This window comes from Astatotilapia calliptera, chromosome 13, assembly GCF_964374335.1.
Source record: "Astatotilapia calliptera chromosome 13, fAstCal68.1, whole genome shotgun sequence".
Taxonomy (NCBI): Eukaryota; Metazoa; Chordata; class Actinopteri; order Cichliformes; family Cichlidae; genus Astatotilapia; species Astatotilapia calliptera.
This window is the reverse complement of record NC_137434.1, coordinates 12,194,184-12,255,131: the sequence shown is the minus strand read 5'-3', so window position 1 is coordinate 12,255,131 and position 60,948 is coordinate 12,194,184. Positions and strand designations below refer to the sequence as shown.

Genomic DNA, 60,948 nt, shown 5'->3' with positions numbered 1-60,948 from the left:
TAGTATTGTAGGGTCTTAACCTTGCAATATAAAGTGCAATTAGGCCACTGAGGTTGTGAATTGGTTCCATATAAATAAAACTGAACTGAATTTATGTAAATGTAAACGTCGAAATACATCTCAAAATACAATAGCTAATTTCTGTTGCTGAAATGGGAGTTGGAGTGCCTGTTTTGCCATTGAACAGCTTCTGTGGAGTTTTGCAGCATTGCTTGTAAGAGCAAACTGTGAAATTGCTCTCATGCTATTTTAATCCCTTCAATAGGTTTATTAATTCTTGGTACTATTTTCTGATAAGATGTCAGAAAAACTTTAATTAGTTCACTGATGTGTTTATTATGGGTTCACTCATAATAATAACAATAAAAAGAAAGTGTCGATAGATTTGTTAATAACTATAAATTAGAATGAACCTTTAGTTGAGTTTTTGCTAAGAGTTTATCGAATTGTACTTAATGTTTGTGATGTATTCCGTATTTTGAAAGTGCCCCTTTCCTTTTGCATCTTATGTTGCATTGTTTTAGTTCCTCTTTTTCCTTGCTCACTTTCTGGTTCCACAATCCCCAACTCTCTATGCCATTTTTTTGCGTGAAAAAATGATCTCTCTCTATCCCACATGTACACACATCATCATTTACACACACACACACACACACACACACACACACACACACACACACACACACACACACACACACACACACACACACACACACACACACACACACACACACAAAACTGGACTGCACTACATAAATAATTTAATTCAACTGAAAACTGCTCAGTCATAGCTGATGACCCATCTCTCGTGCGTTGATCCTTGTGATCAGTTATTCAGAACATTTTTGCACTATAAGTAGAAGTTATGAAAGTGAATGAAGGCAAACTGCTTTCATCACATGCTCCTTCAGACCTCCACAAACTTAGATTGATTTGATTTTAATGTTTGGTCTGTGTGCGAGTTTCTATCTCTATCTAGCATCTATGTAGCTAAACAAGACTGCTATTGTATTCTGTGAAGGGGTTTTCCAGTTCCTAAAACAGTGTTTTTGTCTTTTCTCACCTTCTTTTGTTCCTGGTCCAATCACCACTTCTCTATTTCTACCTCAGCTAACACCATTCCTGTGTATCAGCTGATCGATGACAAGCATAGGCTGCTTTCATGTCTGATCAGTACAAAAGGTGTTCCTGAGCACCCAGAGTCACAGGCACAAAGACTGTACCTGAGTTCACTGACATTTTGCTGATGGCTGAGTCAGATGATGAATACCCTGTTACTGTGATTCTTCCTGAGTTAGCAAACTTTATGCTTTTCCTGACTCAGACTTGAGATCAACCAGTAACAAGTCTGCTACTAAGGCAACGCCTCCCATGCTCACAAGTACCTCACTAAAAATCGACTGTTTTCTTCCTTTTTCTAAATCACAGACTGCTTCTGAGTCATGTGATGATTCTTTCGCTCCTTGGTTAACCAGTTCATTCCAGTATGGGAGTAGGCCCACCACACACCCACACTTGACCTATGATCAATGTCCCAGTGGACTTCCAGTTCCCTCAAGGGTCAGCCCTCCAACTGACTACACATCAGAAAGTTGGTCTTTAAAATCAGTCACCAACATGCTCTTGGCTAGCATCTAAGAGACCAGAATCTCTAAAGACGCCATAGCCCAAAGAGCTACTGTGTGTACTGTATTCTAAGTGGTGTCTGACTGCGCTTGGTTTTAGACTTCACTGGGCCCTGAACTCCACTTCTGAGGTTGTGCTTCCACACCTGACCGCCTAGCTAGCCTTTTTGTCCCTTTTTCACAAGCCTCTGAAAGGTCCCGCTTTCAGCTCCGCCATCCATAGCAGTCCTCCAAGTCGTGCATGGCTTTAAGCTATTAAGGATTATGAGTTCTCCTACTTGCTTTGGTTTAGGCTTGGCTCTGCTCCTGCCTTACTCCCTGCTTGTCTTTGTGTTGTTCCATACAGTTTTTGTTTCCCTTTTGGGATTCAACGGTGTCAGGAAACCACCAGGGATCTGGACTCAAAATGTGTGACACAGAAAGAAAGTTTAACTGAATGAGGAAAGCGATGAGGGGTGGTTGGCAGACGGGGGGCATGCAGGGCATAACCTGGAGATTCTTCAGGTGAATCCACAAAGAAAGCTGCAGTCCAAAGTTGCAGTTGCAATCCATGGACCAGGAAGAGTCTACAGAGAGTAAAAGGTTTGAAATTGACAATTGTTGAAATCTGAGTCAAACATTTAACAGTGGTAAGTGCAACAATCTGGTGTCAACTGGAAGATTTCTTCAGTCTTAAGAAGAACACTGGAAACAAGCACTCGCCCATAAATTAATCAAGGCTGACAGGCATGAAACACACACACAAATGATATTGGTGGGTTTTCTTTATGAAAGTTAACTTGACTCTATCTTAAGGTAAAAACGTGTGTACATAAAAAAGGCTTGCTTTAGTTTTATGAGGCTTCTGACTTATAATATTTAATCACTGGACTCAGCAAATATCTGGAGTCTGTGCTGCAGTCTGCCAAGTTGACTGAGACAAGATTCAAAGAGGCTTTCAGTCATTAGTGAAATTTATGCTGCTGTCATGTCACATCGGCACCGAGATTCAAGTCTGTAATTGGAAATATCTTGTGGTGATAAACAGAACAGAAATGCCTAAAATTCCATTACTTTAGCCTGAGTGAAAGTCAGTGTAATGAATACCATATGTAATGGATTAAGTGTTACAATCGCCAGTGGTACTGAGCTGGGAGTGATTAGAAGAGCATGATAATAAATCAATCAGTCAGAGGCATGTCAGTAAATATCAGTGTTTAATGGAACCCCTTCTCGTTTCATATAGGTTTTACTTTTAATAAATATAAAAGTACAATCATTGGTATAAATGTGCAACTTGCAAACAGAATTCATTTGCATACATTAACTTGATGTTACACTACATTGCAAGCAACATGAGACACAGCAAGGTGCAGCGTCGTGTTCACATGAGTCGAGTTAAGGATCAACATAAATAACAGACAGATAAAGCAGCTTCTAAAGTGAGAGCTGAATGTCATTTGTTGCTCCATATTATCAGCTCCCCTCCTAAAAAAAACACACAAAAACAAACTAACAGGGACATGTGTCTTGTAAATCTGGAAATTATGCTCCGGATCAAAGCCAACAATTGGACTCTTGTTAAAGATCAGAAGCAGCCAAGCTGAGCAAATAATACATCATTCTGTTACTGAGCTGCTCGGCTGTTTACCTGCCCGCTGGTAATAGCCATTTCCAGCGTGTTCCAGCCAAATTGATGATAATACAGTTTTTCCCCCTGAAACGAGCATCTTTAACAGTCTTGAAATACAAAAGAGATCGTGCACTCTTCCGTAGCAGAAACTGGAGAGAGCAAAGTGTTATGCATCATACTGTGATTACAGAGAAATTTGCTTGAATAAATGATAATGCCATTAGCACCATCGACGGCTTTAAAGGTCAACGCTAACAACATTTCCAGTTTCTTCTAATGTCAAACTAACTGTTTTTCATTATTGGACTGGTAAAGACCACTGAAGCGTTGCTTTCTACTTAAGCTATTTCACACTCAAATAGCCGCTGATTAGCAAATATTTGAATGTGAATACAGTACAGTATGTGTTGACAGAAAATAAATGATCTCAGTGGTGATTTTAACTGCTGATAAGCTGATGGAGAGTCACCGCTGTGTAATCCAGATCTGCTTGGATTGGAAATTAGGTGGAGCGATTAACCTGACTGTTTCTGAAGTGAATAAAATCTGGCTGTAAAACAGAAGGCAGCTGGACTTCTTTAAGTTTTTTCAGAATGTATCACGTCTCGTCCAAGAGGCTTCTTTGGATCTACAACCAAAGGGTGGAGAGTCCACCCCTAGTGGGTGGTGTCCCTTAGGAGGGTCATTGACCACTATTAAGTCTGGAGTAAAAAGAGGAGTAATGGGACCATTCTGCTCACAGTGTTGCCTGTGTTGTGGGTGTCTCACGCCAATTTTGACGTCACATCACATGTTGCATGATATAATCTTGGATGGTCCTGCACCTCGTGATTTTTGTAACCTGGCACGTTCCACTGCAGCCGCTGCAGCTGGATTAATCATGCAGGTTTTTACTGCCATGTTATTAATATTCTAGCACAGAAGCACAGAGACGTACAGATATACAGAGGGAGATTTTGCAGCTGTTTGGAAACTTGAGAGTTTCTGGAAAAAACACACAAAGTCTTGGCTTCTGGTTTTGATGAGGCTGCGGTGGGGAGCAAATCAACTATTCCAGCGGGTATACTGATGCCTTAAAAGGGCTATCTTTGTCCACGGTGAATGCCCATCGTTAAACAGAGGTACAATGCAGTCTTGAGGTCTCTACCCAGGCTCCTCAACCCTCACTCACATCTTGTGTCAGCTGACTTCAATAGGTCACATGATGGGGTGTAGCAAGTTCTCATGATGGTCTCACCCAAAACCTGTGGTACCTGTGGTAATGACCCACATCTTTTTCACTCCTTGGCTCATGTGATGATGCACATAATCAACAGTGCGTCAGAAACTCTCTTAGTGTAAAACCTCAACTAGGGTTTAAATCCTTTTAACTCTCTACCTTCAGTTCTAAAACCTTTTGGTGTTAGAACTGAAGAAGCCACTTGGATGACAGACGAAACATCTTCAGAAACCTTAAAGGAGTCCAGTTTTTTTCATGCTCCTTAGACTACCATGACCTGGATGACTGAGAACCTACAAAGTCAATATTATGTACAAATAGTGCTTACGTCATTTTAGTCCGAGCCCGTGAATCATGTGAACATGAACGACTATATTACAATACAAAGAAAAGTAACTGACACATTTAGGACTCTTTTATGCTGTTCACAAATACAAACATACAGTAGATCTTAGGACCACCTGTCTCCTCTTACAGAAGATACAGAGGACAACGGGGCAGTTAAAACCATTGCAATCAATGGAGATCAATTTTGCAAAATGCAAAAGGATAGTATAGTACAACACACAAGGTCTACACACTATAATTGTTTCAATAAGGAACCTCTGTCATATGCAAGGACTAAAGTAAGGCAATTGATTTCAAGCCATGCATGCATTTTTAGATGAGCAAACATTACTCTAAGTAATATATTCAGTGTTATAACAGCCTGATGTGTCACGCCTAAGGAAATTACATTTTAATTGATATTATATTGAGTCACGTAACTTTTCGGGGGATTATGCTTAACATATGATAGTCCTTGGATTCCTGTTCTCAGTTCTTTACACTCTTCTTTGGATACACAAATGCATACAAACACGTATGATCCTTGTTGAAAGTAAGGTTAAAGATACAGCGCAGCTGACAGCTATAGAAGCATTCCTGAAACCTCTACCACTGTAGCCTTAAGCCTCAGGGGGGAGATGAAGGTTAACACATCATTTAGGAAACATTAGTCTAGAGAAGTGGCAGCAGTGCTTCTCCCCTTGGACATACTGTAAAACAGGGTAACACCATTGAATTCAAACTACAGTATATCATTTGTTACAACATGCCCATGCTCCTGCTCAAATGTCCCAGGGTTTAATACTTACTTTTCTATTACTATCAGAAATATGTGCACAAATCATGAGGATTCTGCTGCTGCATGTGCCGCATCACCTACACACTGCTCGCTTCCTTGTTCATGAGCTGCCTTGTTGGAAACTGTTAAAATAATAAACTGACATTTTGGGAATTACATGCAATTGCTGTCTTGCAGAGAGGTAAATGAGCACACTGGTAACACTTGGTGTGAGCTTGGAATCAATCATCTCATCTAAAACTCTGTCAAAACGCAAAAGTAAATATGTGCATTTCACAAAATGCCAAACATCTGGAAAAGCATCTGTGTTTTGTTTGTTTTTCTAACATGCTCATTTTCCATAGGGGTAGTTAAACTCTGGATGCTGTACCTGTCAATCTGCTGACCGACTGTGTGAGAGACATGTGACAGTGAGACTTTTTCAATCATCCACGAGTAGACATTTCGAAAGCTATATGTAGAAAAATAGACTTTAAAGAGTACTCTAGTTTTATATACAGCTATCTTGTATGGCTTCACCATAATGGCATGCGGGAGAAACTAAGACGAGCCTGAAGATTTAACTACCTGAGTCATTTTCTATTTCTCTTGGTGACACTGGGGAGTAAAACCAAATTATTCAGATCTATGCACAGGAATGATAAAAATCAATGGAAGGAAAGATCCAGATCTAAATCACGCCTTACTGTAAAAGCGCTTCATAATGATATATATATATATATATGTCTCATATTCACAGTGTAAAAGTGATGGGCGTGAGGAGAGAGAGCTGCAAGTAAAAAGGAAGCGGGAGAGTTCTGGTGCAGTGTGCGTTAAGTGAATGCAGAGATGACAAGGGTGGGGGTGGGGTGTGTGTGGGGGGGGACAATCAGATGCTGAAGATGGGAGAGTTGAGCCATTGGTTGAGAGAGACCATCGATTTGCATTGGCCACCTCTTTTCTCTCTGCTTCCCTCCTCTTCATCAACGTGTCCCGGACAGTTTAACTATCAACTTCTCCTCCTCTGTCACGCTGTTTACAAACATCAAACGCCATCACGTGGCTTTAAATCTCACACACACACCGCCGCTTCGGAATAGATAGTTGCCGGCAACAGGGACATTGATCGTGAGCCTGACAGGGCAACCATATCCTCCGCAAACACCCTCCATCCATAAAACCTTGGCTGCACATTTATGCTGAACTCAAGACAAAAAAATCAAGCTTTGCAGGACTTTAGGCCTTCTTCTTCTTCTTCTTCTTCTTCTTCTTCCTTTTTTTTTCACTCAAAATGCACAAAAAAGAAAAAAAAGCATCCATCAGTGAAAACAAATCCTTACAATGATGAATCAGTTTTCAGTCTAGCGACTACGACTGACCCGGCCGTGCTCAGTCAGCATCATTTAACATAATGTGCCCATGGAATAAAGCCACATGCAATTTATTTGCTTGTCAAACTCCTTCCACTTTCTTATACATACATACCTTATAAATCCTTAAAGCTGTTTCTTATTTATTCAGCTCTCCAAATACATGTCTGCATGCTGCAGTGGACGAACAATTAGAAAAGCTTTATCGTTTACTTCCCTTCGCAGACAGCTGTAAGCTTTAAAAAAAAAAAAGAGGAGAGAGAAGAAGTTGGGAAGGTGCCCTCTTTTACCCTTTGAGTCAAAGTCTTTGGCCGCTGAAGCATGTTCTTAGCTGATAAGAGGACCAGTTCCTTTTTTTTTTCCAGAAATGGATTTTTATTCTTCAACTCTTTTCTTTTTCACCATGTTGAGCAATGCAAGAGGAACAAAAATGAAACCAATCACCTGAGGATAGATGAGAAAAACAAGGGGGGGGGGGGCTCTGCGCAATCGTAGGAATGGTGCAAAAAAATGCATGAGAAACATATAATGCATAGATCAGTATGTGCTATATCATTCGGCGATTACGCTCCTTTTACATCAACATTCAGTACGCACATTTAAATAAACTGGCAAAACCTCAAACAGTAAATACTGTGCTGAACGTTTCCCTTGACTGCTTTACAGCACGTCATTAAAGTTGTATAAGTCTGATAGGATAGAGCGAGTGTAGCAGACTGTGTCCTCTGCAGAATAACACTGATGTATAAGAGACTTTGTCTGAGACTCAGTTTGTTCTGGGTTGGGACTGAGGTCAATGGGCGATTGTTGGTTCCCACGCTTCCAGGTCAGTTTATGTTTTCTATTGATGACTCTGTGCTTCTCTCTTCATACCATCACCACCACCATCATCACCAAATCATCATTAAAATCATCACCATTATTATCATACCTGTATTATCACAGGCCAAACAAAAGTATTTTTAAAAAAATCATATGTATCATGCATGTCGATATTACACTGGCAATCCCTTTCGAGAAAAAAAAAAACCTCAGACAAAACTTTTTGTGTTTTTATATGGCGATCAACCTCTGGGTTCTTATTACAGTACGAGTGTAAAGTGCCCCCCACACCCTCTACCTGGAGTTACTTGTCTCTGCCAGTCTGTTGTTCATGATACCCAGAGCACCAACCCCCCCAGAGAAACCATTATGGCGTGAGCTGCCGCATACTGTCCTGGGATATCCGTTGGCAGACTCAGACAGCTGCTTCTGCATGATGGCCAGCGACACTTTGCTAGAGGCTGCCAGGTCTTTCATGGAGATCATCTCCCCCGATAATCTGCGGCCCTCTGCGTCACTGTCACAAGGTCCGTCTGAGTCGGGCGGCTGACCAAACCGACGCTGGCGACCTTTGGAACCCGGGCGGATGGCATTGCGTCTGCCCAGGAAAGCATTAGCGTTATTGCAGCGCTGGCAAAACAGGCAGCTCATTTTCTCCAGCATCCAATTGAGCACCTGCTTGATGACAATAGAAATAACATTGAATAGCGAGTAGATGCAGCACACACCCATTAGCATGAAAAAGAAGTTGGCCACCCTGTAAAGGCTTTGGTATTCGTAAGCCGCGCTCTGGCTGCTGACAAAGTCCCCAAAGCCAATGGTGCTGAAGGTGACAAAGCAGAAGTAGAGAGAGTCTAAGTAAGCCCAGCCCTCAACGGGCGTGTACATGGCTGATGCACAGCAGGAGATGGTGATGGCTGACAGGCCAAGTATCAGCATCACGTGATACACCGAGGGCTTCCATCCTGGCAGGGAGTAGGCTGAGAAGTCATGGCGGATGCCTGGTGGGAGTAGGCCGCTGTTCCTGATTCGTCTCTCCCTCACAGCCTTCATCACCACAGCCAGCAGTGTGATGATGCGCTCCAGGAAGAGGTTAAAGAAAAGGATGGTTCCGGCACAGCCCAGAAGCCCGTAAAAGATCAGGAAAACTTTGCCTGCAATTGTCACAGGTGTCGTCATCCCAAAACCTGCAGAAACAGAAAAGATATCACGCGTTCAGCCATGCAGCAGAGGCCACGACCGGATTTTCACCTACGAGATGTTTGCAGTTTCCTCACAGGAAGTGAGTTTCAGGCCAGGGAAGTGATCCGTGAAAGAAAAATAACCTCAAAATCTAAAAGAGGATTAAATGAGGCTTGAATCATTCTTCTAAAACATTTTGCCTAGTAATTAAAATGACGTAAAGCCGAGGATTAGCTGTGCAAATACAAATTATGTACAGAAAGTACTGCATGATAATTTGACTCGATGCTGATATGAGAATGCAAGCTTTTACTGGAAGATTAGTGTCTGAAAAGTCATATACAGAGACAAAGGAACTGTGTGATAATTATGTTTTGCACTGTGAGAGAGAATAAGGGGAAAGCGATAAAATCCAAAATATATAAATATTTGCCAACAAGAAAAAAATTGATCATAATTTAAAAAATGAAGAAATATGTCCAATAATGGTGTAGCAGCTTATTCAATATTAAATCCTTGCAGATATTTAAGCCATTACTTGTATTATTAGTTATTAATAGTTAAATCTTTTAAAAAGAACCATTTGTATAGTGAAAATTGATTGTGAAAAACCTTGATTCTGTATATTCAGCATATTTTTATTGCTGTGAGTAAGAAAAATCAAATAACTTAGAAGGATATCGAGAAGAGGATGCCAAAAATAAGCTGGGTTAAGCCTTCTGAATATGCCCCCCCCCCCCCTCTTCAGCTGCGTCTGGCTTCCTGCTATCGCCTGATTTCTTAGTCACTTTGAGCGAGTGTTCAAGCTGAGGAAGTGGTTATTAGAGCAGAGGAGGGAGGATGTTTATGGATTCTGCTGCGTGTTGAAGGAGCACTCCTCAAACTCGAGTGCCACAGGTTTGGCTCTGATGTAAACATGTGTCTGATATCTGGGCATGGCATTGTTTCGCATCAGGTCAAATACTTGGAAGAGAAAAGGGTGGAACCAATTAAGGCAAAACAATAATTTAAGTCGTTATCTTCAATTAAAATGAGAGGTAAAATAAATAGCAGAGGTTGCCGCCCATACAAAATGTGCTTATTATCCATCCAGTATCCTATTTTACAAAACAAAAGCATCTGACCAACGTGTCTATTACTGGAGCCACTATGGAAACCCCACATTGCAGAGAAGTCGTGAAATCTGCAGTGCATCATATATTTTCCTTCTTGATTAATTTCCAAAACCCGGTATAAATAAAAATTGTGTAAAACATTATATGAATTTATATGTGCAAAGCATACTCTAAAAAACAGCCAGTACAGAAATACTATGCAGCTTCTGCAGGAGACCTGCTACATGCATATTCTCCCACTGACTGATTTTTCATGTGCAAATTTTCTGCACATATATCCATACGTATGTATATATATACACACACACACATATGTATATATATATTTTTTAAGTGGTTATTTGTATGCATGCTTGGGACGCTCTGTCCAAGGCCAAATTGAACACACACACCTAAGCGCACACAGAGTGTCGAGCCCCTTATCTACAGAACAGCAGATGGTATATTTGTCAACAAATAAAATCGTGCTGAAAGATCAAGCAGTTCACTTTCAGGCCAAGGTTAATTGATTTTTCCATCATGGCTATCCTCGTTCTCAATCTTCTCAGTGCATTAGGGCTGTGCTTTACCCCTTTTTCCCACCAGCCACCCTTGTCAAGTAATAAATGACATCAATATCCAGACAATACTTCCTTTATGATAGACAAAATGGCTTTTTTGCCCTTATCTCTAGCACTGAAAACCACTCTCACGCAGGTTTGCTGTTGACACGATGGGTCATTTAGATCAACACTGATTGATACAAATTGCTTTATGGACAACAGGGAATATAAGCCCCACGCGTCCACACATGCACACCTTATGGCTTCCTACACACACGCGTACGTACGGTGGTTTTCATTCCAGACATGACATAATCTGCTTTTGTGACCATTACAAAGTTCAAGTAACATACACCGAAGCAACTGAAAGGTGAGGGGCAGCGATTACCCAAATTAAGCCCTTCAGTGAAATCCTATTTCAGTGTTTCATAGTTAATTAATTAGCAGTCCAAGTCTCTCTAACTGAGCTGAATCATAGGGAAAACAGATTACATCTTCTCAGGGCACACAGAGACAGTCTTCCGCACCGTCTCTCATTACCAAGTAAATTACCTAAGAGAGGAAAAGGCACCAGGCATCGATTCAGTGTAGCATTTCAGAGCCATTACTCCAGACTACTGTGTCAGGACACAGTAGGGAAAACAGGACAATATTAGAAACCAAAGTGCAGGAGAGCCAAAACCAAAAGATGCTAAACTCTGTGTTACTTTTATTCTCAAAGACTTCTTCATTTATTCTTTAAAAACGCTTAAAAATATTGCTGACTTTTGTGAAAACATCAATTTTACCCACCCGGTCTCAGCCAAGATGACTCATTTAATTCGGCCGAACTTGATAAGGCAGAAAATCATACGTGTGCAAATCCAATTCAGACAGAGCCCTCTGAGAACATTTATTCATTAACATTAAATAAAGTATGCTCAACTCAACACAGAAGATGATGTTATGCTCTAATGACTAATGATGCTTACCCACATAATTAGACACCAGAGATTCAACCAGGAAGAAAATGATGGAAACGGCGCCATTAGTATCCATTACTTACCAATGTGACAGTTTTAAGAGGAGAAGAAGAAAAAAAGATGATCTAATGATTATCTGACGGTGGGCGAAATGAAATAGAGGGAAATTGCTATTACACGGTAGTGAATCCAACCTTTTATCACCGAGAGTCGAGTGTAAATCATATTCACTTTGCTGCTGATACAGTTTAAACTGAGCAGCTTTTATTACAGTCCAGCGACAAAGGGTTCATTAAGTCCCACAGTAAAGTTAGGACCTAAACAAACAGCTCTCATTACTGTGTTTTTTTTTTTTTTACAGATATATCAATGGAGATTACGAATGCTCTGCACTTAACTTGATTCGCTTAGTAGTGTGCTCGCCTCTAAGCAGAAATCAATCATCAGCTTTTGCACTAAAGAGCCACTCTAAAATCTAAAACACTTAACAGACGTTTCATTATCTGCAGAGATCGCTGCACAAAAGAGTTAATAGCAGCTATTGCAGTAAATAACACTGCACCGTTCAATCACTCTTCATGTCAGTCGAGTGACGTTTCCTCTGGCAAATTGAGATGAAATGTACTATTCAATAGCAGTTTGTGTAAAGAAACAATGAGGCAGCAGAAATAATTTCCTCATAAGCATACAGATGTATTCACTGAAGTGTTATAGTGAGGGATTAGAGGCAATTTTACAGGTGGAGATGAGGCTGCAAATATTGGTTTTGGTTATTGCCAATATACCAGTCAGTCAGTCAGTTTGCCTCACAATACTTTTCAACTTTCAGATCCAATCCAATCCAGATCTGTGGCACTCAAACTAAAGTTTCAAGCTGCAGTAATCTTTTTCTTTTTTACGACAATGGCTTTGATGATTATAATTTCAAAGGCTCTGTTTATCTGGGGAAACCTACAGATAATTATGTTCAAACTCTGCAGTTCCTCTCAGCTATATGAAGTGTTTCAGCACCATTCTGTGCACTATTACGAAAGTTTTGATTTTATATAACTGCTCTCTTTAGACTAATTTTGCATCTGCATCAAAAGCAGGTGCCTGTGGCTCCTGGAGGTGGAGGGTGGCACGTTATTTTTTTTATCCTTGGCTCCTCTGATTTGAAAGTCACGAATGTCCTTGGACTATATACTGAACCATTCAGTGATGTATGAGTGTGTCGATGACAGGTAAAATGTTTAGTGGCAGAAAAGTATGCTTTTAGAATGCGTGAATCTGGTTTGCAGTGTAAAAGTGCTTTAAGTGCGCAGTAAGAGCAGAAAGGTTCAGGAAAAAAGTACCAGTCCATTTGTTCAACAGTTACTGAAGACCAAAACCAGAGTGAAAAGAAGAGTGCAATGCTGTCAAGCGTCTTTAAAAATCTCCTAGGCGGGTTACGTTGCCACAACTATAAAGGCAACAGAATAAAATTTACGAGACAAGCTCATGAAACCTCTGAGTGAGCACTCGTGCCCTGCAAGTGGAGGCATTCAGGAACTCCGTGTTCCTCAATGTTTTCCACGTCTGTTTGATTTATTGGTTTCCCCGTCTGTGGCTGCAGCATCTTTCACTTTACTTCCTGTTTAACTTTCAAGCCAGGTTCCACATGTTGCCCCCTTCCTTTTCCCACCCCTCGTTAGCACCTTGATTGAGTTCACCTGTACTTCATTATCCCTCTTCCCTCCCTCATGTTTCCTAGGAGCCTATATGACAATGCAGCAGAGAAGGAGGCTATGAGTGGCCTGTATGACTGGAAACTGTTTCAGTTAATTACAAACCCATCATTAAGATTACAACTGGGTATTCTGATCTGACTTAGACACTAAACTACAAATGAATATGTTCCTGCGATGAAAACATTCATGTGGTGTGTGAGACATTTTCAACTCGCTTCTTTCAGCGGCAGCCCAGGTGGTGTTGGATAGTCTGAGCACAACTAAGGAATAAATATTAGAGCAAAATTCCAACTAGGAGGCTGACATACAGATTTTTTGCAAGATCGACAACTAGCAAAGGTCAGATTTGCCTTGTTTTGGGTTATATTGCTATTTCAAGGCTTCTACGCCAATTAAAGTTTTTTAAACTTGGTTGCAGCTATTGGAGGGGAATATGTTTTCCTAAGGATCCATATTTCTTGTTGGTTCTCGTCACATAAAGACAAATACTTTAGATTGTTTCTATAACTTTAGACTCTAACGTTAGCTCATAGAGGTTCAGGAAATCTTTTGGGAATGATGAAACAAGTGAACTGATTGGTCAGCAGGAGGTGAGTTTGTGAGTGCTGATCTCTTATCTCCAACATAATCTGCTCTGGAGCACATGACCATGGCAATATGCTCAGATTAGAGTTAACTCTCTTGTTTGATTCACTTAGCCCTAAATCCTACTTCATAGTCCAGGTCGGTTTGCCAACTGTCCTGTTTTTCCTGGGACATCCCGTATAATGAGCAAAATTGGTTCGTCCCGCGTATATTGACCTTTACCTGCAACGTTGCATACAGTGTGTATTTACACTATGCCCAGCTGGTTGTGCATTGTGCTTCTGGCACACCAGAGTGTCCCTTATTTGATAGTTAAAAAGTTGGCAACTCTAAGTACAGGCTTCAGCTTTGGTCTGTTGGGACCAATTTATTACTTTTATTGCAAATGGCAATGTCTTCCTGTAAGTCTCTGCTCCTGTCAGGATAAAAATCTTTCATTATGCAATAAGGACGATCAGTCAGACCAACACTATCGATTTAAAGTAATGCTTGGTCAGTTCGTGTTTTCCCTATAAATTGCCACCTCTGTGCGTGGGATTAATACACATAAATTCTGATAGAAAACCGTGCAAACACTCCAGGCCCAAATAGAAACTGGAAATATGATCTAACTGTCAATTCAAAGAAAATTATGGTGGAGTAATCTAATCCATACCAGGTGTGTGCAGTAGAGCGCACCTTGGTGCTTGTGTCATATTTAATCAAAGGCCACTTTAAACTTTTATAAAATAAAGTTTCCAGAAAAAGGGATATTGATTTAGTTTATGGGGGGGGAAAAGCCTCATAAGGCCAGTCATCATGAAGCTGAGTGCATGTCTTATGTTACAACCAGTCTGCATGGACCAAGGTAACGTCAGGTAAGGTCAGAATTAATTGGCTGCACCAAAATGGATGGAAAAGACACAATGCAAGGCAAATATAAAATAAAGCCAATTCAAGTGGGTATAAAATCCTAATGGAAATCCACAAGAGAACGAAGGGCAACTAAAAGTGCTGTATTTTCACTATACATATATATATATATATATATATATATATATATATATATATATATATATATATATATATATACAGATATACAGATTCAATATATGACTGTTTTGCAAAGCAAAAATCTCATCCTTGCATCCTACTGGCCCGTGTCCCCAATTAATATACTTAAAAAACAAACTCTTACTCAAACTGCTTTCCACTAGTGGGAACAGTCCTAAATTTGCCCGATAAGAGCCGCAGCGGAAAAATGCCACGCAATGCCCTCTGATGGCTGTGTTTCTGTGACAAACAGGAAATCATTAGTCACGGGCGCGGCGTAGTGGGGGTCTGCAGAGAGGACAGAGGGCCGAGGAAGCAGCAGCATGGCCAGACCTGAGACATCAACGCCACACCATCTGCTGAGGAGTTGCCAAGATTACTGGCAGACTGGAATAACAGGAATGTTCACACTGTGCTGCCAGCTTTACAAAAAGCAGATGATAGAGTGGACGCAATGCCAAGTTTTGCTTGAGATGTGGCTGCGTTGTTGTATCTGTTGACTGCATACATACAAATTAAACAAAGACTGTAGCATTATATATTAAAAAAAAAAAAACCTAAGCCAGGGTGCCTGAAGCAAAACAGCCTGGATTTGAATTTCACACTCGTTTAATTTATAGGCAGTGCATTACTGGTATCTGTTCTTCAAGTCAAAGGATTGTTAAAGAGCGTCTTGTGCCACACCACCCTATTAGAAGAAATATCGGACTGACGTTATCTGCAAGAAACCTTTGGGTACCATTCATTAAAGCGGGTCGATGCAGATATAAATCACAGAGTAACATTTTGTGCAAATAATTTACACACCGTGTGAGAGATAGCAACGTAACAGAAACCTGAGCACAACCTGAATATTTTTCTCTGATTCTTTTATAATTAAATTGGCTCCCCCATAACTGAATTTGGTCTGGCTTTTTATATCGTGTCCCAGCAGTTAATTCACTGGCAAAAAGAGCCGAAAGGACTGATGACTCCACTGTAGTCTGTATTGATTTGTTGTCAAAAGAAAAAGGAGGTGGGGGGGTTGTTGCATTCTCTTTGGATGCGCAGCACATTTACTCTTTTGTGTTTAGTTTTCACTCTGTTTTTCACCTCTGCGGCATGAAAAAAATTAAGTCAGGACTTGAATAAGGAAAATACAAAATCAGGATTCATGTGGCTGCAGTGTTTATTTACAAACAGTAACAGAGATTTTGTTCCTTCTTACGGCTGAGAAGTCCTTCTCTCATCAGTTTAATAGCTTCTGGCTATGGATCTAAAGGCCATGTTCTCGTGCTTCCTATTATCTTGTACTGTGTGCACTGTAAATATTTGAATAAAGGCTGCACAAAACTCTCACGTTTAAGTCTGCAAAGTAAACACACCTGTCCAAGTGGAGCACTACAACCCTGTGATTAGCATGATAAGCCCGCGTGTTCAGTTAATAGGTTATAAACATGTTATCCTCATACCGTGACCTCAAAAAGAAAATAAAGTGTTACATATCAGGACCTAGTAAAACAAGAACTATCTTGTCCTTAACAGGTGTAAAAGTTATCTAAATACTAAAATAAAGACTTGTAGAGTCACTTTTAGCAGTAGTAACAGGAAGTAATCATTTTCTGCATGACTTTATCAGCCTCCCACATCATAGATGAGGAGTTCTGGCTCTCTTCTCTTCATCACTGGTTCAGTTCATTGAGGTTTCAAGGCATTAATTTATGCACAGCCTGATTGGGGTCAGGACTGACCGGGTCATTGCTTCTTTTCTTTTTCTGACATTCTGTTGTGGATTTTGGATAATTGTGATGTTACATAAGCCAGTCCCAGCTTTAACTATCAGATACAGTGGGGCAAAAAAGTATTTAGTCAGCCACCGATTGTGCAAGTTCCCCCACTTAAAATGATGACAGAGGTCAGTAATTTGCACCAGAGGTACACTTCAACTGTGAGACACAGAATGTGAAAAAAAAATCCATGAATTCACATGGTAGGATTTGTAAAGAATTTATTCGTAAATTAGGGTGGAAAATAAGTATTTGGTCACCTCAAACAAGGAAAATCTCTGGCTCTCACAGACCTGTAACATCTTCTGTAAGAAGCTTTTCTGTCCCCCACTCGTTACCTGTATGAATGGCACCTGTTTGAACTCATCATCTGTATAAAAGACACCTGTCCACAGCCTCAAACAGTCAGACTCCAAACTCCGCCATGGCCAAGACCAAAGAGCTTTCGAAGGACACCAGGAAAAGTATTGTAGACCTGCACCAGACTGGGAAGAGTGAATCTACAATAGGCAAGCAGCTTGGTGTGAAAAAATCAACTGTGGGAGCAATCATCAGAAAATGGAAGACATACAAGACCACTGATAATCTCCCTCGATCTGGGGCTCCACGCAAGATCTCATCCCGTGGGGTCAAAATGATCATGAGAACGGTGAGCAAAGATCCCAGAACCACACGGGGGGACCTGGTGAATGACCTGCAGAGAGCTGGGACCAAAGTAACAAAGGTCACCATCAGTAACACACTACAACGGCAGGGAATCAAATCCCGCAGTGCCAGACGTGTTCCGCTGCTGAAGCCAGTGCATGTCCAGGCCCGTCTGAAGTTTGCCAGAGAGCACATGGATGATACAGCAGAGGATTGGGAGAATGTCATGTGGTCAGATGAAACCAAAGTAGAACTTTTTGGTATAAACTCAACTCGTCGTGTTTGGAGGAAGAAGAATACTGAGTTGCATCCCAAGAACACCATACCTACTGTGAAGCATGGGGGTGGAAACATCATGCTATGGGGCTGTTTTTCTGCCAAGGGGACAGGACGACTGATCCGTGTTAAGGACAGAATGAATGGGGCCATGTATCGTGAGATTTTGAGCCAAAACCTCCTTCCATCAGTGAGAACTTTGAAGATGAAACGAGGCTGGGTCTTCCAACATGACAATGATCCAAAACACACCGCCCGGGCAACAAAGGAGTGGCTCCGTAAGAAGCATTTGAAAGTCCTGGAGTGGCCTAGCCAGTCTCCAGACCTCAACCCCATAGAAAATCTGTGGCGGGAGTTGAAAGTCCGTGTTGCTCGGCGACAGCCCCAAAACATCACTGCTCTCAAGAAGATCTGCATGGAGGAATGGGCCAAAATACCAGCTACTGTGTGTGCAAACCTGGTAAAGACCTATAGTAAACGTTTGACCTCTGTTATTGCCAACAAAGGTTATGTTACAAAGTATTGAGTTGTATTTTTGTTATTGACCAAATACTTATTTTCCACCCTGATTTACGAATAAATTCTTTACAAATCCTACCATGTGGATTCATGGATTTTTTTTTCACATTCTGTCTCTCACAGTTGAAGTGTACCTCTGGTGCAAATTACTGACCTCTGTCATCATTTTAGGTGGGGGAACTTGCACAATCGGTGGCTGACTAAATACTTTTTTGCCCCACTGTAGATGCCATTTCATTTGAATACTTTGGTATACAGACAAGTTTATGATTGACTGCAAACAAACCTTACTCATCACATCCACCATCGGTCTTGACAGTTGATATGAGGTGTTTTTGTTAGTGCTGTACTATGTTTACTTTAGTCTCATCTGTCCAAATGACAGAAGTCTTGTGATTCAGATGCACCTTTGTAAGCCTAAGTTGTGCTGCTGCGTCCTTTTACGAGAGAAGAGAATTTCTTATCGCCACCCCAAAGAAAACCATAATTGTTCAGTCTTTCTGTAATTGTACTGAAATGAAATTTAATATGTTAACTAAGGCCTGAGGAGATTTAACCAGATTTTCTGAGCATTGCACGATCTAACCTTGGGGTCAATTTGCTGGGATGTCCACTCCTGGGAAGATTGGCAGCAGTCTGGAGTGTTTTGCACTCGTAAACTATCTTTTTGTTTTGTTGAACGATGGACTTGAACTTTTCTGAAATTGTCATATAAACCTTTCCAGACTGGTGGGCAGCAACAGCTTCGTCTCTAGGATAACTGCTAATGTCTTTCCTTCTTTGGCATTGTGTTAACATACATGGTGCTCACACTTGCTCATGATCAGTTAATTAAATGCATTAGTTAATCAGCACCTGGCTGCTACTTACCCTCTAAACTCCAGTAAGCAGGGATCAGTAAAGGTGTACTTAATTTTTCACACACCGCTTTTGCATTTTGCCTTAATTAAAAATAAATAAATAACAGCATGATATAACATGTTATATGTTGTCATCTGAGGTTATATTTATCTAATTTTAAGACCTGCAAAATCTCATGTCTGCATGTCACATTGTGTATGTCTTTCTCAGCTCTGCTGCATTAAAAAAGAAAAAGAAATAAATGCAGCAACTGCTTGGGGTCAGCATAAATTTGCTTTAATGACTTTTCCTTTCCTGCTAACGTGAAAGCTCAGGCTATAAATTAAGGCTGAGCAGCTACAATAATGATGTTTGATCATACACAGGGAAACAAGAAGCTGGGAGAATGGATGAAAGAAAGCTCTGTTGCTCACAGTTAAGTAATGTTTTACTTTATACTAAACAAATGTGCCCACTGTGAGTCTGAGAGTGGCTGACTGTGCCACAGGCTGCCAGCTTGGAGGTAACAGAAGAATTTGTGAATGCGGACAGAATATCCTCAGCTGTATCTCATCCTGTTTTTACTACAAGGGTAATAATTCTTTCAATATAAAAATAAAAATGCATGATAAATCAATATTTAGGTGGCAACAATGAAAGATTTTATATTAGAGAGAAGGTCTGTTGAGTGATTTCAGTCCATATGATGGCTGGCAAAAGCTCTGTGCAGGGCTGTGATATTAAGCTACAGTCAGACGAGCTGGTGGTTGGTGTAGACGCTCATTCAGCTAGACCGAATGATTATTCTCACATTAAAGAACATTTAAGGACAGTGTTTGGCCTAACTCAGGATATTTGGTCCGTTTCTTCATCTTTTAATCTAATAATGATGATTAATCGCATGAATAAAGGTCAAGCCCAAAATATATGCTTTTGTTGCGTTAGCTCTGTTTAGCTCCTTAAAGTGAAAGTGATCAGATTCTAGAGAATTTTGGTTAATCCCAAATCTGACATTTAATCAAACACATTCACATTAAATGATATTTCAATGTATTTTTTTTTAATTTATCCACTAAAGGATGTAATATTGGAGCATGGCTAAGTGCTGTTCTCCCTTTTCTCTCTGCTCTTACACAAGCAGCCCCTCCTTTACATGAACAGACAGATGGATGGCTGCCAAATCACAATGCTCACCAACTTACTGTTAGCTCATTAACATTGATAACTATTTATAAACATGACCCAAGATGCAGATAAATGTTCAACTAGTGCAAAAACTGATTTTTTAAAAAAGCTTCATTCCTGCTCTGAAAGTGGTTGTCTCACTTTTACTGCATCAGAGGTTGCTAACCTACCAAAAAAAGGATGCAGACTTTTTCTGCTTATGGGGAAACTTTGAACTCTCATAGCTGCAAGTCAGCAATGACTACTATGCGTCAGTCCCAGTGGGTTGCCTGATAAATTGGCAATGATCAAAATGTTATCAGCAGGTAAAAAAAATTAAATGAATGACTGTAAAAATTAACCCTGACACAGAGAAGGTCACAAGACTTCAGAGTGCAAAGCACACAGAGAGTTTTATCTTCCCAGTGCCATGTTGCTGCAAAGAGCAGAATCAGTGAAATGCTAATCAGCTTGAGGAAGATGAAGCCCAGCAAATTTGCTGTGTCTTCTAAAATGATCTTGGTATCACTTGGCCGTGATGGTTTACGTCTGTGAGTTACTGTACGTAGGCGAGTACATGCCAAGTCAGACCAGATTTATGACCTGCTGCGACAGAGCACAGAGGTGTGTACAGCCTTTCTGTACAGCAGCAATTAACTATGATGGAGATTTATTGAAGCTTAGGCTTCCCAGTAGGTTTGCCCTGTACCACAGAAACACACATGCACATGTATTTCTGCTTCACAGTGGGAAACACTTTTGAACAACAGGATCTGAGAGAGTGGAAGAGATGGAGGGATAAAATAAATGAATGAAAGCAGCTATTTCTTATCTGGACACATTTTAATTCTAGTCTTTTAATTTTGGTTTAAACTTTACTGCTAATGTAACTTTCACCAACATATTTTAAAAAATAACTTTAAAGCAAAAGTTCAACCCCTCTCATCTTAGCAGTTGCAGGCCAATCTCAAAATTACAATTTATTGTTAAGTCTTTAGACTTAGACTTAGAGACTTAGAGCTTTTTATTGTCATTGTGCAGTTTCTTGCACAGCGAAATTGGGTAGCTGAACCACAAAGGTGCTAAAGTAAGAAGAAGAGAAACCAATATACAACGAAGGCGGAAAATAAATAAATAAATAAATAAATAAATAAATAAATAAATAGAATAAAATAAAAAACAGTGTATATGTATACATATGTGAGTGGAACTATATACATGGCGTATGTGTAGGAAACATTGAAACAGACTGGGACCAAAATAATTGCACATGAGCCAAAAATATTGCACGTAACATGGAAAGACTGAGATATTGCACATAGATGATCAACAGAAGTGTCAGGGTGGATGTGTTGGGGAAGTCTTTACACACTTTTAGTTTGCATTAATAGTTCTGACAGCCCACGGGAAGAAGCTGTTCTTTAGTCTGTTGGTTTTGCACCTGATGGATCTGAGCCTTTTTCCAGAGGGCAGGATGTTGAAGAGGTGGTGGTTAGGATGGAGGTGGTCCTTTATAATTGCCCTGGCTCTGGAGGGTTTAGGCAGGGTTGTAGCTAAGCAGCTTTCTTGATAAATTTTAGTCTGTGTTTTGTACTTATTCCCCTGAAACAGCTCTTCTCAGAGTCTTCTGTGATAACTTGTTACATAGTGTTCAGTTCAGGCTCTCTTCCATTTCTCTTGTCTAGAGTGTGACACAAGGTTCTGTTTTACGGCCCTTATTGTTTCTGTTACATCTGCTCTGACTTCAGCACTTTAAGCACTTTTAAGGACATTTCTTATCACTGCTATGTAGATGACTCAGTTATATATTTATTTTAAGCCCCAAGATGCTTCTAAGTTTCAGATCTGCAGCCTTAAAACTATGGATGCATCACACCATCTGCCATCTTGGTTCATCTAAGCCAGGTCCAGTTATGTACTTCTGTGTAACAGGAGGCCATATCCACAGGCCTACTTCATTTACAGAATGAAAATCAAAGCAGCCACTGGGGATTCTTCCTGCTGACAAACTGGTCAGCTACAGATCAAACCTAGAAGTGAACAAAGTTTGCCTTCAGAGGAAAAGCTATACCTCAGTGCAGAAGCCAACATGTTTCCCAACTTTTACTTTGAAGGCAAATAGTTTCCGTTTTTAGTTTGTGTTGCACTTTTCACAATTTCACTATGGAGAGTAGCTGTACGATGTTTAAAGACACTTTCATCACTTCCATTCAAAATACTACTGCAATGATATGCTAGAAACTGAAGCAATCATAAAGAGGTTTTAGCCAACCAGTTAGGAAATATTTTTTTTCGCAACAGGTGGTTGCAAGGGAGTCGCTAACTGGTCTGTAGGTCTGTGTTAGTGGGACTTTAGAACTAACTAGTCGTGATTAGTCATTTTTCCCTCCTGACCAGTACCAGCTAGATGGCCTGTGGGAATGGTATCTTATGCCCTTGAGCCTACATGTCACCATCATTGTCACATGTCCAAAATGATGGAAAAAATTAATGTCACAAGGTTTGTGATCATGTGCATGCAAAACCTAAATAATGGTTAAGGTACTACTTTAAATGTGAAGTAGCTGATGGCAAAGCTAGCATATTAGCATGTCTACAAGCTTTTATAGTGAGAACAGTAATACAACATGTCCGTGTCAGCAGGATGACTCTTTGTTTTACTTTGCAACTCGGTATGAGTTGGCAAGTTATTATCTTGTAAGCCAGAGAACAAACATTATAATATCAAAGATCCTGGGCTTGGGGAGTTGTATGTGAAAAAATAATCACTTTGGCAATCACTTGCTGATAGTAATGATAGGGTAGTACAACTAACTTTTATTTAGCTTCTTATTATGATATTGTGCATGCTGCTTCACTGTCACCCTGCAAAGATTAAACAGAACAGAGCTATTGATAATGTTATTAGCAGCACCTATAAGGAGTCAAAGTGACTCCTGTCAGTCAAGTCCCATACATGATTGGGACTGAAAACTGTAAGTTTGAAAATGAAAATAATTTGGAGCTGTGGAGTTAGAGGTTACAGTCGTCTGGACCCCGTCTCTGCTTGAAGCCAGAAACGACATTTAGCTTCAATTTAGTGACCAAACTAATCTTCCAAACTCATGTAATAATTTCCTGCTTTTCACCATAAGTCCACCCTCCCGCCTCCCAGTGCTTTACAAAAAATATTGCATAAGGAAGCTTTAGGGCAAAAATGAGACATATTGCATTCCCATATTTTAGACGAAATCCCATGCAAGTCTTATGCAGAAGTGGTACACAACAGGTTTACTTAATCCCTAGTGAGACATTTTTCTGCCCCGAGTGTTTGGACTAATCTAAAAAGACCCCCAGTGCCTTTCATGTGACTGGGGACTCCCCTTTTTCCACTTTTAACAGTGACATTTCCTCAGCATCACTGAGCAGCCACTGAGATCTGAAGAAAGGAAAGGGGAAAACCAGAAACAAAAAAAGTCATAACATACAGCTTCAAATGAACTGATCTTTGAAATTTTTATCGAGTGTGCAGTTCAGCAGTCTATTGTGTAACACAGTGGCAGTCATACTCCCAAAAACTTACAATATAATTTAAAAGTGACTTAATTAATACAAACCCAATTCCACAAAAAATGGTATGCTATGTAAAATGTATAGAAATGCAAAGAAATAGATGATGATTTGCATTTCTCAAACCCATATTCTAGTCATAACAGAACACAGAAAACCTTTCAGATGTTCAAACTGAGAAAGTATACCATTTTAAGAAATTGTAAGGTTATGTTTAATTTAATGACAGCAAGACATATCAAAAAAGTTGGGACAGGACCATGTTTCCTACTGTGTAGCAGCCCCTCTTCTTTCAACATCAGACTGTAAACATTTGGAAAATGATGAGATCAGTTGTTGGACTTCTTAGAGAGGAATATTGTCTCAGGAATTGTCCCGTTCTTGTCTTATATAGGCTTCTAGCTGCTCAACAGTCCCTCTTTGTCATATTTAATTCATTTCAACGCGCTTCGAATGCTTTCAGTTAATGAAAATTCTGGACTGCAAAAAGGTCAGTTCAACTCTTCTCCTACAAATGCTGTAGCAGTTGTAGCTGCTTCAGTATGCAGCTTTGCATTTACTTCCTGAGATATGCAAGGCATGTGGATTTGAGCTGTGCCAGGTGAACTGTGTTTTCCAAAAAGAATTCGTCTGACGGTTTTCCACTTTGCCTCCCTACAAAGAGCTTTGACTTTTCCTGTTGCCATATGGCTTCTTCTTGCTATCTCTGCCTGTATTTACTTCTGAGAAACTCTGCCTCTCGTAGACGCCCTTTTTGCATCTGATCATGTTGCTGACATGTTAACAGTTAATCCAGTGAGTTTTTTTTAATGTTTTCTATGATCTTGTGAATAAATCATTGCATTTTGTTTTTATTTACTTTTTTTTTTTTAATTAGATCTCAGTTTGATTCTCATCCGGTTTTTTTATGTTGTGGTGTCTTTTTTTAGCCTTTTTTGGGGGGTCAATTTTATTGTGTTTTTATATTTTGCTGTTGTACTTAAATTGGACTAAAATCGATATATGGTTCGTTTTTGTTGTTTTCAAACTCTCTTGTAAAGTACATCTCCTTTTAAAAAAATTGACATTGACTAATATACAGCAACCTAAGTTTTTCAGAATTGGGGTTGTAAGTAGAAAGAAATGAGACAACGGTGTTAAAAGAAGGACTATGTCCAGCGCAGTGAGATCTGAGACTGACGTTAGATGGGAATCGGCATTGTTTGAGACACTAGCAACAGTGCTGAAGCGAGAGACGGACAACAAGAACAACTTGAAAAATTGCTGTGCAGTGATTTTGCCTTCGCAGATTGCAAACCTTTCCCACCTACCTCCCAAAGGCGCATTCATAACATGCACCAACAGTAACAACAACACAGATGGTTTTGTCCCAGCGAGGCAGCACGAAGTGGTTAATCTAAATGAGAACACGACATCAAAGCAAAAACACAGCCTGCCTTCAGGAATCCACGCACTCCATCATGTGACATTTCACACTGCTTAAATGCCAACGCACGCTTCACCAGACTGAGGTGACATTGTCTTATAACCTCAGAGGCACACGAATTAAAAGACAGCACAGTACAGAACAAATTTGGTTTGCACATACATCGGGCCTTGGTCAGAGAGGCATGGTCACACAAACCTCACAAGTGTGACTCAGTGAGACTCAATGAGACTGCCAAATTAGCACTTTTTAAATTGGCACCAGAAGATGAGGAGAATAATACCCTCTAAGCCATTAGGCCTAATTGTCTACTAACACTCCAGAAACGCTGAAGATTATAATGTTTCTAAATCTTTTCTTACATTTATCATTACATAACACGCTTGTAGCTTTCTTGAGTTAACAATTTTTTTTCTAATTGTCACCTAGTTATAATACAAATGCAATATAATGCCAGAATGGCTTTGATTGCTTTTTGATTGCTGGTTTATGAGATTACAAAGTGATCATGTTTGAAATAATGACTGTTAAAAAACAAACCTGTCCTTCTGCAGCGGAGGCATTAAGTCAGATCTGCTGCTCATTAACAGGAATCGGTTATCGCTCTGCTGGACTGAATACATCGTGATTTCGCAGATACTTTTGGTGTTGACTTTTAGAAAAGTTGGCAGAGTAATGCATATTCACACACTGCTTCAAAAAATAATTTTCCTGTTATGGGATTCATGAAATAGAGTCATAATCTGACTATAAACACAAATTCAGAAACTCTGCTGAACCAACTTTGCAGCCCCCAGTTCAGTTGAGGGACTGACATATTTTGTCCATGTATCTCGTTTCATGAAATATTAGACGACTGTCCTGGCAGATGTGCTGTATTAGCATAGCAGGGTATATTTTAAACTCATTTGGGCAAACAAAGACACCTTCAGCCAGGTTTTGAGCACTGTCACCTGGTTTGGGCCTTTCTGTGCCTGCGTGGATTTCCTCTGGATACTGTGCAAGACATGCAAGCTAGTTTAACTGGCAAATCTAAATTGACCAAGCATGTAAGATAAAGTGTTAGAATCCCCTAGAATAAAGCACTCTATAAAAAATGGTGGTCAATAAGAGAGTACATGCTGTAAACATCATACTAGTAATCCAACAAGCATCGTTTACTCTTATGTTTTAATATCTCAATCAGACCAGTCCAGTAGTGACTTTCCTTTTTAGCTCTTTCAACCACTCAGGGCACCACCTGGTCCTTAAGCTGTTGTGTGCTTTAATATGTTCACCAACTAATCTCTATCTTTGTCTGTCCACTGTTTAGAGCTGGACATTTAGTGTACTCCACAAGGGGGTTCTTTGCTAATTAACAGCTCACAGGAAACAATTAAATGAGCCTCTCAGTGAGACTAAAAGACTAAAAGATCTAAGAGCTAAACGCAGCTAAAACACATGAAGAGTTGACTGGAAACCAGAGATTTATGCAGTATCCCTCTCTGTGTAACGTATAACACATAAAAGGGATTGCTAGTGTCGAAATGTTGTTTAATGCAACTTTAAGTTACACTTTTGAGAGGTGTTCTCAATGTGATCTGACACATAAATACAAAACGGAGTTTTTATGGCACTTATTATGTTATAATATCATCATAACACTACAGTAAGCTCAAAGCCGTCTGGCTAATGTGGACAGTTTGTTCGTAATGATCACATTTCATCTCAGTAGCTACTCTGTACAGCCAGGATCAAGCAGGATTATGTCTTGTCCATTTCTGACATTCCTCTTAATTTTGAAAGTTTTCTGCAGGTTCAGTGAGGATTTATTTAAAGCAAAAGAAACTGCATGTGGCTCTTTTGTGTGCTGTGTGTTAAACTACTATTTGCATTGTCTGCCTTTGTGGATATAGTTGTGATAGAGCAGGATGCTGCAGTGGCTGCCAGGGGCAGGACAGAGTTTATCCTCAGGAATAAACAGTGCAGAACACAATCCAAATTTGCAACTGAATGTTACAAACTGCTGAACAACTAACAGCCTTAACCTGCTTAATAACTCCCAACAAGCTAAAAGTTCTCAATCTAATTGATTCTCTTCCCTCGCTGCTTAATTCTCAGGCAAGTATTTTCATTGCCAGCACTGTAAAAGTGACTAAGGGTTTCTCCTAAATGCCATTATAGGTACTCAAAATGAGACATACAGGCTCTCAAAAGACTACAGAGAGCTGTCCTAATTGGCAGCTAGCATCTATCAATCAGCCCTGAAGGCTATAAATATCCATTTTATTGATGCAACTCTTGTGCCCTCCTTAATGTGAGTTCAAACACAGTAACCAGAAATATGGGGCAATACAATACAACCAATACAAGAAGGCTGAAAAGAGTCTAACAGTCTATATTTTCATGCTAGACACACATTAGATACTTGTGTGGGATTTTTTTGAGTGTGTAGGTGGCTTTGAGTTAAATATGCAGGAGCTTATAACTTTGCTTCCACATTAATGCACTTGGCCCTGGCTGTACATGTCCCATCCATTCCCACTCATCACACAGAAACTCCGCTCACAGGAAACATAGATAAACAGCTGTTCAAGAATTCATGATAGAAAAGTTAATGTTTGTAGTTGGAGCTCACCTGTCAGAAATTTTACAGATGTTTCTCTGACAGGGCTTCTCAACAGGGAAATGCTTTTTGTGCCTCAAGCTTGTTTTTTTCTTATTGTAGCCTCCCCTTGAGTGATTACTGGGACTAATCAGAAGTGACACTGAATGGCAGCACTGTGTGAAGTGGTCATTATACTGCTGTGTATATGACAGGTAGTGCTAACGTTGCTCACCAAATCAAGCATATCGAGCAGCCATGCTCAGCTGTTATCCCGGCAGCTGTTTTCAGTTCCAACCTACGTTAAGTGACAGCTCAGCCGATACCTTTCTATGCATCCAACTGTCAAATCTCATATGGGTCATACTATTTAAGCCCATTTAACTGGCCTGTTCAGTGCAAGTCACTTTGCAGCCACCTCCACCTCAGCTCATGCTATCTCAGATTTAATCGGTGTCTTATCTGATGCCTGCCCCGTTTATTCTGCTCTCCCCGCCTATATCCTCATACAGGCAGAAGGCAGATGTGCTCCTCACAGCTACTCTCATGCATAAATGCTGGACAAACTTTTGTTTCTTCTTTTTTGAACAATTTCACTCAAAACCAGAAATGTGCAGCTACAGAAAATAAAAAAAAAGTCAGAGTTTAACCAATCTGAGGGAACACCAGAGATTTCAATCTGGGCCAAAGTGCTAGTTTTGTTGCATTTGTTCAACATACGCTTTGGAAAAAGCTGCAGTGGATTTGATACTTACTGCAGATTTTTGGAAATTCTAAAACAACACAATGTGTGCAGCACCGATGGCCAGTGAACCCAGCCAAATCCCGGGGTAAAGTATGCATCATGTGGCCACGGCTTTATTTCATTCTTCAAAGTGATGCTATGGAGGCACATCAAGGGGAGCAAAGAGTCACTGCTGATTTGAAGCCTCGGCCACAGCAGAGTCAGAGGCGGGAAGTGTTTGGGAGGAAAGTCTAGAGTGCACAGGGGGATGCCGCTCTGATAAAGAGTTGTGTGGGGAGGCCCCACAATCCCTTTTAAATCACCATCTCACAAGCATGCAGAAAAAAGTAGCACACAAGCCAGAGGGTTGGGGTGGGGGGGAGCGGGTTGAGATCAAAGGAGGATGAAATGCTAGACAGAAATCCATGCAAACACATGAAAAGGAGGAAATATTGTAGAAAGCATCATAACATCATTCTTTTCTCCTTCCCTTTCCCCCCGCAAGCTGCTGAGTCAGTTTTTATCATCAGCCTGTTGGGTAAAGAAAGCGATGCAGTTTGACAACCGGAGTACAAAGGATTTCAACCTGCCACAGACATGTACACAAACACAGCTGCTGTGGTTCCCTCCCATGACACGGTGAGCTGAGTGCACGGGCTCCCCGAGTGCTCTGTGTCTGTGCCTTTGTGTGTCTGCGAGCAGGAGGTAGAAGGACTAATAAAGCTCTCCTGACAGGTCTACAGTAAATAAAGTTGTGACAGGTTCCCTGCTCACGTGGATCAGCTTTCTTTTATCACTCCCTATGCCACAGTAGTCAATTAAAAATAGTTGCCGAAGGTGTCACACTGTATACACAGATTGTGTTTGTGTGTTTAGGCCAAGGTCAGAGACAGCTGCTGGAGTGTGTTCATTTGCTTGTTCGCATTCACTCACTCATTTACTCACTGTAAGCTGTGGCTCGGCTTTATCTGTCCGGGGTGTGGTGTGATGCTGGTGGTGGTGTGAGGGGCGGGTGTGCATGATTGGAGGGGGGTGTTGGAGCCCATCAGGCATGCAGTGCACCACAGTATTGGCCCTCGGGGTGCCCTGGGAGGGACACTTGCTCTTTTCTGACCTATTGCACAAGTAAATGTTAAATGGGGAGGGGGCGGGGTGAGAGCAGAAGGGGCTTCTCATTGACATTCCTTTTGGTTTGAACAGAAACGTGGCCAAAAAAAAAAAAAAGAGTTGCACCCGTGGGTGCTGTCCTATAGCCAGGGAACTCATCCCTGTTCCAAATGGCAGACAAGTCAGATGCCGTCCCCGGTGCCAAAGTCCCTCACAGCCAAAATGTAACACATGATTGGAAAGAAAAACACAATAATTTGGATCATTTATTCTGCATGTAAGCCAGTGGAAAGAAAGCCCCCCTCATGGAAGCAGCTCCAGTTTATGTGACATCCACACAAAAAGTAAGGATATCAGTATTTATCATGAATACAATTTAAAATAAAACACCTCTAATCCAATCCAGTAACAAAGACCCATTCAAGTGTTTCCTGTCTTCACGACATGGGCTGACAAGCATCCCTGGAATTTCTTCTTCTTTTATTAACACAAAGCTTTATGTGGGCTTGGCATGTGTGTGGTTTTATGTAGAATAGCCCTAATGCATATTTTCCAACATGTATGCTGTCGAGAGAACAACATGATGCAACCGAATGGACCAAGAGGTCAGGGATTTAGTGAATGCTGCAGAGATCACCCACCTATAGTCGACACCACAGTTCCAACAAAATAAAAAGCCCCTGTAAAATCCCATCTTGGCCTCAGAGCGTCAGCCCGGATTCCGGCGGCGATGGCAGCCTCGTACTCCCGCAGGAAGGAGTTCAGCTCCTGCAGGCTTATGTTGAAGGTCTCACTGAAGTTGAGGAGCGTCCCGTTCCAGCGCCCGTGAGCCCGCAGCTCGGAGGGCCTCTCTATAGCCGAGAAGACCGCAGCGCCGCACAGCAGGTACACTAAAATGAGGATGGCGAGCAAAACGAAGCGGCCGTTGTCCTCGTTGAGGTGCAGGGAGCGGCAGTCTTGCAGTCGCTGGCCAGGCATCATCCAAATTTCAGCACCACTCGCGCGTCGGACAGCGACAAGCTCCACATCAGAGACGGCATTCACTCGTCTGTAGGTATCCTCTGGAAGTCACTGTCCTGCTCTGTGGCTCCACTTCTCCGGGCAACAATTCCTCTCCCGACACGTTGTCTCATTGTAGTTGTGAAGTGATATTATGTATAGCTTAAAAGCACAAAGAACGACCCCACTTGTGGATTTAAGTCCGCACATCCATCAAAGAGTTAATGCGAAAAGCCACAGGCGCCTAGTTTCATGATACATTCCCCCCCTCTCCTTGTGGCAATGCAGTTGGCGTAAAGTGGACTGCAGCTTAAATCCAACCGGGCGCGCTTCTTTTGAGCAAAAGCAAGCAGTAGTATCCACCGGGTACCCCTCCTCCGTTGCACCAAAACGATCCCCCACACAAAAGATCACAATGACGCTCGAGATTCTCTAAGTTACAAATGAGTGCGCCTAAAAAAATCACCACGTCCCTCCTTACAAGTAAAGTCTTCTGTTTCCACACAGGCTTGTTCTGCAGGAGTGCGGAGCTGTCGTCTAAACGTGGGCACTGGTGGTAGCACAGTGCATCCCATCAGCAGCGGGTGTTGTGAAATCTCTCATCGAATCCAGGGGGTGTGCGTTTGGCTGAAGATAAGCAGCATCCCCGTATGCGTCCTTAGATGGGGTAGTCTTCAGATCTCAAGATTTACATTTTCACTCCGGTGCAGACGCTATCTTTTGCCATGCGCACTGTGGCTACTCTCTAGAAACTCACTTTCAGCACAGCGGGCGCAAAAGCAGAACCAAAATTAAGCTATACCTCCTTAAACTAAACTATTCCTAACAGCTTCAGTGGAGAGTCAGAGGCACAAAAATTTAACTGTCAGAAGAAGAAAAAAACCGGTGGAAAAAGCCATACTTTCTCAATTAATCAAATATTAATTACATGCTAATTATCTCCTTAATGTTAGAAATTATGGCTTGGCGATGATGCCGATTGCAATTTCACAGATTCAAAACCGCCATATTCAGCGCACAGTGACTCAAAACACGGCAAAGAAGAAATCATCACACATGAGGCGCCAATAGCAAAACAATACTAAGCTGAAAAATATCTCCACGATTAACTGATTATCAAAATATAGAGATTTATAGATTTTTAATTAAATAAATGAAATAAACCTCGACAACGAGGAAGTAAGCAACAATACTAAATAATACTATTTATGACTTTACTTATAACTTTACTTTTTTTTAAATTCCACCGCTGGAAATAATGCAAAACAAAAAAAATGTTATATCCAGTGTACCTATAACATAAAGTAAGAAAAAAAAACCCTAAAGATAGTCGGACATGATCTCACCCCGCTGTCATCCTTTCACTTGATCCGATTGAATAACGACCCAGAAAAAAAAGACCTGATGGTAAGATGGAGATTTAAAACATTTTTCGTTTAAGAAAAGATGGGGTGGAGTTGGGGTTGGCGGTGGCCACATGTGCTAAAATCATCTGCCAAGAGCAGGTCAAAACTTTCTTCAGATCACGGCTGAGTAAACTTCTACAGACCCCACCAGGTTCAAATTACTCGGTTTCCTCTGGGTTCAGTTGGTCAAAATCAATGTCGACCTGGAGAGCTGCTGATCCATTTAAATACCCGTGAAAATATCGACTGAGGCTTTAAAAAGACCTTATCCAACTGAAGAGGAAGGAGCCACAAACAAGCTGTCACTTCAGATGTCATAGGCTAAGCTATGTTTGATAATAAATGAAACGTGTGAATGAGAGTGAGGCTAATGAGAAAGAAAAAACATATCCTGTGAGAATCAAGTCGAAAAAGTGGGCGTTGAATCGGCATTGTTGTGACAGGCAGTAGTTAATTTTCTAATGAGTTGACAGTAACGGGGTTGCATAAGGTGGCTGTATTGATCATGCTTTCTAATCTAGTTAATTGGCTTACAAATATGAAGGCAGACTGCAGAACAGGGGCACACTGCGCACAGTTATCTCTGCTCCTCTGAGTCTGTCCTTGTCAAATCCAATCTGGAGCTCAAAATGTAGGAAAGCCCAGGACGGAGATATGAAAGAAGACATCAGTGAAATATTGTGTCTTTGGCACTGGCAGGAGTCACATCCAATCATAACTCTTTGTGATATAAAAATATGTTGTCAGAAATACCAAGGTAAAAAAAAAAAAACGAAAACACTGTGTAGTGGTGTAGCAACATCAGGAAAATACAGGAATATGGTGAGGAAAAAAACAAGAAGCAGCATGCTTACTTTTTGATGTTATTCCTATTCTCCACCCACCAGTTTCTTTTCAGGGTCACAGGAGGGGCTGTAGACTATCCCTGCACTGACTGCTTAGAAGGCAAGGAAATCAATACAGGCATTCAGACATACAGAACAGAAGCTCATTCATACCTGCGGGTCATTTCGAGTCTCTGTTCCCCCCTGACTGTGGGTGGAAACAAGCACCTATGAAAAAGGAACTAATCCTGGGTCAGTTTGTAGGCAACAATAATATTAACTTTTGAGATACAATATGAATCATTTAGCTGATGATACTTTGTTTGAGCCGTGGCATTTAGAAGCAGTAAGCACAGGCTAAAAATATATTCACAAAAGGAGCATTCATGTAGTTCATCTCCATTTCAGATGGTGCCGTATTAAAAGTTAAAGACTAACTGATGGTTAGCAAACACACACACACACACACACACACATACACACACACACACACACACACACACACACACACACACACATATATATATATATATATATATATATATATATATATATATATATATATATATATATATATATATATATATATATATATATATATATATACTTGAGGAACCAGGGCACCCTGACGAAAAGTGGGCTACTGGAACAAGAAGGCATCGGTGGGCAAGGGACGAAAACAGTAGTGGACAAGCAGAAGAAGATGGTCGTAGTGATAGGTGTAGCAATACCGAATGACAGCAACATCAGGAAGAAGGAACAGCAGTGGCTTGACAAGTACCAAGGGCTCAGACTACAGCTCGAGAAGATGTGGAGGGTGAAGATAACAGTGGTCCCAGTCATAATCGGAGCACTTGGTGTAGTGACACCCAAGCTAGGCGAGTGGCTCCAGCAGATTCCAGGAACAACATCCAAGATCTCTGTTCAGAAGAACACAGTCCTAGGAATAGCTGGGATACTGCACAACTTGTGTAGATCATTCACAAGTGGCGTTTCCACACACCATGACCTCACTCTTCTCGTACATGTCCCGTACCACCCTCACATATTTCCTGGCCACTCCTGACTCCCTCATGCAGTACCACAATTCCTCTCTTGGCACCCTATTTTATGCTTCCTCTAGATCCACAAAGACACAGTGCAACTCCTGCTTTCTCTGTACTTCTCCATCAACACTCTCAAAGCAAATGTCATGTGTGTAATGTTGCTTCAGCATGAAGCCATTCTGCTGCTCACTGAGCATCACCTCTTTTTTCAGACTTCTTTCAACAACTCTTTCCCATATCTTCATGACATGGCTCATCGGCTTTATCCCCTGTAGTCACTACAGCTTGTCACCCTTGTTCTTGAAAATCTGTAACAGTACATTTCTTCTCCATTTCTCAGGCATATCTTCCGTCCTTATTTGTGAGACTACAACTTCAACGCTGCAGCTATTTTACAAGGAAACCACACTGCAAAAAAGAATCCATCCATCCATCCATCCAGCCAGCCAGCCAGCCAGCCAGCCAGCCAGACACTAATTCTTTATTGTAACTCTGGGAAGTTACTGGGGAGAAGAGATGTATAGCAATGCTAAATAAGTGTTACCTACTTTCTTTTAGTGGTTTTTAGCTGTTAAATTTAACTACTCATTACCCAAAGCACAAGGCAAAATATATATCTGAAAACCGAAACTCATTTACATCAATTAACTGAGTCGATTCTTTAGGCCAGTTTTTTCACTGTGCGTGTGAAAAGGTAAATGTCTTCCAGCTCAGGCTCACATACCTTAAGTGGCCTATTAGAGGAATTACAGAGGGCATGTGGGGAAGACAGAAGAGAGACAATCCTTCAGAGTGCAGCAACGAGGGGCCCCGCAGTGAATAAAGATGAGGAGACAGGGAGGACACACATCCCTTTACAGTGACAAATGAAATAGGGAGCGCAGCGACTGAGGGATTTCCTCTTACCCTGCCATGCAAGGTTTCCTCCTGATAACGGAAAAAGTACAAAGAATTTGTCATTTAAAAAATCAAGTATTTTATTCTGTTTTTTTAAACCCCTTCTTTAAAGTTTATACAGAATGGATGTGTGTATGTATTTGTCAGCTCCCAGTTACCATGCGACTATCTGTTCTGTTTGTTTTTGCTATTTGCTTTGTTGTTTTCTGGTCATTATTTTATGCCATTAAAGTGTGTTCGCTCTTTTGAACTTTAAAATAATACAGCACCACACAGAGGTCCCTTTAATGGGTAAATGTGGTTTGATGCATGCCACAGGTTCCAGCAAGTAATTTGACTGGAGAGAGGTAAAAATGTGTGCATGATAATAGTGCTTAAAGCAGAGTGGGTATATTGATTTAGATCTAGCTTGACAAATTCAATTTTCCCATGCACACCCCACTGAGATTTGAGACAAACCCTTCAGAAACCTCATTTATCACAGGGGCTTTAGAGAGATTTAATGTGATGACATGCTCCTTCAGTAGCACGTACAGTTACATTTTTGTCCATGGTCACTTTCTTTCACAGGAATAATCCAAAATAAGAGCAAACCCATTAAAAAAGCTGAGAAGATGAAAATCTAATTATTAGCCTGTACATATAGCGCTGATCTCATGCACGTATGAGTCCAATCTGCATGCAAAATGTAGGATACATATGGGCTTGATCATTCACATCATGAATCAGGGCTTGTTTTTTGACTACTATTGTCGTCTCTGACGAGTCAACCAGTCGGTTCCACAGCTTTAATCCACTTCTTTTTGTGCTTGTGTGTGTTTTTTGTGTCTGTACACGTTTGCGTGCATTCATTTTACATGAAAACCATTTCCCCACTTATCCCACTCAGGAGAATTTGCCATCAAGAATCCAATTAGACTCGCAGTCTAGCAACAATAGTTCTTCGGGAAAATCCTGAAAAGGTAAATTATTTGGAGGGAAGGTACGGCAGATTTGTGGTGGCTCACTGGGTTGCGGATCCTGAATTTCATTTTCATAAGGAAACTTACCCGCTTGGCTTCTGGGGTTCTGAACGGCTGATTGCAGTGCATCCTGTCCGACAATGCATAATTTTCCACTCTGCAGGTTTCCTGCTGCCCACACACCTCTTTTTCTTTTTAAATGTAAAGCTGTTTTGGTGTTGATACCGCTGAGAATGACTCTACAGAATTAAGGCAACAAAGAAAGTTCTGTTTGTACAAAGTTTGTACTTTGATGGAAAACAGTGAAGATGTTAACTGATAGCCTCACCTTTTGCCACATCCATAATCTGGCATGTTTATCCATTTGTGTCCTTCTTCACTTTAGTGCTTTTATGCAACATATTCGTTGTAATCACTTGGCAGAACATGACAGCCTCTTTGCATGTCCTCTTATATACCTCCAAGAGGAGCTTTTCTAGCGTATTTCTCTTGGTGAGACACTCGTGACAACAGTCCAGTCAGAACCTGGAGGCGGTCTGTTGTAAGTGCTCTGTGCTGTTGTACTTTGCCGCTGTTCTGCATTGTTATACCTCTCAAATCCACTCACCTTCAGAAGAGCGCAGAGAGCTCAAGGGCAGCCAAAGGAGTGAAATTACAAAAAAACATATTGTAACTTTTCAGCAAGATAAATGGTACAGGAGGAAGAAAGTAGACTTTGGGGATTTTTAGCCAAACACGTTGCTTTTGTTTTTTTTACAGAAAGTACTTACTAATAGAGAAAGAGACTATGCATCTCTCAGATGACGGAGCTTATCTCTTTAAAACATCTTCTTGTTTGCAGTCAGTCAGCTGCAGTCTCCACTTTTTATATTCAACATATGCGTGTTTAATTTTCCATTATTTGTTTATAAATCAAGCAAAATTAATTATATCCTTTGAATGCCTGACGGAGAACCACGAGCCATTACAGAGTTTTTCTTCTCAAATTGACTTTATTCCTTAAAGACCACAAACAAATCAACAGCAGGAAGAGATGCTGCAGTGGTTTGTTAATTGCTGGGAAAAAGCTGATTTGACAGCTTTACATCCCGCGAGTTGCATCCCCATTAGCTGCAAATCCCTTGAAGCAGCAAATGTCACGGGCAAGTAGTTTTTCCCGTAAACCCAGGGCTCTGGAGTAAAATCCAGTATCTCAGAAAATAGCCACAATCCAGATTTTTACTGTATTCTCAATATCTTCAATAAAAACGAAGAAGTCGGAAAGTAGGAATACACAATGCTGCTTTTATGATGAAGGATAAGCTACAGAAAAAAAAATCTTCGGATGATATCAATTCCTGGTAAAGGTACACCTTTTCTCTAGACTTGACTCATTTAAGGCCCATTGAGAGTTTGAACAGGACAGTGAACGAAATCTCTCCCCTCAACTCATTAATCACACAGACAGCTTCCTATAGGCTCTGAGTCTCACCGTATGCTCTCTTTTCTGTCCAATTACTCCATTTGAAGTAACGCTCTTCCTTTTGGTCTTAATCTGTTGAGGGTTTTTGTGGGGTTTTTGTGTTTGTTTGTTTTTATTGAGTAGTTTGTGAAATGTCTCATGGGGAATGGCCTCACAGCTCAAATGTATTCTCATCACAAACTGAATGCAACTACCAGTTAGGCACAGAAAAAGGAGCCAAAAACACAACTCAGGAGACCAGCTAACAATTTTCAAACTTGTTCTTCACTGAAGAGTAGAAAGGTTTGGTACACAGGTGATTGGTCCATTCAGGCTAACAAAACCAGAAGGAACAGGCAGAAGACAAAACAACCCACTAAGCAAGGCCAAACACATGGGAAGCCTGAAACGAAGGAAACGCTACTGGAATGCTTGAGAGACAACTAGATTACCTGGATTAAGGTGTAGGGGAGGGAAGAGTTTATATAGAAGGGAAAGAAAATTCGATACAGGTGCAGAACACTAGGATAGAGGAAGGTAAGAGCAAATAATGCAAAAGGAAAAAAACAGCTTATGGATACGGACGAGCTTTTACACCACATCAGCAGAAGTGCTGAGGGAACTTTATGTCCTGGCGGGTCGGAGGACTAGGAAGAAAAGTGCTGCTGCGGTAGTCTATTCTGAACCCGATTTGATAAGGTGTATCAGCAGATTATTAAAAGTCAGTGCACCCTCGTGGTGCTGTTTATATCATCACGTCATGATCCTATAGGTCGTCGCCCAGCGATGTGTGACATCTCACGCCCACATGTATCAAAATAAATGTTGCTCCCACAGGTATATCCCTTTGAGACAGGAAATAAATACCTGCATTATGTTGCCACAATACACTTCGTAACAGCATGAACCATCATTGTCAAACACACAAATAATTATGCTTTAGTTCTCACGCAGTACTGAGGTAAAATGTGCTATAAAACAAAAACGCCTGAAGAGTTATCAGAAAGTAAACAGAAATAATGGCAATATGAAAACTTTACTGTTATTTTCATCCTATTGTTCTCTCTGGTGATGTTAAAGTTCACATGGTAGTTGATATATACTACAAAGTAGTCAGGTCTTATGGGAAAATGCAAATAAAATGACAAAAAAATGATCAGATTCTTCAAAAGTGCATGTACTGTAAAACATCTAAACCAGAAGAGCTACAGAAACCTAAATCAACACACCTGAAATCTATTTAAAGCCTTTAACACCCCGCTGTTGTAATTTTTTTTATCTAATTTGACTGAATTTACTGGTTTATTAAAAATTGATCCGTAAATAGTGTGCAGTTCTTCTACACTCAGCCAGATGTGCAATGGGGCATTGCAGCAAAACTGGCAACAATTTTAAACAGACTACACACGCTCTAAATTATTATCAATAACTGTAGGATCATCTTGGATCTCCTCATGCCCACATTTTAAAGGCCTGCAGTCAGAGAGCTAAACCATGTGTTCTTCTGCAGTCAGGTGAGTATCTTGTGTCTGCATCATGAAGATGACTAAAAACCGCATAGATGTCGTCTGGTGAACACAGAAAGAATGGGAAATTTATGTTCGCTCCGAGGCAGAAGCTTTAGATTATGGCACAGTTGACTGATGCAGCATTTGCCCCTATTGGACATGATCAGATTACTTTTTCTCTCTTCGGATCCCCTCCTCCGAAGAGGGAGAGGGCGGCGTGTGGGGTGAAACCATCGGAGTTAGCAGCAGGGTTGCCTTTATGCTCCGCCACAAAGCAACATTTTATTACCACTGGCATCAGCAATGATACAGATAACTAATCTTTCATACAGGGAACAATTTTTTCCTGCTGCTGCTGCAAAGTGAGACAAAACTGCAACTTGGCTTTTGTCAAACCACGGTCAAGGTTTTGTGTCGACAGTGAGAACACGCTGGAGACTGTTTAATGGGCAAAACTGATGTCTAATCACAGAATCAGCCAATCAGCCATTGTCTGTGCTGACAGATGCCTTGTTGTACTCAAAAAACATAAAAGTGTATCTGATTTGACACACATGCAAATCAGTGGAAACACTAATTAGATCTGAGCTGATGGGATACATGGGCATAAGTGACAATTCTCAGCTCAGCTTTATGATACCGCCATGACATTATGCTGTGACACTTCCTCCAGTCTGATCTCCATACACAGCAGTTTCCCATTATGTCTGCATAATAAAGTTGTAAAACATTTCAGGCTGGAGTCTGATTTTAGAAACAATGAGGTCGTGTCTCTAGAAGCTTTTATTACCCCACAATCACCATCACCACCTCCAGATAATCTTTAATATATTTTGATTGTTTAATTTTTTTAAATAAATTGACACGTGAATGCCATTTTATGTAATTTATGATTACTGAAGGTGCAGTCTTTGAGACCTCAGTTCACAAAAAACTTTGAGAACTGAGTAAGAAACTTTGGTAAACACTTGTTGAGCAGCTGCGTAAAAAAATGTCTGAAATGTGAAATGTTAATGTTTTCAGATAAATCAAATTAATTCAATATTGTTTTAGTAAAGAAATCAGACTTTATCACTGTCGCTCCTCCTTCTCATTCAGCTTCACCTTTGCAAGAATTCCAATTATCCAATATCCTCATGGATGGACTGGTTCTTATACAGCAGCTTTCTACTCTAATACAGCAAGCCTTAGTCATCCATTCACAAACATTCATGCAAGCACATCAAAGCAAGTGCCTTGTTAACATTCAAACTTTGGTGAGCATATGTAAGAGTACCTTTTAGTTCTTGTAGCATTTTTACTTAAAGAACTAAAAGTATTTGTAGTATCATCCCCAAGAATACTTTGGTATGCAGACTGTAGCAGCCAAGACAAACCGTTCAATTAGATGATGACCTGCTCCACCTCCTGAGCTACAGCCACATAAATGCATGGTTTGCAACATTTAGTTTATTGTAACATCTTTAATACAGAGTTATTAGAAACAGGTAGATGGAGCAGATGTATTAGATTACCTGAGACTGAACTTCACTTAATAAACTGGACACTACATAGGTGTACATATTATAGCAACTGCTGAAGTATAAAAACTGATTCTGAGTGATGAAAACATTCAGAATATAAACTAAGAGATAGAAATTCTCATAATGAGAAAATATCCAGTCTATTAATTTCTTTGATCTAACATTATTCAGTGTATTTTTTTGTTTTACACCAAAAACAAAGAAACCAAGTGCTGAAAAGCCACAAAGTGATCCACTTCATTTTAGATACTGAGTGTAGAGTCCACGCCGGTTTTCAGCACCTCCAAGTTGCTAAAAAACTAAGCATGTGGTCTGAGTTAAATTAGAGCAGGATATAAAAATACAGCATGCGTGCTACAGGACATGATGTAGGCTGTACATTTCAGGATTTTTACACCTTCATGAACAAATACCTGGAAGTAAATACTAATGAACTTTACAGATGAGAGAAGGACACGATAAATATACTGCTTTATCCACTGGTGTATTCATACCGTCTGGAATAGCCAGTGGTTCTGATATGATGTATGAAATATAACCGCTTGAGAGTTTACAGTACTGGGACCAGTGTTTCCATCTGGAAATATTGCCCTTGTTCCATAAACATGTTCATCCAGGTGGACTCTTCTCCCCTCAGGATTTCTGTAATGAATGTAAATACAACCAACCCCTGAGGTTGAAATAATTACCAGAACACATTTAAACAACCCCAGACATCCACCTGCCCCCCCCCATTTTCACTGCAACCCACTGTTTAATGACGTCCAATGTTCACTTTTCTTGTTTATTATTTCTGTGTTTCATCGAGGGAGTCAATGCACCCAAAGAGCAAGTTTCATTTTCCCGTTCTTCCCACAGAAATTACAGACAAAGCAGTGATGTACTAACTGATGAAACAAAAAATAATTATGTCCTCCGGGGAATGTGTAGCTTTGTGTGACTCCCTGACTGTGGGGAACATCTTCTAATGGCTTGTGTTTTGCAGGGAGACTGCAATTTAGCCTAACATTCGATATTTGGGACTGGTGTTCATCACAATGAAGGACTCTGGTGTGGACTCTTGTTGATATTACTAACGAAAACAAAAACTTACTGGAATGGGGTCAAAAAAGCAAAAAACTTACCAACACAGTGAAACTTGCAGCAGATTCTGATTGTCACATGTTGCATTAAATAAACTGAACTGGTTAGTTGAAAGTAGTAATTATAAATGAAAAAAGTTACTATTATATTTTTTTGTCATTCTTATATTTAAACAACCAGTTATTTGACAGAGAGTTGTTTTTTGAAAAGACTGTATGTAAAAGATGGACATGGCCACCATGACATTACACTCGCCTGGATTTAGATTGGCTGACATTCACACCATAAACAAACGGCACTGCGGCTCATTAGAAACCAGACCGAGACCACCTCTTCCAAATTTCCTCCAACCACCTTGGTACAGTTGTTTTGCTCTGCACCAGAGTATGATTATTGTGTTCACACTTGCACAAGTGAACAGCACTGAGCGAGAAAATGAGTTTGATTTAAAACGGTCTAAACATTGCATGTGTGAAAACAACAGTTCAAGAACCAAAGGTCTTGCACCCTCCTGTCCATTTGAAGACCAAGGAGCTGGTGGTGGACTTCAGAAGGGATCAACACAGAGACTACAAGCCCATTATCATCAATGGAGCTCCAGTGGAGAGGGTGCAGTCCTTCAAGTATCTTGGTGTCCACATCTCCTCAGACCTGACATGGGCTGCCCACATTCAGGTCCAGACCAAAAAGGCTAGGCAGCGCCTGTATCACCTACGACAACTGAGGAAGTTCAGGGTCTCTCCAAAGATCCTCAGGATTTTCTATACAGGCGCTGTGGAGAGCATCCTCACACAGAACATGACATCGTGGTTCGGGAACAGCTGTGTGAAGGACCAAAAAGCTCTCCAGAGAGTGATCCGTACAGCAGAACGCTGCTGCAGGATTGCTCTCCCCCCGCTTCAGGACACCTACACCAGGAGATGCCGGACTAGAGCAGCGCAGATACTGAACTGTTCCAACTTCTGCAATCTCGTAGAAGGTTCCGCATCATCCGGGCAAGAACAGAGAGACTCAAGAGGAGCTTCTATCCCCAAGCCATCCGGGCCCTAAACACACACACCCGCCTGCTCACATCATTTCACATCAGCTATAATTGACTGAGACAGGACTCTCTTCCAGACACTAAACCAAGGCACAATGTACATTTCAAATTCCTTTCATTTTAAATATGTTTATATTGTCTATCCTGTAAAATAGTCAGATGTCTATTCATATTAATGTACAGAATTCACCTGCTGGCTGCTACTACTGCACATTCACCCAATGTATATGACACACAGTGAAATTTCACACACACACACACACACACATATATATATATATATAGAAGAGCTCGAGAGGATGTGGAGGGTGAAGGTAACGGTGGTCCCCGTGGTAATCGGAGCACTAGGTGCGGTGACTCCCAAGCTAGGCGAGTGGCTCCAGCAGATCCCGGGAACAACAGCGGAGATCTCTGTCCAGAAGAGCGCAGTCCTGGGAACAGCTAAGATACTGCGCAGGACCCTCAAGCTCCCAGGCCTCTGGTAGAGGACCCGAGCTTGAAGGATAAACCGCCCGCAGGGGCGTGCTGGGTGTTTTTTTTCCATCCATCTTCATCCGCTTTGTCCGGGGCCGGGTCGCGGGGGCAGCAGCCTAAGCAAAGAGGCCCAGACCTCCCTCTCCCCAGCCACCTCCTCCAGCTTATCCGGGGGAATACCAAGGCGTTCCCAGGCCAGCCGAGAGATATAATCTCTCCAGCGTGTCCTGGGTCTGCCCCGGGGCCTCCTCCCGGTGGGACTTGCCTGGAACACCTCACCCAGGAGGCGCCCAGGGGGCATCCTTGTCAGATGCCCGAACCACCTCAGCTGGCTCCTTTCGATGTGGAGCAGCAGCTGCTCTACTCTGAGCCCCTCCCGGATGGCCGAACTTCTCACCCTATCTCTAAGGGAGAGGCCAGCCACCCTTCGGAGGAAGCTCATTTCTGCCGCTTGTATCCGCGATCTCGTTCTTTCGGTCACTACCCACAGCTCGTGGCCATAGGTGAGGGTAGGGACGTTGATCGACCGGTAAATTGAGAGCTTCGCTTTTACACTCAGCTCCCTCTTCACCACGACGGACCGGTGCAGCGTCCGCATTACTGCAGCTGCAGCCCCAATCCGTCTGTCGATCTCCAGCTCCCTTCTCCCATCACTCGCGAACAAGACCCCGAGATACTTGAACTCCTCCACTTGGGGCAGGAACTCATCCCCGACCCGGAGTGGGCACTCCACCCTTTTCCGGCTGAGAACCATGGCCTCAGATTTGGAGGTGCTGATCCTCATTCCCGCTGCTTCACACTCGGCTGCGAACCGTTCCAGTGCGAGCTGGAGGCCCTCACCCGATGAAGCCAACAGAACCACATCATCTGCAAAAATCAGAGATGAGATTCTGAGGCCACCAAAGCGAAAGCCCTCCGCCACTTGGCTGCGCCTAGAAATCCTGTCCATAAAAATTATGAACAGAACCGGAGACAAAGGGCAGCCCTGGCGGAGCCCATCACCCACCAGGAACGAGTCCGACTTATTGCCGGCAATGCGAACCAAGCTCTTGCAACGGTTGTATAGGGATCGAATGGCCTGTAGCAATGGGCCAGACACCCCATATTCCCGCAACACCTCCCACAGGACACCCCGAGGGACACGGTCGAATGCCTTCTCCAAGTCCACAAAACACATGTAGACTGGTTGGGCAAACTCCCATGCACCCTCAAGTATCCGGGAGAGGATAAAGAGCTGGTCCAGTGTTCCGCGACCAGGACGAAAACTGCATTGTTCCTCCTGTGTGTATATATATATATATATATATATATATATATATATATATATATATATATATATATATGTGTGTGTGTGTGTGTGTGTGTGTGTGTGTGAAATTTCACTGTGTGTCATACTTGTATAACTATGCATGTGACAAATAAAGAACCTTGAACCTTGAACCTAGAAAGAATATAACCTTGAGTACTTAATTTTTCACACTTGGGAGTTCATTCACACCTGATTATGCGGTAGTTGCAAATGCCAGTTTATACAATTTACAGTGTAGGGTGTTACTGAGCGTGGCATCACCTCATTATTTGGTAGCACTATGGTGCACTTGGACAGCTTTTCTAGAAGTTATTTGTCTTTTTTAAATCTGTTGGGATTGCATATGACAACACTCACCAGATCAAAAGATTTGTGACACTTCGTCCTGAGTGGACAGACATGCACATGGACATCTGCCCACAACACAGAGGAGTCATTATTCTTATATTATTCTACAGGTTGAAGTGAGTCCACCTGGAGAACAAGACTGGTGCCCATTAGTAAAGGCAATGTAACATCTGCTTGGACAGATCCACACAGCCTCAACAAACTGGAGGGAATAAGAATTTCCACAGCCTTGTGCTTACCCTCAGTTGAACCTAAGTAGATGCTAGCATACTCACAAATAGGTATTTGTAAAACCTGGATATGACTTACAAATGAAGGATGATACATTTGTAGTCAGTTAACAACTGTCAGATAACACTTACCAGACCCTTCACAGTCAGGATGGACTATTGACAGCAGAAGTCAGTGGATTCTATGTGGATAACACTTCCAAGGGAAATTATACAAGCAATTGATAAAATGCAGCTTTGAAAGACCATACATACATCACTGGAAGTGTTTCAATGACGCGTTCCTAAGCATTTTGTAGTATGTGGACACGATACTCTGATGGTCTGCAGACAAGTTTGTGTATATAAAAAAAGCATATATATAATATTATATCATTTGTATGTATCATGATTTAAGCAGGTGGAACAAAGCACTGCTTTTAATTGAATTTACCAGATCACAAGTGTGGCTGGGTTTTAGCAAAATGCTAAAAAAAAAAAAAAAAAAAAAAAAAAAAAGCACATTTTCAAAAACTACAGATTTTAACTTGGAAAGTTCTCTCAGACATGATTTTTGGACCTAGTGTACCAAATATACAAAAATCCATAGCAATATACTGTAAACCTAACCCTACCCATAACCATAAATGGGTTAGGTGATCTGGTAAGTGTTAGCAGGTGATTCCTTTCCATTTAAAAACTCCAGGTTTCATAAAAATGTAATTATTACATAAATCACTGAATGCCCTGTGAATGCTCAAATATTACAAAAGCATCTTTAACACACAAATGGCCCAACAGGCTGTTTGGTGGTCTCTGAGGGTCAACAAACTACCTTACATTTCTTGCAACCCCCTCTACATTAACAAACTATTAGCAGTCATTTTTGTAATCTAACATTTAAAATTTTTAACTTGTGGTTTATTCAATTTATTCAGGTTTAGATGTAGCCTGCTCAGCTTCTGTGCCACAGCCAGTTAATGACACAACAGCTCAAATCCCCTGTGCTGTAAATCTCATATCCTTCAGTGGTTAACTTAAAAATGCACCATGACAGGTACTGATATTTTATTTATAGCTATGTTGTCGGTCTTTTGACAATGGCGTGACTCCCTGATCTTTCGGTGAACCCTTGAAACTCGTGTGGACATTTTGATCTCATATCACATTGCCGTGTTTGGTACTTTCTGATGTTTGGTGGCATTTTAAGATTTTTAAGATGACTGTTTGACTGTTTGAACTGATGTATTACAAATAAAACTGGGCTGGATTGAATTCCACTGATAACTTTACCCCAAATCTCACCATGGGGGTACCGCAGGCTCCAGCTCCCCATCGACTAATAATCAAACTGCTCAGTAATCGTTGGTGATCAAAGCCATGAACTCAACTGTGAGCCTCCACACAGTTCCGATGTTTTTAAATCAGAAAATGATGTTTGGTATCTGTGCAAGTGCTGAAATCACACAGGGTCAGTGGGAAGAACAGGACTTTTGTGAAGCAGTCAAAAATAGCAGCCACAACAGTTCTGATACCTTGAAGATGATGTGGATGAGGAGATCAGCAAAACTGAAAGCATATTTAAAAAAGGAAAGTTTCTTTTTTTATTTTTATGGGCAAGCCAAAGGTCTCCAGATGTTTGAATTATGTAATAAGCATGCTCAAACTGAGATGGTCATCTGGAAGTTTTAGGGGTGTAATAAACAAAAGGGGCGGTCAGAAGCAAATTCATCCATATCTATTTTACTGGATCAATAGAAACTCATATACTAATAAATCACTGAGAATTGTTTTCCCAGCACACTCTTTAAGTATGCAGTCTTGACTCTCTTGAATGTTACATTTGATGGAAAATGGTTATTCATTTGTATTTGTAGGTGATTTCTGAAACTGGAGCCCTAAATTTTTACGCCAACCACTTACAAATATTGTGAATACCCTGGGGTTTAAAAGCTTGAGACTAGAAGCTAAACTTCCATCCCTGACCGCCTTTATATATAGCTGAACAGACCTACTGTTCTCATCTGAAGGGGGTTTCCAATGCCAGACACATTGCAGCCATTGTCTTGCCTATGCTGTGTTATGCAAGCTTTGATTAAAGGAAGGAGAACTGATGGTGGTGGCATGTATTGTACCTTTTGAATCAATGTTTTCACACTTAAATTTAATCAAAGATTCAACTGATTTCCGGTCTAGGTGAAAATACACGTACTCATGTAAAAGACACAGAAGGCCAAAACCAACAGCACAGAGAAGGCAGAGAGACCAAAATTCAAAACCCTTTTATCCAGGTAGAGCTCATGCATGAGGGAGCTGTCAATGAGAGCAAATAGTCAAAAAGGCAAAGTTCAAACTACAGCAAAAGGTCATACATGAGGAACAAACAACTGGAGAAAAGGGAAAAAAAATTCAAATGAAAGATTCGAAGCTGATGAAGAACAAGTCTGCAGCCACACATACTTGCCTATTTCTTAAAATGGGGATTTACCACTTTTCTCTTCACGGGCGTTCTGTTTTGAAAAATATTTGCCACCACATGAATATACAAACTAAATATCTATGGTCCCGTAAAGAGCACGCCAAGGCAACAGGTGTTGTTATAGCCTTAACTGAATGGACATGTGAGCCAACCAAGCCTGAGAATAACAATAACATACAATGACATTGAAAAAAAGAGAAAGATGCATACCTTTGACAGTGCTACAGACAACCTTTGTTTTATTTGTTTACACATAAACACAAAAATGGAGTTTTTGAAACTCTTCAGCCTCAAAGTTTTTCAAAAGCTCAAATTTTTAGTGCCTCAGAATATCTTTCATGTGGGCATAAAAGGCCAAAGCACTGATTTTTCTGTGTTTTCTATTACCTTTCTTAGAAAAAACCCACCAAAACAAACCCACACATGTGTAGCACAATATATTTGACATTAATTATTAGCCATAAAGCATTTCTGTGGTCTTTGGGGGGATTACCTTAATTATTAAGCACCTTGCAAAAAACCGAAAGCATTCATTTTGAAAACAATCTGAATTATTGAACACGTACAACCCATCAAACTGTTGAGAAGCATTGGCCTTTTTTAGCAGCAATTTTGAAGTGAAGAGTGTGTCAGCAGTATTGGTCAGACTGCGTGTGTCCTATATAAAAGAGTCAAGTCACATTGATTTTGATGGCACAACAAACGCTGACTGAAGTGCTTCACAACAATCAATAAAACAATTAGGAAAAATGAAATTACAAAACAGTGAGATAACAAAATGAGAAAAACATAAAGCATAATTAAAAGCAAAATGAAAACATAGTTATAAAAACAACCAATGCTGTTCAAAGAATAACACTAAACTGAAAAGGCTAAAGAGGAAATATGTTTTATGACAGATTTGAGATTTGATAACTGTTATTAAAGCAGAAAACCAGATCTGCTATTCGATGCTATTCAAAGGGTTCAAAGGACCAACTGGCAGTAGAGGACAGTCTGGTGCTTGGCACTATTAACAGCTGCTGATAAGCTGACCCAGCTATTTGACATGAAGTATGATGCTATAACATCTCTAACAGATACTTAGGGGCAAGCCCACGTAAATCTTAAACCGCACAGACGGGCAAACTTGTTCCTCGTGAAACAGTAAAGACAGTTTCCTGCTGTTTAGCCACAGCAAGGCTCCAGTTTTAATGACACATATAACAAATTATTCAGCTCAATTTAATTTTATTTATCTAGTGTCATTTTATTCATACAGTCGCCTCAAGGTGCTTTATTGTAAGGAAATAACACAAAAATACAGAGAAAATCCTACTCAGATGACTCCCTATAAGCAAGTAGTTGGCGACAGTGGGAAGGAAAAACTCCCTTTTTACAGGAAGAAACCTACAAAACACACACTGTGGGAAACCAGAGAAAGGTGCGTGAATTACAGTTATTCCAGCACAGTAGAGGAAAGCACATCTATCACCTGGGCTTTTTCTTTTTCACAATGTCTGCTGTGAAAACTGTTCAACTTATAGCACTGACATCACTCGTCAGCTAGGTGGAACAGAGCTACATGGTATGATAAGTCACATTCAGCTTTTAGTGACTGCAAGGTGACATTAATTTATAAACAAATGTGAACATCTGCTGTTTTAAGAGATGATGCAAATTAAAAATATCTGATTAACATAAATACCCACTCCCAGCACAAATTTGCCAGCATTTACTTTACTAAAAGGGAACAGAAATGCACATCCTTAATTAGCTAATAATATGTTGTTAAGTGATCTGACTGCATTCCACTGAAATATATGAAATTTGGTTAAATAAATTGAATACCAGCCTCTTTCACTGAGCACTCACTCAGACAGATGGGTGACAGCAGCTGGTAAGTCAGTAAGCAAGCAAGAGTACAATAAATACTCTGTTTTAGGCTTTTTTAATTGATGTGGTATAGTGTGACTTTTCTAAAAGTGAGGCTCTGTGTCATTTTAGCGCACTCTGTTATTGTTCGCTCCCAGGACAGTTAATAAGCCGTCTTTTCAGACTCCAGTTAATCATCATGGGCTGTCCAATGAGACTGACAGAGCTGCAGTGTCTCTCACTATTCTTCCCACACAAAACCTTATCCTGTGCTAAGAAAGGTGGGTGTGTTGCCATGCAGGGGTAGCTCCATCTTGTGGATCCGACCTTCGCTAAAGCAAAACTAATACAATGAAGAAAACTGAGGGATCCCTTTTCAGAATTCCCATTCACATACTCACAATCAAATCTATGCATGTGTATAAATGGGATCATTATTATAACGTGAATAAATATATGCACTGTATGTCCGTGTAGAATGTTTAAATGCATATAATCGTAGAACATTCGCAAAATAAGAGCTTTTTAATATTTTTAGGTTGTTAGTGCTGATTTTGGTGCCTGCCTTTAACACACCTTCATTGGGTCAACATCTCATGAAAAGGTTTGCAGATTTTCATGCATCGATGGTGAACTGGGCACGAAAACTGATGACTGTGTAATGCTTATCTTCATGCCAGTGACATGCACATGCCCAGAAACTGCTTTTGGAAAAGTCTCTCAATGCTGGGACACCTCCCTGCAACGTGAATCATGGATACTAAACAGTCAGGTGATGACACCACGGGAGATGGAATTGGTTGGTTAGAGCTGCTTAGTGTAGCAACCCTCAATCATCAGTCAGTGCATAGAAAACAGTTTTAACTCAACCTTTAATGAAAGGACTGATTATTTTAAGGCTAGAATTATAATATAAATAAACCATCTTCGCACTCAGTTACATATACACAAGTGATTCTATCATTGTTTGACTAAAACAGTCATCATTATCTACTTCTTCTTGTAAATTTGTTTCTTTCTGTAAACTGAAATTGTCAAACAACAGTTTTTACACACAAACTCTGAGAAACAAGTCATGTAGCACTGGCGGGTTGAATAACAATGATAATCATTTAGATTCTGGTGGGGATTTGATGTATTTGAACACACCCGTAGCCTGATTTTTACCCCTTGCAGAGCAAAGCAGTGGTTTACTAAATTTTCTACTTGGTGGATTTTTTTTTGTTGTTGTTAAAAAAGAGAAGTGATGAGGAAAATATCAGAGTGGCATCAGAATCAGAGACGACATCAGCGTGTCAAAAAAAACTTGTACTGCTGGGATTTGGTGTGAATTGTGAAGATTTATATTTGGGTAGGAGGTAGGAGGTGTTACAAGCATCAGAGGTGAACTGTATTAATTCTTAATCAGTGTGGATCCCTCCAGAGAAATAAGTATGTTTATGTGTAAGTCTGAGGAAAGTTTGGGCCCATGTACATTTACATTTGAGCACAACTTTTTTACAATCGCCTGCATTGTTAAAGCCTGCCAGCTTCTAAAAGTTTTAAACTTATGCCATGACAAAATATATTCTCATGCTATAACCTTGTACCTCTACCATCTCTTGGAAGTTTACATTAGAGTTATAAAGCTCATAATGCTACTCTTACAGATTTTCAAGCACTAAGTCTGCTCAGCATTTCTGTAAAGTCACGGTGATTCTCATTGTTCACCAGCGCTGCCAGAAGCTTACGTTTTTTATTGGATGCCGTAACTCCACAGGGGATTTTTAGTATTCCTCTTCTCATAAATCTTTTTTCTAAGGCCACCGTGTCATCTGCAGTGAATCTAAGGCGTGCCCTCTTCCCCTACAGGCCTTGCGTGGCTTTAGTTCCAGCTAAAAGGTGATATTCCTATAAAATGTGTCTATAACCATTTCCATTTTATCACCTCCTCTTATTTTCAGATATAAATGGTTTTTATTGTTTTGGAAGATTTATATGATAAGAGCATGTTAAATGTCAGATCATCTCTGGAGCCCATCAAAAAGAAATTTTTCCCTTAAACATGACTTTATTTAAACAGCTTTTTAAAGTCAAAGGGGATAAAATTGTACATTAAATCAGCAGAGATCATCTTTTTCCCCTATAGCTTTCAGGTAAATGTTACACTGTTGCCCTACACTTATCAACAGTCATAGCACCGAGGAGCTGACATTTAACCAAAGGGTAAAATTTGTAGTTTTTTGTCACAGCCTTGTAGAAGAGTTTTCTTTTTGCCTTAAGCTATTCTAGAAATGCAAACATGTGGTCCAAATCAAAATTGCTAGCAGATCTGCAACAGCCAGTCTTCTTGTTTTGAGTTCATGTGCTCTCTGCCGCACGCCTCGGGGTAAAGCATTAACCACCACATGGAACAGAGGGGCTGCATCTCTGTCTTAACCACCCACCGTTCTACTCACCCGTCGTAGATCAAAAGCCCCGCGTAAGCATTAGAGTAAGAATGCAGAAAAAATGCAAATCACAGCCACATTTTCATTTTAAAGTCTTTTGGATCTTAAACGAATTCCATTTTTTCTCCAGCAGACAGCAAAGTCTGACTCAGAAATGCTTTTTTTTCTTCAGGTATTTGCACAAGGCCGGTTCCCTACAGACGGAAAACGCCACACATTTAAACCATGACTCACGCCTATGGTGAGACTTTTTTCTAGCAGGTTCAGTGTCTGTTACAGTTTACATTACCCAAGACATTATGACTCAGATTAAGAGCAAACATACAGTGTCTTTTTTAGATATGCATAGTTTTAAGATTAATACCAACCCCAGAAGAAGAGTGACCTAATCAGAGAACCATATAAATAATAAATTTGAGCTGTTGTTCATCTGTTTGTGTTGCTCACTGTATGCCTCTCGTGTGCCTTGTTCCAACTGGGAAGACAGATGCTAACCTGCAGGCTATTAGTTGTAAATCATGGTGATCTTAGAATGGGTTTATATAAAATAAATACTTTAAATTTTATAAATTTAAAACACTGGTAGCATTTTGAGGGTGTCATGTTTGTCTGTGTTATTGAAGGCATTAAATTTTGAAAAGACTGCTACAGAAAACTCATTTCAGCTCAGTGCCGCTGCCACACCGACAAAAGAACCGCTGTGTTAGAGGTCATCCTCTGGCAATTGTACGGACCTCTGTGCTCGGTTCAGCAGCACTGCACTGGTAAAACTGGCTCTGCTTCAGCTGCTGCAGCACAAAGACATTAATTACAACACAAGAAGCAGCTATGTTGGCAACAATGTGTAACGCTCCAGCTTTCCCCCGCTGTGACATTCACTTTTAGGTATGCTGCCAAAGATTAAAGGGAAAGTAATTAAACTTCTCCTAGCAGAGACAAAATACTACCAGCCGGAAAACCTGATAGAACATAAAGGACGAAATCTTATGTAAGTCTTGTTAGTTGTGTTTTCAATTGGCCTGAAGGAAAATCACAGTAAAACATGCTTAAAGAGTGCCCTCTTGAGTCCAAACTGTGATTTTGTATTTATCTGCACCTTTTGACAGGTTACAGCTTTTAATAGCCAGCGTGTCTCTGCCCTGAACCCAAACTGGGAGCTCCTTTCGCAGAAGAGGAGCCTGATAGCAGAAGACTCTGTCTCCCATTGGAAATTTCAGGACCCACAACTAAACCTGCAAACTTGGAGTGAAGAGTAGGACATGCAATGAGGTCTATGAGATCTTTAAACCAAGGACCATGCATGTGAGGAGAAGGATTTTAAATTTAAGTCTAGATTTAACATGGAGCTCAAGAAGAGACTTAGGAAAATAGATTTCACTTTCTACATTTTGTTAATATTTCGTCCATCCATCCTTTCTTTTGCGCTTGGTTGTGGGGTGGCTGTTGCCTATCCCTGCTGTCATAGAGTGAGAGGCAGGGTACACCCTGGACAAATCACCAGTCTATCATTAAAAAAAGAAATTCAGATAAAGATGTTTCCCATCTGTTTTCCTCATACAAAGATCTTTAAATTCATTCATGTATATTTTTCATTCAGTGTTTTAAGGAAGTGATGCAAAATACCACATCCACAAATGCAAATTTGGTGTTTCTGAATTTTATTTTCTGTTTTTAAGAATGAGTTAGTAAATAGATGAGTACTATAAAATACTTATTAGACTTAAAGTTATTGTTCCTTTTTGACATTGCATTTGACATTGCAGGACTGAGTTTATTGCATCTATCTTGGAATGTAATTTTTAAAATACGGCCTTATTTGTTTGTTTGTTTTTATCCCTCTTTGTGAGGATTCCTTGTGTTGTGTTTTTGTTGTTGTTGTTTTGTATGTGCTTCTGTATACCACATGTGTTAAACTGTCTTCTCATTTCAACTGTCTTAGGCTGTAATATATCCCAAGCACGCTGCTATCTAAGGGGGCGCTGTAGCTAACTGAGCCCAGACTGGCCCTTTAAGTCTGACGTTTCAGATTTCCTCCACGTTGGCCGCACATGCGCAGATAGGCCTACCTGCAGAAAATTAGAAGCGAACAAGGAAGTCTGCCCCTGAGTACTGGATGATAGGCTGAATAAAAACAAAAAAACTCTCCGCCGGAAAGTCGACACTTGGTCACCAGTTTATATCGGCGTGACAAGATGTTTAAAAAACTCAAGCAGAAGCTAAACGAGGAGCAGTCTCCGCAGAGGAATGCGCAGTCACCTCAGCAGGCCCAGGTTAGTTGTTGTGGTGCTCGGAGCTAACTAGCTAAGTTAACGTCTGTTGCAAAGACTTCACGGTTTGGAAGTGGTTGTCTAGTTATTTCTCATTAAGATAACTCAAGCTGACAGCTTAATAAGCTAACTTGAATTGTCAGTTCGTCCCTTTACTGTCTTGCAAACATTAGCACCGTGCTAAGTCCTTAAGTTAGCAGCTTAACTTAGCTGTCAGCGGTTGGAACAGCTGGAACTGGTAAATCCCGTTGTCCGAGTAGAAGAAAAGTCTCACTTCATACAGCTAATCATCAATTTGTTTGTAGCCAAAATGCCAGCCCGCATTTTTATACTCGCCAGTGACAACATGGGCGTGTCTGAGTTAATGCTTCTTGCATTAGCTGCCAGTGGATGTCAGCTGGAAGCTATATTTGACCCTTGCAAATCCTACTACTCCCAGGCGCCTCTATTAAAAACAATACAGAAGTAGCACACAGATTTCGAGTTGGAAGTTTGTCATTGTCAAGCGCTAGAAACCTCATCAGATCCCTTGCTTTCCTCTTCTGTTAAAAAATGCGAAATGTTCTTTGAAATATGAAACTGCAAGTTTCTTTAAGCTCTCCTAAATATATGTGAAGGACTGAAGGTATGTGTCATAGTTTGGAGGTCCATCATAGTTCAGTTCCAAGTTAATGTAGATATTTTCGCTGCATTTCTCTGTTTGCCTTACATGCAAAAGATCCCCAGTTCAGTTCTGGGAGGAGATCCAAACCCAGACTCCGGGGCTCACAAGCTAGGGCTTGTTCCCTATCCAGATAAATGAGAGGGCTGCATCTGGCATACAATATGCAGATCCAGCAACCCTTTGGAAGATGGATAGATAAATTACCTTGTTCGAATTGGCTTGGTTCTTATGCAGATTGGCTGTTTTTGAGGAACAAATTTACATTTGTTATTCAGAGCTTGTGTGCAGTTTATGATTTCCACTGACTTTCTGTAAAACCACAATCTTAGACTGAGTTTGGCTCAAAGGTGAAGGCATACAAAAGGTGAAATCCAGTAACAAGAGAACTTACACCCAGCAAGCATCTGTATTAAAGTTTGATTTACTGCCAGGCAACAAAATCAATATTATTGTTATGACTATGTTTTTTTTCAATTAATTTATTACTATTATTATTACTTCTTTTTCCTTATTACTTATTTATTTTACAGATCAGCAGTGGAGACCGACGTAACAGCCAAACTCCCCCATTTAGTGATGGCACACCTTCTCCCAGCGACAGAGAGGTGAGCATGGTGTCAGCCTGTGATTCATATCTTTATTTATGTATGTATACTTGTGTTCAGACCACAGCCTGCAGAGGTTTCCAAGTCCCTCCCCAGCTTACATTCTAATGATTGTTTCTCTTAGGCTTTAAAAATGTGCTTTGTATGCTTTGTTTATGCATAATGTCTGCTTTATAACATACAAGTGAACACTTAGTGCTGTTGGTTTTCAGAATCTTCTGGTTGTCACTAGCAAACTTCTTTGATCCAATTATTTAAAGTAATCCAACAATCTAGACATATTGAACCCTGGACTCATAAACATATTGCAGTGCATACAATAGCCAACACCAGATGGGAACATATGAGCCAGGCTTACACTGTGGTCATTAATGTTGCAGAGCAGTCAGCACTTGGATTCCATTCGTATGGTATTTTAAGTGTCTGAAGTCACTTATTATTATTGTTATTATCATTATTATTGTTACATTTTTAAAAGACCCTGTTCCACCAAATGAGCAGCTCCTTCTTTAGAGACAATGGAAAGGGCGTTTTAATGGTGTAGAGCAGACAGTGTTTCAGCATGTCTATGAATAATTGATGTATCCTCCTCAGTGTTTTTTTGTGTCTCCTGTGACTAGTTGCCATATTTTGCCTCAATAGATACTGACAAGTCAATTCAATGCAGGACTATGCTCTATTAGAAAGAGGTAGATAAGCATAGGTTTAATGGCAGTGACTCTACAACTGATGATGCAACATGTTGTTATTACATCTGTTGAGATTAGATATGGATGTTTACAGTCTTCGTTGTTTTTCAGATAAAAATATATCTTAATCACTTTTTCCTTCATTTCAACACTGCAGAACGCTCACTGGAGTAGTGGCACCGTCCCTTTTGGTCAGGTTTCTATGCACTGCTCTCCCCACTTGTGCCTTTGGAAGCACACATGTGTTGCTGTTAAGTGGCTCGGCAGCCTCAGCGTAGAAGCTTCGTGTAGCATCACAGCATCTTTTCTTCACCTCACGAATCATTAACACTTTGACATCTCTGAAAGCATTGTTTCATGACTGAAGGCAGATTTAGCCCTGGTTAAAATTGTGAAGATTACATGAGGAGATGTGAAACTGTTACTCATAACATTACTGTTGATTGAGTGCTTTTCAGTTTTTCAGATTTTTTTTTTTCCCAGCTTATGTAGTATCTCTCCCTCTGTTTCACTGTCTGCTTTCTCTTTTTTATTCATCTCAGTCTTTCTCTCTCTCTCCGCCAGCCTCCTCTCATCAGGCTGGTCAGCCACTTCCTTCAGGGCCTTTTCACACTCATGCTGTTGTTTTTCTCATTGCTCTCTGTGTTCCTCTCCTTTCCCCACCTTTCGTCCCGTTACTGCACTGATGGGGGTCAGGTGCTGGCCGGGATGATAGCAGAGCCCGCTTTTCTCTCTGAGTATACTATCTTTGCTCTGGACCATTCAAAACGACCCCAAACGGCCCAGGTAGCCAGTGTGGTGAGTTTGTCCTCACTTCCTGCCTCTTTCATCTTTCTTCTTTTCCTCCTCCTCTTGCCCCGTTCCTTCCTCCCGTCTTCCATGCCTTTGGGGAATCGGTAGAGGACTGTTGCCCAAGTAGGGACAGCTTGTTCCCTGCTCTCCGTCTCCTGTTTGCTTTGGATTTAGTAGCAAGAAGGCATCTCATATGTAGGTTAATTTTGCATCTACTAGGTTGTGGTTTACACTGTAGGATAGAAGCTTCTGTGCGTTCTGCCCCATGTTTGTTTGTTGTCCCTTCTTTCAGTTTGTGATGTGTCAAAGAAATGAACAGTGCCCATTTGTCTTTAGGTGATCTTTGCTGCTTGCCCTAGAGACCCTTGTAGACCCTTAAATCCTGTTATGTTGCCTGATCGCCTTTGTCCCGTCTCCGCTAAAGTCTGTGTATTTGGAGAGTTGAGATTTTTCTTTATGGGACAAGTTTTTAACAAATTAAAATTGAAGATTTTGTCTAACTCTCTAAGTAAACAAACACATCCAAATAGCTGTTTCTTTATTTAAGATATATTTGATGTGACAAATGAAAGTTGGTATTGCTTGTAACTGCTTATTAATTACTGTTATTAAAGTTAAGGTCTATTTTTTTTTGACATTGTCAGTAGATACTAAGCACCAATTGTAAGAACGTATGGGTCGTCCGTATTCAGATACATACATTTGTACACACAGCTCTTCAAAATAATTTCTAGACTGCATAAGTCTGCTTTGTAACTAGGTTTGTAGCAGGTAAATGGAGCTCAGTATGAGGGTCATGTGTCAGTAAAATTGAGAGACATTGTTTAATTGTCTCTTAACTCTGCTTGCTCATTTTAAATGCCAACATAGCCCAGTACGCGCCCCAGCTGCTGTCATTAACCAGGATTTGTGTGGATATTGTGAGATAATGTAGTGATTATAAAACAAGGACTTTATTACTTCAGCACAGCTGCTTCAGAATGACTGCCAGTCAACTTGTAGTGTTATTGTGCCAGTTATCGGAGAACAAAACGAAAAATATGCAAATGAAAGCAACTGTTTGATGAATTCAACTGCAATAAAATACGAACCTCAAGAGACTGAACTGAGATGGTATCTGTCAGCGGTTTGGCTGTGTTTAAGTGGACCCATGAATATTTAGAATTTATTAACAATGTCTTGACCGTCTCATAATGATTTCTTTGGTTGATCTGTCTGATTCACCTCTTGCTAGATGCTGCTTATGATCTGTAGTTTGGAAAGAGGGGAAGCCTTAAATTCTGTTGCCTCTTCATTATGTGTATGGTTAATGACACTGATTAAGATGCAGTTACTCTTTGACCTTTTCATCGTTCTTTTATGTAACCTTTGCTTTGATATTTGCATGAAGGGATCATTAGATTCCTGGTATAGAGTTGTAGGAGTGTTGATGTGCTAAAGCCACAGATACAAATGTCCATCACAGTCATTTTCACATGTTAGCGATGTGACATAGTCTTGATTTTGGGATCTCATTATATTTAAATTTACTCATGAAATCATTTCATAGATTTATTTATTTTTTTATATTTGTTTTTTGTTTTTGTTTTTGTTTTTTTACTTGTTCTGCTAGCAATGTTTGTCTGTTGACTGGAGCCTTCTGTCATAATTTTTCTTTATATTTTAAATGGTACTTTGTGGAGTTGGTCATAGTAACTCTTCTCAGTCACGTTTTGTGGTCTATGATCTGTTTTAAATTTGGTTTCTGATTTGTCCCTGTGAGAATTTTGTTTGATCTTGTGGTCCTGAAATAGAGGCACTCAAGTGCCCTGGTTTGGTAGGTTTACATTTGGTGTACCGTTCTGCAGTAATTATCCATGAGTCATTGTTCATTTTTTTTTTTTTTTATATGACTGAAAATAGGCAGGCATGAAGGGCATAATAGTGAAAGGTAATGCTATAAATACTCTATTTTAACCTCCAGCAAAACCAGTCTTGGCGAGGAGCGGCCATCTGGGGATGATGGGAAATAACAGAGAAATAAGAGCACAGGGACACAGGACGAAATATAAAGGCGCTAATGGAGTTGTCTTACAAACAAACAAGTTCCTTTTTATTGCTAATCACTCAGACACCTTGCATGTCATTGAAGTCTTGACAGTAAAACTTTAGCGAAGGTCACATTTCTTAAAAGATTGAGGCCTGCTGTGTTTGTTCACATGCTGACATTTTTTTTTCCACTACTTTTGCTGACTCTTTGCTTTATACCCAAATTCTTCTTGTTCTTCACACACATGTACAATAACTAAATAGATCCACTTAAAAAAAACGTCTAGTGGTAGTGGTCACGAAGCTCTTGACAGGCTTGGTTGAAAGCAAGCGTTCACATGACTAGCTGTGAAAATGAAGCGGAAACAAGTAATCCACAGGAAGGAGTAGCTTGGAGCTGGACAAGGGAGGAGAAGAGTTGCTCACTTTGATGCTGCTTCTAACAAATCAACTAAACCAACTAAGCTGCTAAATGTTCCCTCACATCAGTTGTGACGTTGTCCTCCTGTAATGCAGCTGCACACAGCACTGCCAAGCATCTTTAATTCAAACGCAGCTCTCCTACTTGACTTTTAACTATTTGTTCTGACCTCATGGCTGTTTGTAGTTTTGTCTTAACCCCTTTTTGTTTATTCTACAGTAGAGATGCCTTCTTTTGTGTATTTAACCCCTCTGTTTTTTCCAAGTTGCATGAGGGTACCCATTGCCCCTGCATTGCTCCCAGCAATACTAATATTGCTCCCTCCAGAGTAATCAGGGAGAGCCACGCTGGGTGTGGATGACTAACTGGCCCAGGACAAGTTCGCTGATACAGCTGCCCTTTTCCTCATAATCTCATCTTTATTTTTTGGTCTTTAGAGTGCCTCTAAAGGTGCATTGAGGTCTCCCAGAGGCAGCATCAATGGGGATGGAAGTACTTCTCCTCATGTAAGAGTATTACCAAGCCTCCTCTTTAATCTTTTCAATGTGATTATTTCAGTGTTTTTGCACATTCATTAATGAGTTTGAGATCTTTATGTTTTTTGTTTTGGTTTGTAACAGAAAGAGGAGCCACAGTCATTTACCCAGAAACTACAGCTGAAAGTGCCCTCAATGGAGTCATTGATTCGTAGCGGAGCCAGTCGGGCGGAAAATCTGTTTCGCTCTTCATCTAAAGACAACCTGGTCCGAACTTCATCACGCGAATCCCTGACTCCTTTGGGAGAAAACGAGTCCCCCAGTGCCCCGGCATATGATCCACCCTCGGACATTGAGAGCGAGGCCGAGGAGCCACCAGGAAGTGTAGAGTCTCTGTCCAAAGAGCAGTTGTTACACCGAATGCTTAGAGTAGAGAGGAGCCTGGGGAAGTACAGGGGGAAGTATTCGGAGGTGAGAAAACAGACAGGATGCTTGAAGAGTAAAGTGTAAAGTCTGTACATGAATATAACTCCTGCTCATCTTTACATCTTTGTCATGCAGCTGGTTACTGCGTACCGTACCGTACAGCGAGAAAAAGAGAAAACGCAGGTACATTTTACATCCTTTTTTTTTTTTTTTTTGTCAGTATTTTTCTCATCGGATGTTTTTTGGAAAAAGAGAATAACATCTGAACTGATCCAACGTACATTTTTGTTCTCCCCAGGCCATCCTCAGTCAGAGTCAAGATAAAGCACTGCGCAGGATAGGGGAACTACGAGAGGTACGGCTATATGCTATGGATGTTTTTGTGTCTTTAGATTAAAATCATTTTTTTATTAATATAAACTGCACAAATGAATGAATAATCTACTGTATAGGAGCTTCAGATGGACCAACAGGCCAAGAAACACCTGCAAGATGAGTTTGATGCTGCGCTGGAGGAGAAAGACCAGATGATCACTGTGCTACAAACACAGGTGTGTGGATGGTGGTGGGAAAATAAGCCAAAGCTTTTCTGCTGTTTAGGATTACAACTTTATAAGTATGGCTTATTTTAAACACCGTACAAAACAAAACACCCAAACCCAGTTTAAATGTAACTTTTAAAAAAATTTACTTTAAAACCTGCTTTAATGATAATTTCACATTAATCCTTTCAGTTTAAGCATGATAATCACTGCAGTGATGTTCTGGTATAAATGGTTCTTGAGTTCTGAATAAATGTGACGTTATTTAAAATCAGAGACAAATGAAGTGCAGAGGTTTTGTATTTAAAAGTTTCTCAGACCAAACAGGAATGCTTCACTTGCCTTGAAAATGAGTAGGTTACCTGAAATCAAAAAGCTGAAAGAACCATGTAATGCACAAACAGTCATGTAAAAATCAAGAGTTGTTTGAGACTGCATATCTACATCATGCGGATTTGTCCATACAATTTTAGTCGTCTTGATAACAAACAGCCAAATGGAGAAAACCTCCATGGCAGGAGTAATGAATCTGTATAACTATAACTCTGAGTTCGATTGCGGGGAACAATAACAGATCTATCTCAAGTTGCCAAAGGGACTGTGATTCATTTATTGATCTTTGTTCCTCTAAGGTTGCTCTGTTGAAGAAACGGCTCCAAGTGGGCCCCGATGGCTCGCTGCCCCCTGAAGGAGAGGTTCCTCAGTCTGAAGCTGTTGAAGTCTCT

General features: G+C 40.6%; 2 protein-coding genes across 3 annotated transcripts in view; one reads left to right on the top strand and one right to left on the bottom strand.

Moving 5' to 3' along the window:
- Positions 1-2,807: 2,807 nt before the first annotated feature.
- On the bottom strand, positions 2,808-32,928 carry kcnk12 (potassium channel, subfamily K, member 12). The gene is made up of 2 exons (XM_026191024.2): positions 30,122-32,928; positions 2,808-8,940 (listed from the first exon to the last, which is right to left on the bottom strand). The coding sequence occupies exons 1-2, from the start codon at positions 30,459-30,461 to the stop codon at positions 8,048-8,050; spliced, it is 1,233 nt and encodes a 410-aa protein (XP_026046809.1). The 5' UTR covers positions 30,462-32,928; the 3' UTR covers positions 2,808-8,047.
- Positions 32,929-53,353: 20,425 nt separating this feature from the next.
- Positions 53,354-60,948, top strand: part of golga4 (golgin A4) — a 26,590-nt gene continuing 18,995 nt past the window's right edge. Inside the window, exons 1-8 of one of the 2 annotated variants that reach the window (XM_026189733.2) lie at positions 53,354-53,583; positions 54,775-54,849; positions 59,217-59,285; positions 59,400-59,726; positions 59,817-59,864; positions 59,980-60,036; positions 60,134-60,232; positions 60,856-60,948. The exon at positions 60,856-60,948 is cut by the window's right edge and continues 58 nt beyond it. In XM_026189733.2, the coding sequence (XP_026045518.1) occupies positions 53,506-53,583; positions 54,775-54,849; positions 59,217-59,285; positions 59,400-59,726; positions 59,817-59,864; positions 59,980-60,036; positions 60,134-60,232; positions 60,856-60,948 (846 nt within the window). In that variant the 5' untranslated portion in view covers positions 53,354-53,505. Of the gene's footprint in view, positions 53,584-54,774; positions 54,850-56,006; positions 56,337-59,216; positions 59,286-59,399; positions 59,727-59,816; positions 59,865-59,979; positions 60,037-60,133; positions 60,233-60,855 lie in introns of those variants that run through there. The other variant, XM_080288110.1, reaches the window with a different exon arrangement.

Excerpts from the sequence above, each read along its gene's own strand:
- kcnk12 (XM_026191024.2), bottom strand. The coding sequence starts at position 30,461 with ATGATGCCTGGCCAGCGACTGCAAGACTGCCGCTCCCTGCACCTCAAC. Across the intron at positions 8,941-30,121 it reads AACTGTGGTGTCGACTATAG|GTTTTGGGATGACGACACCT; the intron begins GTGGGTGATCTC and ends CTGTTTCTGCAG.